Here is a 72,089-nt window from a genome sequence, read left to right on the forward strand (position 1 = left end):
CAAGGTGCGAGCTTAGAACCCTTTCCATAGTGGATTGGACTCTTATGCGGTCGCACTCTCAGGAAAACTTTGTCCCCAACCATGTAACTCCGGTCTATCCTCTTTGCATCTGCATATTTCTTCTGCCTATCTTGTGCCTCTCTAAGGCGCTGTCTAATCAAAATTACCTGCTGCTCCATATCACGAACCAACTCAGGGCCTATGGCCACTCTATCCTCAATACGATCCCAACTCAAAGGTGTCCTGCATGGTCTGCCGTACAAAGCCTGAAAGGGTGGCATCCCCAAAGAAGTGTGATGCCCATTATTATAGGCGAATTCTACTAAATGCAGGTACTCCTCCCATCGGGTCTGATGATCCATGACGTACATGCGGAGCATATCCTCTAACACCTGGTTAACCCGCTCTATCTGTCCATCTGTCTCTGGATGATAGGCTGTGCTAAAGTTGAGCTTGGTGCCCAACGCTATCTGTAATGCCTTCCAAAAGGAAGATGTAAAGAGAGAATCCCTATCAGAAATAATCTTGCGTGGGACACCATGAAGCCTAACAATGTCTTGCAAGAACACCTGTGCCACTGCTGGAGCTGTGAAGGTAGTCCGGACTGGTGAGAAGTGGGCTACTTTGGTCAATTTGTCAACTGTCACCAAGATAGCATCATGGCGACGAGATGACATAGGAAGACCAATAATGAAGTCCATGGATATAGTATCCCACTTCCACTCTGGTATAGCATGGGACTGGAGTAACCCACCTGGATGGCGGTGCTCTGCCTTGACTCTCTGACACTCAAGGCATCGGGCTACTAACTCGGCGATAAGCTGCCACATTCCTGGCCAATGATATAACTGTCTCAAGTCAGCATGCATCTTCTTAACCCCGGGATGCACTGCATAAGGAGCTCTATGAGCCTCCATGATAATGAAATCTCGCAAACCCCCAGGAGAGGGTACATAAATGCGTCCTCTATGGCGTAATAGACCATCGGACTCCAAAGAGTAGTCCACAAACTTCCCTTCCAGGGTCTCCTGATTACGGATCCTCTGACAAACCTCTAGATACCAATCATCCTCTGGCAATCGCTGCAAAATACGGTCTCTCAAATCTGTGCTCATGGATATGGTGTAAACCTCATGTCGTCTCCTACTTAGGGCATCTGTGACCACATTCTCCTTTCCTTTGATGTAATGAACATCAAAATCATACTCACAAAGGAACTCCATCCATCTCCTCTGACGTGCATTAAGGTTAGGCTGGGTGAAGATATACTGCAAACTCTGATGGTCTGAATGAAGCTCGAAGTGATGACCTAAAAGGAAGTGTCTCCACCTCACAAGTGCATGTACAACTGCTGCAAGCTCTAGGTCATGCGTAGGGTAGTTAAGCTCATGAGTCTTAAGTTTCCTAGACTCGTATGCTATAACCCTACCCTCCTGCATAAGAACTGCTCCCAATCCATCTAAGGAAGCATCTGTGCATACCATGAAGTCGGCCGTGGGGTCTGGCACAATAAGAATAGGTGCACTAGTAAGTGCCCTTTTTAGATCCTGAAAAGCCCTCTCACACTTCTCTGTCCACTCGAATTTCTTCCCTTTTCGCTGGAGGGATGTGATGGGGTGTGCAACTCTGGAAAATCCCTCCACAAAACGTCTATAGTATCCTGCTAAACCCATGAAGCTTCTGACCTCTGTCACACTGGTAGGTGCTGGCCAATCCATGATGGCTCTAATCTTTGATGGGTCAACTGAGATCCCATCACCAGATATAACATGCCCTAGGTACTTGACCTCTGATCTAAAGAAAGCACACTTCGACAAACTGCCGAACAACTAGTTGTCCCTCAAACACTGTAAAACTTGTCTCAAATGCTCCTCATGCTCCTGCTCATTTCGGGAATAGATCAATATGTCATCGAGGAACACTATCACAAATCGGTCAAGGAAGGTGTGGAATACCCCATTCATGAGACTCATGAATACAGCTGGAGCATTCGTAAGACCGAATGGGACCACAGTGAACTCATAGTGGCCATATCTGGTGCGAAACGCGGTCTTGTGGATATCACTTTCCACAATTCTCAACTGATGATATCCTGACTTCAGGTCTATTTTGGAAAACACTTTGGCACCCTGAAGCTGATCAAACAAATCATCGATCCTCGGTAAGGGATAGCGGTTCTTGATGGTTACTTTATTCAGTTGCCTGTAATCCATGCATAACCGAAGGGATCCGTCTTTCTTCTTCATGAAGATGACCGGTGCGCCCCAAGGAGAGACGCTAGGATGGATGTGACCCTTCTCTAAGAGTTCCTCTAGCTGCATCTTGAGCTCATTAAGCTCATGAGTGGTCATCCTATAAGGTGCTCTCGAAACTGGCTCGGCTCCTGGTACCAAATCTATGTGGAAGTCAATCTCCCTGCTGGGCGGCATACCAGGTAGCTCATCAGGAAACACATCTGCAAATGCCTCAAGGATGGGGTGATCATCTATGGATGGCTCCTTCTCATTTTCTTCCTCACGGTCACTGATTGTGATGACAAACAACTGGCATCCCTTCCGCATGCTCCGCTTAAGCTGCATAGCAGATATCATACGAAGAGACACGGGTCTCTGAATCCCAGTGATTACTATGGGAGCACCATGATCATCCTCACACTCGACCTTTTTCAAGCGACAATCCATCTTGGCTCTGTAGGCGTAAAGCCAATCCATGCCAAGTACGACGCCATAAGATCCGAGTGGTGTAACTCTAAGATCTACTAAGGTGGTGGTATTACCAATCTGGAGCGGACATCCCCTAACCTCTAAATCCACTGACACTCTAGCTCTTGAAGCTAACTCCACTTCCCAGCTGACACTTTGCCTTACTGCCACTAGCCCGCAACGCTCCACAACCAATGGAGATATAAAGGAGTCAGTCGCTCCTGAGTCAAATAATATAGAAATACTACTACCTCTGACCTTACCTGCAGCCTCGATGACTGTGGCCTGGTGCTCTGCCTGACGGTTATCAACCACTGCGAAGACTCTATGGGACTTGCCCATGTCCCCAACTGTAGGCTCTGATGTTGCCATCCTCTGATTCCCTGTCATCTGTCCCTGTGGACACTCTCTCGCCATGTGCCCCATGGCTCCACACGTGAAGCAAGCACCGCGTGCCTGGAACTGTGCGCCCTGAGGCCTAGTAAAAGGATGCCCACCTGTCCGGCTAGAACCACTGTACCCACCCCGGGAGGACTGCTGAGCCCATGCCGGGGGTGTGTATGTACCCTGTACTCTCTGGTCACCCCTAGGACCCTGTGACTGCCACTGTTTGGGCCTGGAGCCCTGCTGTCCCTGAGGTGGCCTATGTCTCTGACTCTGCTGTGACTGCTGTGGAGGAGGGGGTTTATGGGACCCCGAAACATTTCTATGGTTGCCTTTCCAATGGGGTTTCTGAAACCCAAAAGGCTGGGGAGTTGGGTTTCAGTTCTGGAACCGATCCCTCGTGTCCTGTGGCCTGATCTGAATCTCCTCCGCTATAAGGGCCTTCTCTACGGCAACCCGAAGGCTACCTGGAGCGGCCATCCTCACTGGTCCTGCTATCCCAGCATTAAGTCCCCTAACAAATCGGTTGACGAGTAGCTTCTCGTCCTTCAGGTAATCTACATAAGGTAGGAGCTCAATAAACTTACTCTCGTACTGGGTCACTGTGAGACCCTTCTGCTAGAGGTCATGGAACTCATCGATCCTACGCTGCCGGAAATGTTCTGACAAGTACCTCTCTCTGAACCTCTCTGTGAATATTTCCCATGTGATGGTATCTGCAGTGAGTCCGCACTTGAATTCCTCTTGCTTCCACCATGTGGAGGCTGTCGATCTCAGAAGGTGGACTGCAACGCGTGCCTTCAGATTGCTTTCATAAGATCCAAATGCGAAGCACCGATCTAGGCTCAAAAGCCATGCCTCAGCCTCTACTCCGTCAGTAGTTCCTCCAAAAGATGGTGGCTGGAGGCGTAAAACCTCTCTAATCAGGTCTCCTGGTTCCTGACGTGCTCTCTCAAAGTACACAGGTGCTGCTACTGGAGGGGGTTCGGGTAGGTGAACGGACTCCGGTTCATGCTCTGCCTGACCCTCTACGGAATTAGGAGGTGGACTCCTACTCCGTTCCCTATCCACTGATCTATGACTCCCTGAGTTCTGATTATCTGCATGACGGTCCACTGCTGGAAGCATGTCCTGCACTATCCCAATCAAGTTTCGAAGAGCTAGCAAGATGTCTTGGTTAGGGTCAACCGGTGGTTCAGGAGGTGCTTTCGGGTTCCCTTCTGGAACCGGTTCCTCCCTAGCAACATCCTCGTGTGCCATACGTGTACGCCTAGGACCCCTTCCGCGCTTGCGAGCTTGTCGCGTAGTCGGAGGCATCCTATGAGGAAACAAAAATAAAATAAATAAACAATTAATTTAAATAATTTAATTTTCATATATTTATATTTTTATTTTCCGTTTAAGAAAATATTTGATTAATTTAGATAATTAAAGCGAAACGTAATGGAGAAAGGTTCCTAGTGTTGGAAACCTTGCTCTGATACCAAAATGTCGTGCCCAAACTTTAGGGCACAAAAACGGAACAACAAATTTTTTTTTTTGACGTCATGAACTCGCTATAAATCCTAATATATAACAACTGTATTTAAGGTTTTGTCTTTTCTAGGATGTAAATAAACTTACTTACTAAGGTTAAGTTAAATACCCAACTCGAGCGAGCGACTTGTTTGGTTGAGATTAATTTGCATTGCGGATTAGTTAGCTAGCTCAATTACCTAAGACAAGTTGTCGCTAATTAATTCAAGGGATAATTGGTTATCTTAATGTATTAAATCATTCCAGGTCATATAATGATATTGTTATTGATTAACTGATGCTCAAATAAAATTTATTATACACATCCACCCGATGAGGGTTTTCGAATTTCTACAATGTCATTTGCCCACTAAAATCCGACAATAAACTAGGGCCAATTCTAATTTTCCCTAAATCCCCTGATTTTGTCAATTAATTTTCAATCCGACCAAAAAGTCGGTCTCAAGGGCTTAAGGTTCATAAACTTACAAATTCCTCCTTTTTAAATTTTCCTGATGTCCAATTACATGGGGGGGGGGTAAGTCCATTGATTAATTAAATATATTGCTGGATTAAACGTATAGTTTATCCAACTATAATAGTCCTTTATTATTAACCCCCTTGAATTAATTGAAATCTAAATTTCTAAGGAATGGGAACTTATAATCGTTCAATTATTAAATTAACCCCATATTTATATATATTAAAATCAAAAGTCTGAAATCCCATAATAATTCAATTATTAAAATCAAGGTCTAAATTTCCATAATATTTTAATTATAAACTTAACCCCAAATTATATACTAAAATCTAACTTTAAAATTCCAATTTAAATTCCTTATATATATATATATATATATATATATATATATATATATATATATATATATATATATATATATATATATACACACACACACACACACATATATATATATATATACACACACACACACACACACACACATATATATATATATATATATATAAAATCACAGTATAAATTCTTATATACCAACCCTCATTGTGAAATTAAAAATCAAATTATAATACACCAATCTAAATCTCCCAAATATATATATATATATATATATATTTATTATTATTAAAATGCTAACCCTAACCCGAAATTGGGTTAGGGTTGCATTTTTATATATATTACTCTTATTTTATTTTATTCATCATTTCATACCCTAACCCGAAATGGGTTAGGGTTTATTAAACCCCTTTATTTTATTGTTTGTCCCCTTTTTTTTTGTTTGGAGATCGCAGGTACGGCGAAGCTAGGGCACGGCGGAGGGTTTCACAGAGGGGGGGGAATGAGGGGAGGAGGCGGCGCGGGGCTCTCCCGGTCGCCACTGTGTTTATACACAGTGACGGCGGTGCCGTCCACTGTGTATAAGCACAGTGGCGACCGCGGACCATCCACTGTGCTTACACACAGTGGCGGCACCCTCCGTGCCGTCCACTATGGGTAAGCACAGTGGCGCGGCCCGAGCACCGCCCACTGTGTTTACACACAGTGGCTCGGCTTTCCCGTGCCGTCCACTGTGGGTAAACACAGTGGCGCGGCCCGAGAGCCGTCCACTGTGTTTACACACTGTGGTTCGGCCAGCATTATTATTACTAAATTTTTTTTTTTGTTTTTATTTAAGTGTTTCGTGGGTTGATAAAAAAAAAGGTTATAAGATGTGGATTTTTGAATATGTCAAATATATATTATATATATATATATATATATAATATAATATGCAAAATATCATTTATGAATATGAAAATATTTTCTTCTACAGGCATTCATAGAGCATGACTTTAGATTGCAGAATATATATATATATATATATATATGATTAAAGGGTTATTTCTGCATTATATTTTATATGTTTGAAACAGAGATGCACAAGTTCAAAATGCATCCTTTATTTTGTTGTTACAGGGGTATGCACATACAGGAAGCTTATATATATATATATATATATATATTTTATATCTATATAGGTATATATTTTCAATATATATACTTATATACATATAGAGATATATATGACTAAATGTTGAAGTAATAGGGTTAAAACCCTTATATTGATTTGGGATTTTCAACTATTTACATACTGTTTTTTTTTGTCTTCTAACAGTATTTAGAATAGGTCTAATTTTTTTCTTTTCTTTTATTTAAACTTTCTACAACAATAAAGCAATACTAGTTCTCCTTTCTTTCTAACAGACATAAAATAACAGAATTTAAAACTATGCAAGTAAATAATAACCCTACTGCATTTCTTTTTCTTTCTATAACATTTGCAGTAAATAAACTAGTAAATAGTAAATAAGGAATCCTAATGCATTTTTTTGTTTCTTTTCTTTAATATTGCAGTAAATAAACATGTTATAGACCAGATTTAAATGTAGTCTACTACAACACAATAGGCATCAAAACATAAAATTAAATTTACATTGTTTTTCCAGAATGATAATTACAATAGCCCATATATAAAAATGGGTAAATAATCCAAACAGTCATCTTTCTCTAATTTTTACACAGTAAATAAAGAGTACATTAATTTAAACAGAAACAGAATCATTTTAAGCCCTATATTTACATATGCACTTTCTCTCTCTTTTTTTTTGCTACAAAACATAAGGTTACATTTCTTTCTTCCTTTCTGCATTTAAATAAAAATAAGAGATCTGAATAGAAGTCTGCAACACAACAATCTGCAACTCCTAGTCTTTTTCCCCAAGCCACCTACAAGTAAAGTTTAGGACTGTGACCATGGGATGCTCACCTCCCAGCCTAGGCTTACCAGAAGCCACCCCTGAGCTAGGAGAATCAAGACCTAGACGGGTTACAACCAAGCAATACAACACAACAATAGGGCAATCACACAAACATTCACTTTCCCATCGCAAGCTACACTTTCACCACACTTTGTGATGATCAATCTACGGGTGGAAGTGGACCAAGTACCATTGGGTAGACTGCAGCCAAAAATATAACACAAGCCACCTCATGGCAACACAAAATACTCAACAGAATTCATCCCACACACCTTATGCCCCCCCAAAGGCTCAAAGCCATTTCTCTCCCCTTATGACCCCCAAATGCATACACAAGGCTATGCAGCAAGGGTCACAAAGGACACCCTTGAGATCACTCTCCTTAAGGAAAGCCTCTCACCCAAGGCTGTCATGCTTCTTCCACCCCAAGATCATCCTACTCTCCCAAGAGTAGAAGATCTTGGACACTCCCAAAGCAAGAAACACAAAACAGAAAAAAAAAACATAGAAAAGGACTACACATTATTTTCTTCAACAACATTATACATACACACTTTCTTTACAAGCATTTCTTTCCTTCAACAAAACAACATAACTAACATAGACAACATAAACAAGAGGAGGTAACCACCAAACTTATTCTGCCAATAGGTATGCTAAATTTAGTTGGAGATGAGCTGCCCAATCCACACAACTTTCTCCAATCCTTGGCCCCCAAATTCCTCTAATTCCTAAAACTGGTTTTTTTTTTTTTCTTCCAAGTTTTTCCAAAAATCTCCAAGAATGGAGAGTGGGTGCTTAGCTCACTAAGCTTCCATTCTTAGCCTAAGAAGGCCTCTCTCACTCCTTCCAACCTCTTGGATAGAGTGAGTGATCTCCTATTGGGTTGGTCTTCCCTAGGTCTTACACACTCCCTAACCTAGGTGCCTAGAGAAGGGAAATGGAATGGGGAAGAGGGATTACTATCTCCAAGAAGGTTCTCCTTCCAAGGATGGCACTCCTATAGATGGAATTCGTCCATCTTGGGAAAACCACTTTTTTGGGTGGTTAAACAAGTCCTAAGGGAAAGACACATGGCCAATTTTGGCCTTCACCCATAGGTACCCCATGAGGCCTAATAGGAAAGCTCTAAAATTGACTCTAGGAGTTGATTTGACCTTCAGAAAGTCCACCTGAAGTTAACCTACGGGTCAACTCTGAGTTGACCTTCCTTGTGGCTCTCTAACCTAGATTTCTTGGTTCCTTCAAGGATAATTAGGGGATATAACAATTAACAAAAATAAAACTTTCAAAAAGGTGACATGACAATTGCCAACACAACATACTACATAGGTGTCAAGTGACACTACAAAATAATTCCACATCACAATAAACACATGGCAATTGTGCCTTAAACAGTTTAATCAATCCAATAAGTACAAATTACACTCATGCAACATTTTACATTTACGAATAAAATACAGTACATACGGGGTGTTGTCTCTCCAAATAGACAACCCCTGGTTTTACTAACGCACATTGGCCTAGGCTTGATTCTCCATAATATTTCCATGGTCACATGGATATTTTCCTGCACATCTCAATTTAAACATTAGTACTTCCCAAATAGCCTCACATAATATATAATCACATAATCAGAATACAATACATTCATTCTGCAAAGACTTGACATTATAAAATACGATTTGTCACAAATCAAAGCAATTTCCTCATAATCCTCAAAATTTGATCCATCTAAAAGATATGCAAACATTTTCCTAACATTATATCAAATCCTGAAATTCAGATAATAACCTGCATCATCACAATATTACCCTAATCTAGAATCATATAATATTCTATAATCCACAAGGCATAGAAAGGAAGCATCCACATATATCAATGTTACCAAAATCACGGAATCATGAAAAGTTCTATATCCATAGTGTGTCCAAACTAGCATCCAAAATAGTTCCAAAATGAAAATAACTGAAGAGATAGGATGGGTCGGGGTAGGGCCTCACACAGTGAAAGAGCAGATCTTTGAAGACTACAACAACATTCAACATCCATCCATCAAGCATCCATCAATTTCATTCATGCATTTAGGGCTTTGAAGACATTGAAGAGTAATAGGGGATCACCGACTGAAGATTGGCTTGTACCCCTCCCTTGGGGTTGGGTATGATTTCATGTCTTTGCATAAGCCTCATTATATCATTTGTATTCATGCTTTAGATCACTTTGCATCTTGATTTGGAGCATTTACATTATCATTTACAAGCAATTAGGGTTTACTTTCTAGGTTGCTCTAGTTTGCTTACTTTCATTTTAGGATCTTGCACACACACAAGGTCTGCACACACATTACTTTTACAATACAACTTGGCTATTCATGGAGGTGGAAATCACCAAAGTGGGGGTTTGACTAAGGCAAAACCCTATATAGCCACCTACAACCCTTTTCAGATATAAGTGCAGGTTTCGGGATTCGGACGACGCCACAAGTTACAGATCTGGTAGAAGCAGACGAAAACTGAGCAACACACCAAATTTCAGAGCAAAAGACTAGGACAGGGATGTGGGGTGCCCTGGTCCTGCCAGGACAGGGGCACTGGGTGCCCTAGTCCCTAGGATAGGGGCGCTGGGTGCCCTGGTCCTTCTGTCAGACAACAAGTTTCAGACAGCTTTTCTGGTTGTAAGACAGCAGTTTCTGGAGCAGTTTCAGGGGCAGAATCAGGACAGTGGTGCCTGCGCCCTCATCCTGAACATTTTCACTCAGATTTTAACTCCAGGTACACATTTGCATTCTTATCTTGTCCTTGTGTTTACAGCTTTCCATTGTTTAATCTCAATTCTGCAATCTTTTTACTAGTTCATACTTACACTTTAGGGTTAATAGTTGAACTTGCATCATTCTATCCATCATTTGCAACAAAGGAATAGAAATCCTAATAGGTAGCCCGTGGCTCTCTCTTCCACAAAAGGAAGTAGCCAATTGTGTGATACCTCTAGGCTCTTTTTTATTCCACAAGTGTGTGATTGAAAGTGAATTTAGGCATGTTTGCTTAGTGTCACTTTTTCCCCCACACATTTTGGTGAACCCGACGTGAACTCCAATCTTCTCTAAATCTGATTTATGTTTTCAAATTTGAGTGTTTATTCTATTTACAAGTTTTAATTTCTTGCAAGATTCAAAAAAAAAATTTAGAGGAAATTTTTGCTAAAACCCTAATTTTTCAATTCAAAGTTGAACTTGTGGATAGCTTAATTGGGATCAATAATTTCAAATCTGATTTAGGAACTCATTTGAATCATAAATTTCATTTTCTAAATCTACATTCTAAGTGCTTGCATTGGTTAAAATTAAACATTTCCTTCTATTTTGCATGTGTTATCATTTGAAAGAGGAAAATTGTTGTCATGATGCATTCATTTCGTAGATGTGATAATGGGTTAGCTTCCCTTGTTTCAATTTTTCCTTCTCCTAAAGAATCTCCCCCCATCTATAACAACATTTTAGTGCCTAAAAGAGTTGTCACCAATCCCTTTGAGACTCTCCCATGCTCTAAGGATGAAAACTTTAAGAGTGATCTTGACAATTCTCCTAAAAAGTGCCCTTCCTATTTAGCTATCCTAGAGGAAGAGAATGATATCATAAACACCTTTCTTAATGTTACTTCACTTTCCCTACATGATGCCTCTCTAAGTGAAAAGGTATTGATGGACATTGACTTATTTTCTCCTAAAGTTGGTCCTTCCAATGGGGGTATGTTAGTGCAACAAGAGGTTATGAACACTTCTTTCAAAGATCTCCTTCCTAAGCATGAATCTTTGGAGAAATATGTTCATGTTCCTCCTAAAAAACACTCCCTTCATGAGGATCCTTTTGTGCAAGAAGATGACATTATCCCTACATTTCCTAGTGATGGCATTTCCTTTTCCAACAAAATTCCCACTAGAGATGATGAATTAATGATAAATGCTTACCCTTCTCCTAAAGTTTGTCTTACCCATAAGCATCCCTTAGAGAAAGAAGATGAAATAATAAGCAATTTCCTTAATTCTCTCTCCCCTAAAGATCATATTGAACATATTTTGAGGAAAGAGGATGAGTTTAACACATCTATTGATGCTCTCCCTCCTAAGGATGAGGGATTAATAAACAATGTTATCTCCTCTCCCGAAATTAACAATACTTAAAACATTCCTTTCAACAACTTCACTATTTGGGATGAACCATTAGAAGAAGGTGTAGATTATTCTCTATCCCATGAGAGAACCCTAGCCAAAGGGGATGAAATCAAGATTGAAAAATCCCTTGATAGTTTCTCACCTTCCTTGAATCTCAATTATTCTCCCTCTAAAAATAAAGCATCTCCCTCTCCTCAACTTGGTTCTACTCATAAGGATACCCTAGTTCAAAGCAAGATGGTTAACATCTCTTTCAAAGATCTCCCTCTCAAAAGTGAGACTTTAGAGAGTAATGTTGATCCTTCTCCTAGAGAGTTTATTCCCCATGTAGATCCTTTGATGATAGAGGATGATATGACCTTTCCTAGTATTACTCTTTCTACTAGAACATCAATGCCTATCCCTTGTCTCTCTCCTAAAATTGATTTGATCCGTGATAAGATTTTAGTGCAAGAGAGGACTATCGATAATTCTTCCAACACTTTTGTTCATTCCTCTAAACCATCCTTAATCAATTTGATACATGTGAATGAAACACCTAACAAACCTCTCTTCACTGTCCAAGGTGCTTGTCCTTCTCAAAATTCTCAACCTTTAAATAAGCCTATCTTAGTGGTTCAAGGTGGTTATGCTAATGATTCTTTTTGCACTCCTAAGAAACCTATTATTACTGTGCAAGGAGGTTATTCTACTAAGAGCCCTTATGAGTATGTTAAGCAACTAACTAGAGAGAGTTATAATGCAGTTGCTCATACCTATAACACAAGAAACAATAGGCAACCTAATCCTCCTCCAGTTATCCCAACTTCACTTCCTCCTTCCCAACCTATTCTTCCGCAAGCTCCACATATTTCACAAGTTATTGCTAAGGAATACGATCTTATAGAACAACTTAAAGCTACCCCTGCTAAGATATCCCTTTGGGATTTGATCCAAACTTCTTCCACTCATCATGGAATGTTACAAGATGCCTTGAAAGATTTGAATGTTCCTCCACCTAATACATCTAGTAATATAGTGTCTTTGGTTAACTCTATGATGAATCCTAAAGCTCAAATTGTGTTTACTGAAGATGAATTGCCTACTAGTGAAAGTCAACATCAATATGATCCCTTGATGATTGTGGTTATCATAAATGACACTGTTATAAGATGAACACTGGTAGATAATAGCTCTGGCCTTAATGTGTGTAGCATTAATCTATTGCATAAGATGAATGTGGGTGCATCCCTTATTGAGCCTGACTCTCATCCCATTCGAGGCTTTGATAATGTGGCTAAGTCTTCATTAGGTATTATCACCTTACCCATCACAGTGGGACCTGTTACTTTGCCTACTCCTATCCATGTTATGTCAGGAAATCTAACATATAACTTGCTATTAGGGAGACCTTGGATTCACAGTATGCAAGCTGTCCCCTCTACATTGCATAGACAAGTTAAATTTATTTATAACAATAAGACATATACCTTGATAGGTGATACTGATCTTCAGGCTTGTTTGCAAACATCTACTTCCAAAGGGAGTTCTTCTAAATCTTCCTCTTCTAATGACGACTCTTTAAACAAAATACCTATGGATGAATCATCATCCTCTGATAGTCAAAATTCTTTGGATGAGCCTAAAGTTCCTGAAGAAGATTCTTCTCAACTGGAATCTACACATGAAAAGGCTTTTGATCCTAAGAAGGTTCTCGTAGAAGACGATTGGGGATCTCTTGATTTTAATCCCACCTTTGTAGGTGAGTATAGGGTTCCTCCTAGAGAGCTTAAAGTTAAAAAGAAGGAAGAAACTAGAGATCAATCAGTCTTACCTGAACCTATGAGCAATAATTTTGTGGCCACTTCTCAAACTTCTTCTCCTCACACCTCTAATTCTAAAGGATTTGATTCTTTGTCTTATGAAAAACCACCTTCTCTTTCTGAAATGGCTAATCGTTATGGTCATGGTTTTCATATTTTGGCTAAGAGTGGCTATAGTGGAAGTGGTTGTGGCACAAATGAACAAGGAATTAAAGCTCCTTTAGAACATAACATGCATGAATATTCATTTGGACTTGGATATAATCTTTCTAAGCCCACCAAAGCATCTAAAAGACCATCTCTCAATGTGAATGCTATATTTAGTAGTGATGATGATCTCACTTCAACTAAATCATCTTCTACTTCTATCAACTCTCATTCCCCTCATAAGGAAATCTTGGTGATGAACAAATCTCTTTATGACTCCCCTCAAATTTCTAAATCCACTTATGAATCTTTATCTCCTATTTGTCATAAAGTCCTTTCCTCCAGGGATAAGGCTCTAATAAATTACACTCATCTTTCTTCTAAGATTTCTCGTAACTTTCCTTCTTCAATTTTTATCACTTTATACATGTTTTTGATCTCACTTATAGTTGAGCATTCAGCATGTCATATTCAAATACCTCATTCAATCTATCATGTCTTTAAATAACCTTAATGGCTATTATGTTGCTCATCATTATGTGACATTGGTAGCTCATTTACTGGGGGCTCATTGTCATTCATGATGGTACAATTTCAAGTGCAATCATATTTTTGAAGCAACATAATAGCCTAATTTTTCTATGTTATCTCTTGTTCCTATGGGGACAAGAGTGATTTCATACATCTCTTCTTTTTATGGTTAAAATTTCCCTTTGGGGTAATAGTGTGGAAATATTGATCATATTTTCTTTAGAATCCTCTTTTCCTAGATATGGGAGAAGATGTGTATTCTCTTTCTTATCCTACCCACTTCTTGTGAGGAGCATTTTACATACACTAATGTCTTGCTTACATGAACTCATGTGAGTATGTAGTACATTTTTTTTATTTCTAAATCTCTCCCTGGAAGATTGTGTAAGTCCTTCTCATTGACCTTATCCTTGGGAGGCAATGATCTTTCCTTATTTTTAGCTAAGGATCCACTTTTTCCTATTTTGTGGATGGTGTGAACTTTATTACTTGATGTTATTCCTTGTATGCATTTGTTGTTGTTTGTTCAAGAGGTGTAAGTCCTTGACTACAACCTCTTTTGCACTTGGTAAAATACATCCATAATGAATTCACTCTCCCAATTGGGTTAAAAAGAACATCATCCTTCATTAAGAATCACTTTCACCTCGCAAAAGAAGGAAGTATTGCATTCTTATTCTCTTCTTTGTCTTATTCTAGAAGATGTTATATTTGTCTTAGACAATTCCTCTTGGGGATAGGTGTCTTTTGTACAAAGATCTCTTCTCCTCTATGGATCTTCTTTACACATACTACAAGATATCCCTTTTCAACTATCTTTTCTTAAAGAGTGCAAAACTCTCTTGCTTGGATCTATGACATTGTTGCATTTTTGGGGTATCTTCTTTTGTGATGAAGGTAGGTATCCTTGTTCTACTTTTCTTATGACATAAACATTACACTTTTTGAGCAATGGGTCATTCTCAGAACTAGAGCACAGACTCTTAGAGTGAGATGTCTCCATTTTTCTTTTATGCAAGGTGATTATTCTCGGAACCAGAGCACAAACTCTTAGAGTGAGATGTCACGCTTTTGTACTATACATATATAGGTTGTATCATACTCGGGCATAGACTCCTATGAGGTGCTTCTAACCTCCCTTACACACACATGCATGAGGTTGAGTGGAACTAGTGGCATAAGGCTAGACTTTCTCACTCTCCTCCCTTACATGGATCACCTAGACAGACTCTAGGGGCTAGTTTTCCATGTCCTTTTTCCCATGGATCACCTAGACAAGATCTAGGGGTGAGAAGTCCATGTTTTCTCTCTCACTATTCCTCTCATGGATCACCAATGTGTGTATTCATGCTTTTTTTTCCTTTCTTCTCTTTGCATTTTGTTTCCATTTACATCCTTCATCTTGTGTTAGAGAACTCTCAAATCCTCACACTCTTTGTTGTGTTGGAATTGAGATTTAGTCCTCTTTCTTACCAAATGATTCTCCATTAGTTTTTGATCACATATCAAATCTTCTTGTGAGCATTTGTCATCAATATTCTTTAACAATTCGAAGTGGTAAACATGATACCCTGTTTCAACTCACTAAAATTAGCAAGCTGAAACAGGGGGGGGCATATAGCTACCCTCGAATTTTCATCACCTTCCTTAGTAAGCATTAGGTGATTTTGTGATCTAACGTGTGTTTTGTAGGGTGCGGTTCCTAACTGTGTACTGCAGATACCGCTGGGGGCTTCGTTCAATAGACTTATGGATATATCCTTTTTCAAATAATGTTTACTTTTCTGTACTTTATCTTGCATATGCATGTAGTGTTCATATCACAGCTAAAGTGGGGGCTAAATGTAGCGTCGTAAATTGTACGCACTTGCTAGGGTGGTACAATTTCACACCTAGTTTAGCACCCGCCTTGGCGCATTTTGCATTTGCATTGAATTTCCCCTTTAGCACTTAATTAATCAAATTAATTAGGTCTAAAGTTCTATTTTATCATCTCCCATATCATAAAGTTGGGCCCTTTCATTAAAGTGTGCCCTTTTCACTTTATTCTTCCAATACATCATTTAATCAAAAACCCTAATTAGGTCCTATTTTGAACTTGGGGGCTTGATTTTGGGGGTCAAAACATCTCAAAATCACCTATAACTTCGGGATTCTCTCTAAAATCATCATATCCGACGGCCCTGAAAATTTGGTGAAAAGTTGCCAGGACCGTGGCGCTCGGAGTGCACATGGTCCCGGACATTTTTCCTGAAATTTTAGGAGCACGATCCAATCATAAAATAAAGCTTAACCCCAATAAATTGGTGGGAGATTCAATCTCTAGGTCAGCCAAAAGTTGAAATTAAAACCTAGGGTTTCATATATAAGAGCTCTCTTTCTTCATTGGAAAGGATCCAAATTTGAGTTTTAGGAACCTCATATGCAGTGAAAGAGCATATCTTTGAAGACTTCAACAACATTCAACATCCATCCATCAAGCATCCATCAATTTCATTCATCCATTTAGGGCTTTGAAGACATTGAAGAGCAATAGGGGATCACCGACTGAAGATTGGCTTCTACCCGTCCCTTGGGGTTGGGTATGATTTCATGTTGTTTTCATGTCTTTGCATAAGCCTCATTATATCATTTGTATTCATGCTTTAGATCACTTTGCATCTTGATTTGGAGCATTTACATTATCATTTACAAGCAATTAGGGTTTACTTTCTAGGTTGCTCTAGTTTGCTTACTTGCATTTTAGGATCTTGCACACACACAAGGTCTGCACACACATTACTTTTACAATACAACTTGGCTATTCGTGGAGGTGGAAATCACCAAAGCGGGGGTTTGACTAAGGCAAAACCCTATATAGCCGCCTACAACCCTTTTCAGATATAAGTGCAGGTTTCGGGATTCGGACGACGCCGCAAGTTGCAGATCCGATAGAAGCAGACGGAAACTGAGCAACACACCAAATTTCAGAGCAAAAGACCAGGACAGGGGCATGGGGCCGCTGGGTGCCCTAGTCCCTGGGACAGGGGCACTGGGCGCCCTGGTCCTTCTATCAGACAACAAGTTTTAGATAGCTTTTCAGGTTGTAAGACAACAGTTTTCGGAGCAGTTTCAGGGGCAGAATCAGGACAGTGGCGCTCGCGCCCCCATCCTGAACATTTTCACTCAGATTTTAACTCCGGGTACACATCTACATTCTTATCTTGTCCTTGTGTTTACAGCTTTCCATTGTTTAATCTCAATTCTGCAATCTTCTTACTAGTTCATACTTACACTTTAGGGTTAATAGTTGAACTTGCATCATTCTATCTATCATTTGCAACAAAGGAATAGAAATCCTAATAGGTAGCCCATGGCTCTCTCTTCCACAAAAAGAAGTAGCCAATTGTGTGATACCTCTAGGCTCTTTTGTATTCCACAAATGTGTGATTGAAAGTGAAATTAGGGCATGTTTGCTTAGTGTCACTTTTTCCCCCACACAGCATTGTTAAGATCAGTTCAAATAAGGCAGTTAGAGATATACCTAAGATTATGAAGCCTCATAATCCAGTATGTAAGAAATGTCAACTGGGTAAGAAAATTAGAAGTTCTTTTAAGAGCATACATGATAAATCTAATGATGTACTTGATTTGATTCACACTGACTTATGTGGTCCAGTGAGGACTAGAAGCTTTTAAGGTGATAGGTATTTCATGCTGATTATTGATTACTATTCTATAATGATGTGGGTAACTTTTCTAAGGGAAAAGTTTGAAGCTTTTGAGAAATTCAAGATCTTTAAAGTGAAGGTTGAAACTAACTGGATTGAAAATTAAATGTCTAAGATCAGATCATGGTGGTAAGTTCACTTCTCATGAATTTAACAGTTACTGTGAGACAAATGGAATCAAGAGAGCACCTAGGAATCCTCAGCAAAATGGAGTAGTTGAAAGAAAGAACATAACCATTTTGGATGTAGCTAGATCCATGATGATGGAAGCCAAATTAACTCATATCTACTGGAGAGAAGTAGTGATTACATCAGTCTACACATTGAACATAGTTCACATCAAAGGTGAAACTGGTAAGACTCCTTATGAACTATGGTTTGGACATAAACCTACTATTAAGTATTTCAGAATTTTTGGAAGCAAATGCTATATCAAAAGAGATGATTCAATTGGAAATTTTGATCCTAGATGTGATGAAGGAATATTTCTTGGTTATTCAATTCAAAGCAAAGCATATAGATGCTATAACAAAAGATTGCAAAAAATTGTGGAGAGTGCTAATGTGAAAGTAGATGAACAGTACATAAATCATTCTATATCATATGACAAGGAACCGATAGTGGAAATGTTCATAACAGAACTGACAATGCCTCAACCGGTACAGGAAGCTGAAACAGTTACATCGACACAATCAAAACACTCAATTGTGACTAATGATCAAAACGGTTAACCTGAAGTTCAAAAGACACCAAGGTATGTAAGATTAAATCATTCTGAAGATCAAATTATTGGAGATAGAAACAAGGGAGTTATGACAAGAAGAAAAATGGCAAATGAAGAGGTATGTCTTATTTCTCAAATTGAACCAACAACTATTATTGAAGCTTGTAAGGACAAACATTAGTTAAAGGCTATGGAAGATTAATTAGATCAGATAGAAAAGAATGAAACTTGGTCTTTAGTTCCCTGGCCTAAAAATAAGAATGTTAGTGGAACTAAATGGGTTTTTAAGAATAAACTGAATGACGATGGTCAAGTTGTAAGAAACAAGGCTAGATTGGTTTGTAAAGGATATTCTCAAATGTTAGGAATTGATTATGGTGAGACATTTTCACCTGTAGCGAGAATTGAAGTTGTTAGACTATTGCTTTCCCATGCAGCTTATAAGAACTATAAGGTTTATCAAATGGATGTCAAATGTGAATTTTTTAATGGTGAGCTTGAGGAAGAAGTTTACATTGAGCAACCTGATGGATTCTCATTGACAGATGATAAAGATATGGTTTGCAGATTGAAGAAAGCTTTATATGGTTTGAAACAGGCTCCTAGAGCTTGGTATGCAAGGTTGGATAAATATCTTTTGAATCTTGGTTTTACTAAAGGTAGTGCTGATAGTAATCTATACTATAAGATCACTAATAATGATATTCTAATTATTGAAGTTTTTGTTGATGATATCATTTTTGGAGGAGAAGATAACAGTGTATGGAATTTGCTAACAACATGAAAAGTGAATTTGAAATGTCCATGATTGGTGAGATGAATTATTTTTTAGGTTTCTAGATTACTCAAACTAACAAAGGGATTTTTATCTGTCAAACTAAGTATCTCAAGGAATTATTGAAGAAGTTTGGTATGGAGAATTCCAAACTGGTAAGTACCCCTATGACTACAAGTGAGAAATTATCTATCAAGGATACTTCTACACTGATAAATTCGACAAGGTATAAGTCTATGATTGGTGGTCTGTTATATCTAACTTAGAATAGACCTGATATTATGAATGCAGTATGTATTGTTTCAAGATATCAAAGTAATCCTAAAGAAAATCATGAATGTGTAGTAAAGAGAATATTCTGGTATTTGCAAGGAACAATTGAATATGGTTTATGGTATTCCAGAGATGATGATTTCACTTTATGTGCATATAGTGACTTAGATTAGATAGGTGATACTGATGACAAGAAGAGAACTTCTGGTGAAGCTTTCTTTCTTGGAAAGAAATTGGTTTCATGGATTAGCAAAAAATAGTCATGCATTTCTTTATCTACTGCAAAAGATGAGTATGTTGTAGAAACAACTAATTGAACTCAAGTCTTGTGGATGAAGCAAATGTTGAAGGATATCAGGGTAAATTGTAGTGAACTGAGTTATCTACTATGATAACTCTGTAGCTATTCACATGTTTGAAAATCTGGTATTTCACTCTAAGACTAAGTATATTTCAATAAAGTATAACTTTTTGAAGGACAAGGTAGAAGCAAACGAAGTAAAATTGGTTTATGTGAACACTAAAGAATAGATTGCAGACATATTCACTAAACCATTGTCTAAGGAATCATTTGAATATTTGAGAGATAGGTTAGGGGTTTCCTCCCCTCTGGCAGAGACTTGATTGATGAAGTTTGTCATCATTTAGGTATGCATTATCAGAGACATTATTCATTCCAGCATTGATGAGTGGTGCTACTACTTAGGGGGAGTAGTCAGCCTTGAGTTTCAGGGGTTTATATCATTGCTTTGATATTTTTGTTAGATTTCTGGCATTGATGTGAAAATAAATAAAAATAAGTTGTGTACACTAGGGGGAGAGATTTTCTCTGAACCTTACAGGGATATCATTCATAGGGGGAGAGATATTGATTGTTGCTCGTCTTCCATAGGGGGAGACTTGTTTTGGCACTTCTTGTTACTTAGATGTTTTTCACATCTAGTGTTGCCATCAATGCCAAAGGGGGAGATTGTTGGTATTATGAATGAATTGATTATGTGTTGCATTGATTCTTTTTCATTGATGTCAACACTAGTTGTTATACCGGCAAACAAGTTTTTGGTTACCAGTAAAAGATCTAGTGTTACTGGCAGAAGAGATTATTTGTCGACACTTCCAGCATGTTTGGATTAGTAAAGTGTATTTGATTTCATGTGTTATATGCTCCTTGAGCATGTTTTGGACAGTTGGTATTGGCCTCGTAATCGGATGTTATCATACACTCTAGTAAACCCTTACTGACATTGGTTTAAGGCTTTATCGATAGAGCTTTCATTGAGGAATCATGACATGATGCATAATTGGTGTTGGTGCAGCTTCTTCATGGATTTCAGGATCTTGAAGATGGTCTTTGATCATGCTTCAACTGCTTGAAGACCTTGCTTTGGCATGGTGGTCCCAGAATAGGAATGGTACCTATCTAGGTTATGGACCGGTATCATACTAACATGTACTCTACACGTTACCTGGATGTTTCAAGATATTTTATGGATTTGTTATTATTGTTTTGGTCTTAAGCCGACATGCCATCATTGTAATAAGGAATTATGTAATGGTCTTATTGTTATATCTTTAGGTGGCTGACCTAATTGGTTTAGGCCTTAGGGTTTGTATAAATAAGAGGTAGAAACTCTTTGTAAAGTATCATGGTTATGGGAAAGGTCATAGTCAAGGAGTGTAATGTGCGAATATTGTAATATCATTAAGGAAGAGGCATTAATCGATCATTGGTGATCATATTGGATTCAGAAGAGATTTAGTCCTCTGGTATTGAGCTTAATCAGGACTATAATCAGGCATGTTAGATGTTATTTCTGGTAGTTCACTCTATTGGATTGTTTTCCATTTATCTCGAGAAGGTTGTAGCCTCTTTGTAGTTAGTGAGACTCTTTTGTAATGAGTAGTATGCTCTAGAAAGTGTGTCTTCCTGCAAGTGCAGGCTGCTCATTGTAACACATACTTTCTGCAGAAGTATCATCTATCTATAGGTAGGCTTCCCACCATGGTTTTTCCCTTTTCGGGTTTTCCACGTACAAATCATGGTGTTATGTGGTATGGTTTCTTTACATTGATTATTTGGTTAATTGTTGAGTTATATTGTTTACTGGTATCTATTCCTTCTGTCATCTGTCTGTTCTTTACCGGTACTTGAGTTGTTTAAGGTTATATTGTGGACTAAAAGTTATAATATGTTAACAACTGATACAATTCCCACACCCCTCTCAGTTGTTCACCAGTTATCTTAACAAGAAGGTGGTGAGATGTTATTGAAAGAAGGCATGGACTAAGAATAAGGTGGTGGGACATTATGATAAATAGGCATATGTGATGATTGGGTAGGAAAAGGGACACTTAAAGGAGGAACAAAGTTGTTGAAGGAATTTCCCCCTTGTGTCACATTGATTGGTTGAGGAATAGTAGGAATATTTATGGAAGACATAGGTAAAGATGGAGGATTAAATGAAGATGAGGGGTTTCCCCCATGACTAATGTGTGTAGGAATGACACTTTGAGTTGAAGTAGCCATGATATTGGAATTAAAAGTAGGAATACTAGTCATAAGAGTAGTGAAAAGAATAGAAGGATTGACTTGTGTTGGAGGTTGTGAATAACCTAGGGTTTCAACACAACTTTTGATAGGCATGACATTAGAATCAACAATATGTGAAATGCCACATAATATATCAATTCTATTTTTATCACTTTGAATCATGCACTTAAGACCTTCAATTAATGGAAGAGATTCACTATTAGGGTATTCTTGGGACATCCACTATTGAAAGTTATCAAATTGATTGTCCAATGTGGAATGTTGATCTATAGAAACCCTAGTTAAAGCTTCTTCTTCATCATGGGATTCATCAATGGGGTGAATAGGCACATGGTTAGGATGAGAAGAATTAGCATGATCCTCATTAAAGAAGTCACCCAAATTAGGCTCCATCTCCTCAGTAATTAAACCTTGGGAAGCCTTAATTCTAATGCTTCATCCAATGAGGATAGTGTAGGTAGGACTAATAGTGGAAAACTCATGCACTAGAGGGAAAATCTGAATTTTGAATTTTGTAACAAAGCTTACAAAATTGAATAATGCAAAATGTAAGAAAATAATGATTACACAATTTGAACTTTGTTGGAGGAAGAGGATGACACAATTTCCAAAAATGAAAGGAAATTGAGAGTTTCAATTCCAAAAATGAAAGGAAATTGAGAGTTTCAATACGGATTTCCCTTCAAACACTTTTCACCTAGTTACATTGGAAGAGGAGAGGAGAATTCACTAGATTCAACCTCCAAAGATGAAGATATAATTCTGAGTGAAATGGGAATGATAAGTTAATCCCCTCTTCCTATTTAAAATGGAAAGGAATGGATTGAATTATGTAGTAAATTAGTGACAAAGAACTGATTATATCTTAAGATTAGAATATGGGATCAAGTTGTGCACATGGATCTGATAGTAATATGTTGAGATGAAGTTGTCCTGCGAATTTGAGGAAAATTTGCCCAGACCATGGCAGGAATGTACATGCTCCTTCAAAAAAACTGTGAAATGAAAAGGTTTTTTCTGCCTCTACAAATGGAGCCCAAATCTGAAAGTACAACTGCACACCTGCAACCTACACACAAAAAATAGAGCAAAATGGGTTGGGATTGGGGGTTTTCCTTTAGGTCAAACCCCAGTTTTGGAACTAACCAAGTAATGAAAGAAAGTACTTGCAAGTAGATGTAAATGAAAGACTGAAATGTAAATCACCTCAAGGGAGGTTGTAATAGCACTGTTGATAGAAATGCTTGTGTGGAATTGAATGTTGAAATCAATCTCCTCTTCAATGGTTGAATCCTTGACTTGAATGCGGCACCTAGCCTCTAAGGGAGACTTGAGATGTTCAATGCTTGGAAGGAATTCTTGAATTCTCTTGAACACTTGATCACTTATGCAACTTGACCAACTCATGCAGCTTTTTCCAACTTCTTCCAACTTCTTCAACTTATGCAAATGAGAGGACAAATTCTCCTTAAAAACATGTCAATGAATTTTATTTTTGTCACATGCCGATATTGGGGGAGTTTTCCCACTCACTGCACAACCTTCTATGCAACCCTAGGAAGGGTCCTGCCCCAAAATAGCGTAGGGACAGGGGTACCATGCCCCTCTCTTGAGAGGACAAGGGCACCATGCCCCTATCCAAGGGGGGACAGGGGCACCATGCCCTGTCCTACCCCTTTCTCCAGGGAAGACTGCAGACATAGTGGTGTAGAGGCCAAGGAAGAAGCTGATTTTGAGGGTTGAGCAGTCTCTAGTCTCCGATCAGGCTAGAGGATTTGATCTCGTGTGCATAAGGACCCTATTGCAGTCAAAAATTGCTTGGGTCACAATTTTACGACACTACACATATCAAAATATAAAATAATACAAATGATAAATACAAGCTACTCCCTAGTAGATTCACCAATATGTTGGTCATTCCAATTAATTTCCCAAGTAATCCTATGATTTAGCTATTTTATATTAGTATATTCTTGTATTAGTGGCTAATTAACAAGACTAATGTCTTCTACTCTTTAAGCTGTATAGGTCCTAGGTGGGTTCCCCTTAATATATCTAATGGTATCAACAACTCATGTTTAGAAATTGTGAAATGTAGATGCTTTCTCATTGAAAATGTACAAAGGAAATGCATGCTTGTATCATAATTAGCTCCATTATTGGATATTAATCATTCATAAAAGATTGAGAATATATTTCTAACCTAGACTACTCCTAAACAATATGAAAATTAAAAAATAATGATCGGTTTGAGATTGTTTCTAAACTAGGAGTTAAATAACTCAAAAGACTAGTCCCTATTCTAGGGTAACAATCCAAATGTAGATAACAAGTGTACTCATACAAAAAATTAGTTCAAGCTAGTGGATGTATACTTTAATGTCTTACATTAATGAATCTTATTTTGTTATTGTAAATGTAGACACCGATTTTTGTCCACCTAATTAAATGAATTTTATATTTGTTTAATTATTATTTATCCAACTATTAATTAAATTCAAATTTAATTAATTATTTCCCCTTTTTCAACTATTAATTAAATTAATATTTAATTTATTCATCCCAACCCTCTTCTCCTATTAATTAAATAAATTATTCAATTTATTTGATTTAATTGACTTAACCAAATTTAGACCATTAATTATATAAATAGATCATATTTGTTTAATTAAATCTTCTCTCACAATATTTATTTAAATTCCCCAAAATCTCATCTCTCACATTTAAATAAATAAATTTATTTAAATCACCTTTATCCTCCATTCACTAGTATTTTCCTGCAAATACAAGTTGCACCACTATTTTTAAATAAATTAATTATTGATTTAAAATCCTATTTATCCTCACCCACTTGAAACCTTTAACGACTTCCCTTAAAGTCCCCAATCCTATAATGGCTTCCCTTAAAGTCTTCAATAACCATTAAAGGCTTTATGTCTTCAAATGGTTAACCTCTAAAGTCTTCCAAAATATTAAAGGCTCTTACATAACCATTAATGGTTAGCTCACCTTTGACCTTTGGTTAGAGACTTTCCTCTAACTTAACCATCCTTTTAATTCATGGATCTCTTCAAATAATTTATTTCTTTGACTAAGGTAACCATTTAGCCCTTGCACATTCATTTATCCCTTGGATAAAAGGAATATCCATTAACCTAACCCTAACCCAACCCCCTAGGGTAACCATCATGTCCCCTCAAGCATTTAATGCTCCTTATCTCTCCTCTCAAGCCTCCTCATGGTGACACTTGTCAACATGAGATCAGGTTGAAAGTGTCACATGGATTGAAGATCTTTCAATCCTAACCCTTGTTAAGATTACTCAATCTTAACCATACAACTTCCCATTTCTTCTATAAATAGATCTCATTTCCTTCATTATCATCATCCCAAATTTTTTGAATCTAGGTTATGCTATTTTCTTGTGTGCAGGATATCAAGGAGTCTCATTTGCCTCTCTTTTCAAGCTTAAGCATTAGGAGAACTATAGTATTAGAATTATCATTTTAGCATGGCATATCATGTTAGCATAGCATGTAGCATAGTATAATAGCATTATCATAGTATGTTAGTTTCTTTATCATAACTTAGTATTATCATAGAATTATCATGTTAGGATAGCATATCATACTAGGATAATCTTCATTTTAATCTCATCATCTTGCACCATATCATGCTAAGATCTTACTTGCAATTGCATTTATATCTTTTATCATATATCCCTCATTATTTTGGTAGTCAACCTAGAGATCAAGTGCTCTTCCAAGCTGAGAGCCCCTTGATTTGAAGGATCCTCGAAGATAGAGAACAATGAGACTTGCTTAGAGCTTTTGTTTCATTTACTTATGTTTTATGTCTCATTGATATCTAACATAATGTTTCATTAGTGTGCTTGAGTTGTTTGTATCTTGTTTTGTAAATTCCACACTTTTCAAAATACAGTAAAATCCTACTTATAGATCAACACCATTCATTCAAATTCATAGTAATTTTATTAAAGAATTTAATTGTTTCCTTGAAAGAAAGCTATAAGCAGATTATACAATCACATTAACACTGTAATGATGAATCCAAAATATTTTTGATGTATTGTATTCAAATTAAATGGAACATTTAATCATGGAAATTCTTTGAAATATTTTAATTAAGTCATTTTATATAAGAACATAAACATTTACAATCTGCAACTATCTTTAAACTCTAGACACAACACTACTCTGTACTACCTACCCAAAACACGAATTCAAAACCCTTCAAAATGGCCCTGAAATCCCTTTTATAGAACAAGGGAGAAACACACATCAATTCATTTACAAATATAAATTTTTTATTTGACAAACAATAAATATGCTAAAAGGTATCTTTGTGAAGCACAACAAACATTTCCCACCAATAAAGAGGAATATTTTCTTTGCAAACTCTATAAAAAGAGGCTAATGGATTGATGTAGATACCCCAAGTTCTCTCAAACTGCCTTTGGTTGATCTATAACTAATGGAGTTGCATGAATGGAGCACGCGATCCTAAAATGTTGGGTTGGGTGAAGATTAGTTTTGATGGGGCTTATGTTGGAATCCAAGAAGACTGAGAGGGGGGTGAATCAGTTTTCTACTGGTATGATCTATTTTAACCTTATTAGAACATTCATACTCTAACTGATATACTGGTACATATAGAATTGAAAGAAGTAAAGCAACCAATAAGCCAATCACATAAATGAATACCATAACACACATAATTATGCGTAGAAAAACTCAAAGAGGAAAAATCACGGTGGGATTTGTGACCCACAACATCAATTCACTGGCCATATGAAGAGATATTACAAAATAAAAGGGGCTTGCACTTGTAGGAAGGCTTACAACCTAGAGAACACTGCTCAATCAAAAAAGGAGCCTCACTAACTACATATAAATCTAGACAACAATCTGGAGAAATGTGTGAACTGTTAAGATAGCATCTTTCTATGCCTGAATACAGTTTCAGTTAAGCTCTGTATGTTCCGATCTGAAACCCTTTCAAACCTTTTACCGAAATACCCCTTTACATAAATATCCTCACATACACTATCTCTCTGATATATTTTGCATTATATCACATTATCATATTCTCCTATCCATCAAATATATATTCTCTCAAAATGATCTAACCAACTAACCTATATACCCCTTACAATTTATCATGCCTTATGTCAGCTTACAAAGATATTTATAATATCAATATACTTGTTGGCTAGATAACATAAATAAATGAATATAAAAAATAATTGTTGATGTCAGATCCAAAATATGTTGGCCTCCAATACCAATAACCTTATTCTAAACCATGTTGGCCTACATTGCCAGTAACCTGAGAATTCCTTCCATCTTGTCGGTGTCAATGCCGATGTTGGTGAAGTGTCTTTTGGTGATGTTCCTGTTGGTACACAAATGACCCAAAATATGAAGTCGAAATAGATTGCCATGTTGCCATAAATGAAAACATAGTGAAACCAACCAATTGAGTGTCAATTGCCAACAATCTCCCCCTTTGACATTGATAGCAACACTCATGTGAAAAATGATCATGGTTTCATTTGTCAGTTTCATCCTGCCTACTCCCCCTGAGCTGAATATTCATCAATAAAAAATACTACATACCCCCCCTAAAGTATACAACTCCCTCTTTTATTTTTCACATCTATATCACTCCCTCTTTGACATCAATGCCATCAAAATTTCTAAAAAGGATGCCAAAGATCCAAAACCAGGACAAAGAATGAAAGATACTATACACTGAATATCCCAAAAATATCTTACCGGAGCTTAATATATTTAAAAATATCTGGGTATACCTTCTCCAAAATCTCAAGATAAGTATCCCAACGAGATTTGAAAGTGTTGGAAATAGATACAAGTTCATTTAGCATATGGAAAAATGACTCTTTCTCAGTTAGCGCTGCCAGTGTGGGTTGCCAACCATATCTATACACTCCTTCTTATGTACACTAAGTGAATCCAATCGGGGACTCACCAAACCTCTCAGACTTCTGACTCTCCTTATGATTTTGTCTTTTCCTTTCTCAAGAGAAGAAATTTGAGCTTCCAAAACAAAATTTGACCATCAATGGATGTAGTCAATGAATTCAATCCATCAAAAGAATTAGCTATACTTGCAATTTTCTCTTGGAATTCCTTAATCTTCTTATCCAAATTAAATGTAAGTGCATCTATTTTATAACATACTCTATAAATATTTGTACATTGCATCAAAGAATTATCTATCAATTTCAAATTTTCATCAATTTTCTTTCTCTTCGACTCAATCATCTGATCAAATGTATCTCTTTTAGCCTATCTAAACCTCTCCAACTGGAAACCCCAAAGTGGAAGCTGCCTACCAACCGGTAGTCATACAGTGCTTCCATGTGCCGGTTCCCATAACTACATGTCGGTTCACCTTGAACAAATATGCCGCTTCACTTTGGCATATACCGGTTCACACATATGTCGATTCCTCTTTCTTCACTTATCACATGTGCTGGTTCACACTATGTCCCATATTGACATCAATGATAATATACAATATCATTATGTCTTTATGCTGGTTCACATAAGGCTCATGCTGGTTCACATAATGCCAACAATCTCCCCCTTTGGCATTGATGGCAATATACAAAATATATCTTCTCTACTTTACTCCTTCTCCCCCTTTGACAATAATGCCAAAGTGGAGGTACAATTATCATTGTTTCATCATGCTGCTCCCCTTGAGGAGTAGCATCCTTCAACACACCAATCAACCAAAAATTTGTCTTTCCAATACCTGACTGATGTGGAACAATCACTTTTAGTTCACCTCCTAAAGGGGAAATACCCCTAATTCACCTCTTAAATGCACAAATGTTGTCTTTGGGAGAGGCTTGGTGAATATGTTTGCTAACTGCTCCTTATTGGACAAATGCTCTAGTGCAATCTCTTTATTCTGAACCTTTTCCCTCAAGAAATGATACTTAAGCTCAAAATGCTTGGTTCTAGAATGTAAAACCGGATTCTTTGATATATTGATAGCACTTGTGTTATCATAGAATATACTTACTGGTTCAGATACAGGGATCTTGAAGCCTTCCAGTACATGCTTCATCCAGATTGTCTGAGTGTAGTTCATGAAAGCTGCAACATACTCCCCTTCCACTATAGATTGAGAGATGCAACTCTACTTTTTACGCATCCATGAGACCAGTCTACCACCGAGAAAGAATGCACCACTGGTTGTGCTCTTCCGGTCATCCACATTACCAACCCAATCAACATCTGTGAATACTTTCAGATTGAAATTATTGTTGTATGGGTACCACAATCCATAGTCAATTGTTCCCTTTAGATACGTAAGAATCAGCTTGACTGCACTCGAGTGAGATTCTCTTGGACTCTTCTGGAACCTTGCAGTGATGCCAACTGCATGTGCAATATCCGGTCTGCTATGCACTACATAATACAACTTACCAATCATTGACCAGTATTCCTTCTCATCAACTAGTGTGGAATCATCCTCCTTTGTCAATTTGCAACTGGTCACCATCGGTGTACCAACCAGTTTGCTATCTTCCATGCCAAAATTCTTCAACACCTCTTTGACATATTTGGACTGAGTGATGAAGATTCCATCTTTCATCTGCTAGATCTACAGTCCAATGAAGAACTTAATCTCCCCTATGAGTGACATCTCAAACTCTTTCTTCATCTCATCAGCAAACCCATGACTCATCTTGTCATCTCCTCCAAAGATAATGTCATCAACAAAAACTTCACAGATCAGGATCTAATCTTCTTCAGACTTCAAGTAGATATTGCTATCTTCACTTGTTCTCTCAAATCCAATCTTCACAAGATGGGAATGTAGGTGCTCATACCATGCCCTAGGTGCTTGCTTTAGACCATATAATGCTTTATGTAGCCTACATACCATGTCACTGTCTTCAGATAGGGTAAACCCATCTAGTTGCTCAATATACACCTCCTCTTCAAGTACGCCATTTAGGAATGCAAATTTTACATCCATTTGATATACCTTGAATCTCTTAAAAGCTGCATATGCAAGAAGCATACGAACTCCTTCCAATCTGGCTACAGGAGCAAAGGTTTCCCCATAGTCTTCACCTTCTTCTTGAGCATATCCTTTGCATACCAGTTTGGCTTTATTCCTAATCACTGTGCCATCCTCATTCAACTTATTTTTGAACACCCATTTGGTGTCGATGACATTTTTATGCTCTGGTCTGGGTACCAAGGACCATGTACCATTTTTCTCTATCTAGTCAAGTTCTTCTTCCATTGCCTTGATCCAGTCTTCATCTTTATGAGCCTCTTTGAATGACTTAGGCTCAAATTCAGAGATCATACATGAGTTTTCTCTAATCTTTCTTCTAGTAATGATTCCTACATCGTTATCACCTATGATCTTCTTGGGATCATGATTCAACTTGACATACCAAGGAATGGTCTTAACCGGTTCTTCTTGCTTTTCTTCTTCATCCTCATCTTCATCAGTATCAACATTCACCGATTCAGGAACACTGTTACTGGTACTAGGTTGACTGACAACCAGTTCATTTACAACTTGCTCACTGGTGGTTTTCTTAGTCTTCTCAGAGGATTTAGAAACTCTTACATTGATGCTTTCCATAATTCTCTGAGTCCTATTATTGTAGCACTTGAAAGCTTTACTCTTGGTGGAATATCCTAGAAATATTCCTTCATCACATTTAGCTTCAAATTTGCCTTGATGTTCACTCCTCTTGATGTAACATTTGCTACCAAATACCTTAAAGTAGTTTACCACAAGTGTCTTACCAGTCCAATACTCATAAGGAGTTTTGTCCTTACCCTTTTTGATGAGTACCTGGTTCATAGTGTAAATTGCAATGCTCACCGCTTCTCTCCAAAAGGTGTGAGCAACCTTTCCTTGGATCAACATAGTTCTAGCTGCTTCAACCATAGTTCAGTTATTCCTCTTTGCTAGGCCATTCTGCTATGGATTTTGGGGGGCAGATAGCTGTCTCTTGATGCCAAATTCTTCACAATACTTGTTGAATTCACTGGAAGTGAATTCCCCTCCTTGATCAGTTCTGAGACATTTGATCTTTTTACCACTTTCCTTCTCCACTAATGCTCTAAAAGCTTTGAATTTCCCAAAAGCTTTAGACTTGTCTTTTAAGAATGTGACCCACATCATTCTTGAGCAGTCATTAGTGAGAATCATGAAGTACCTATCACCCTACACACTTCTAGTTTTCATAGGACCACATAAATTAGTATGCACAAGATCAAGCAAGTTGTCAACAGTAAAAGATTTACCTTTAAAGGTTGAGGAAGACATTTTCCCCAATTGACATTGTCTACACAAGGTATTATCTGGTTTTCTCAGCACCAACAACCCTCTAACTGCCTTGATCTTACTAGCCTTCACAATGTTATCAAAGTTCACATGGCAAAACCTCCTATGCCATATCCAGCTATCATCAATCTTAGCCATAAGACATGTACTTATATTTGCATTCAGATAAAATAGGTTACCTTTAGTTTGCATGCCGGTGGCTACGAATTTACCATCTTTACCTTTGATTCTGCAAACTCCATTCTTGAATTGCAGAGTGAGACCACTGTCATTTAGCTGGGCAACACTTAGAAGGTTGTGTCTGAGACCATCAACCCAGTACACATTATCAGCACTACTCTTTCCATTCAAAGAGATGGACCCTCTGCCTTTGACCGTGCATGGTGCATCATTGCCAAAGTGAACCACACCACCATCATACTCCTCTAAGGATAGAAACTTGCTCCGGTCACCAGTCATATGGTGAGAACAGCCATTGTCAATGATCCACTCATTGGAATCATCAAACCGGGAGACAAGAGCCTTCTTGTCTGTCACATCTTACTTTACAGCAACAAACACAATGTCTTCATTCTCTTCATCTTCTAATTCCTCATCTGTGACACCTTCATCAGCTGCCACAAAACAATTTCTCCGCTTTCCTCCTTTGAATTTATTGAACCTTTCTGGTTTATCCTTGTTGTCACTATTAGGATAGTTCTTAGCAATATGTCCTATCCGGTTATAGGAGAAACATTTCAAAGGAAGCTTACCTTTGTATTTACCAGTCCCTTTTGGAAATCTCCTGACTAGAAGAGCTTCAAATTCTATCAGAAACTCTTCATCCTTCATTTCTTTGTTCTAACTAGGTTCCCCACTAGTGCTAGCCTCTTTTCCTTTTCTGGATGGTATAGCAGAAGCTTTAAAAGTTGATTCTGACTTTTGAACACTACCATCAAAACAATTCAGCTCATAGGCTTTCAGCTTGGCTATGATGGAGTCCAAGGATGCCTTAGACTTGTCTATTGATCTCAACTCCTGAATAGCAGCAACCCTTATTGCATAGACCGACAACAGGGATCTTGGGACTTTACTTACCACAGTGGAATCTTCTATTTTTCCACCTGCACTCTTTATTTCTCCAACAACTGTTTTGATTCTTATTCCATACTGCTAAATGGTCTCTCCTTCAACCATCCGCATGTCTTCAAACTTTCCTCTCAAGCTCTCTTCCTTAGCCTGTTTTACATGCTTATCACCACCATAGATATTTTCAAGAGCATCCCATACTTCTTTGGGATTTGCCTTGTCCTGAACATCAATAAACTCAATGTCAAATAGACTACTGATGAGGGCTTCCATGACTTGCCCATTTTCTTGTATCTCTCTCTTTTGGTCATTGGTGAGAGTACCGGTAGGAACAACATATACATTTTCAACATAACTCCAGTGTTGAACACCCATGCTTTTGATGAATATCTTCATACCCAACTGGGAAAAAACCATGATGGGGATGAATACCCACAAGCTGCTTTTTTAAATCTTTAGAAGTCCACTCTGTTAGGAGCCTTGTCTAGTTAAGGACATTACAATGGGTTCTGGTAGGAACCGATCCTGTTAAGGATCACTCGGTTAAGGGATACCCGGTTAAGGGTTAAACCCGGTAGGGTCACCTTGTTAAAGGATTTTAAGAACTCAATAGCTAAAAGGATCTCCTAAGCTTCTCTAGCTTCTCAGAACTCATTAGCCTCGAGTTACCCAGTTAAGACCACCCGATTTAAGGGATTTTGAATCAAGCCAGTTAAGGCTACCCTGTTAGGGGATTTTACAACTGTTGAAGTGGTTAGAGATCAATAGGTATTACAATGATCTGTTAACATCACTCAATTCTAATGCAGATCCATTTAGGCTCCTCTTTTCCTTCTGCACATTCACTTTGCAGGTATCTCTTCTCTCCTTTGGTCTGGCAAGAATCACGTATCACTTTCCTTGGATACACACTCACAACTTTTGCCAACAACCTCAGATAGAAACCCAACATCGACCTTATAGGAAGCATACAGGTCAGTAGTAAAAACCCTAAACCCTAAACCTATTAGGTTGAGCAGTTCAAATGGTTCAATCCTGACCATTGAATCATACTGCATTAAATGCACCAGTCTTGAATCGATCTCAAGACATTCTCCATCATCCATTATCCACCGTTTTCATGGCAATTGATAACCCATCATGCACTATCACTGTTTGATAGACTTCGCACATTCCCGAGGTAGATAGGAATAGTCATCTTCATGCAAGATCCTTCATGCACATAGAGCTTACGTGGCAACACGATCCGTCCTCCATCATACTGCTAACTCATCACACAAAGATCACTGATTGAGTCACACAGACTTGAGGTACTCCAACCAGAAACCTTGAAGTGGAAGCTGCCTACCAACCGATAGTCATACAGTGCTTCCATGTGTAGGTTCCCATAACTACATGTCGGCTCACCTTGAAAAAATATGCCACTTCACTTTGGCATATATCGGTTCACACATATGCTGGTTCCTCTTTCTTCACTTATCACATGTGCCAGTTCACACTATGTCCCATATTGACATCAATGACAACATACAATATCATTATGTCTTTATGCAGGTTCACATAAGGCTCATGCCAGTTCACATAATGCCAACATTCCTTAATCTTCTTATCCAGATTAAATGTAAGTGCATCTATTTTATAACATACTCTGTAAATATTTGTACACTGCATCAAAGAATTATTTATCAATTTCAATTTTTCATCAATTTTCTTTCTCTTAGACTCAATCATCTGATCAAATGTAGCTCTTTTAGCCCATGTGAACCTCTCTAGTGCTTGTCGGTTTGAAATCTACTGCAAGGATTAAAAATCCTTTGAAATATGCTCTGTAATTGTCTTAAGATTGTCAGAAGGGCTCGCTTCTCTGTCAAACTTGCAATCTAGGACTAGTCTGTGCAAATCAGTAATAGACTGATCAACAATCCCTTTATCCATAGATCCTTCCTTCATTAATTTTTGTGCACTCATCTGTTGGTATTTTGGTATGGTTTTTTCATTGATGTCAACACCTGCTAAATACACCTACTTTGGAGATCTAGCAACATTCACTGGCAATCAGTAAACTGTTCAAACAATCACCGGTATACGGTTAACCGACAGGATATAATGTTCACCGGTACCTGCAATGACATGGAAGACACTTGGTAATGTCGAAGACATCATGTGGACACTTTTCCTTGAAGTAATATCATTGGTATATTCTTATTTGCATATTTTCTTTTACCGGCAAATAGGTCTAGGTTATCTAGGGTTACACTGGCAGGTTTATCTTTTCCAGATCAACATGTCACACTATGGAGATGATTTATTATTGTTATAAAAGCATTAAGCCGACATGTTCAATCAGTTATTGCATTGGATATTGTATTATCTGTAAAATGTTTTATTGTAATATCTTGTAGAGCCGACCTACTAAAATTGGTCTTAGGGTATGGTATAAATGTAAGATCTTATTTGTAAGATCAAATGTGGAATGCGAAAAAGATTTAAGGAAGGATATATGTGAGATCAAGCAGAGATATACACGAAGACATCATTTGAAGGTGAAGTTAGGTTTTTGTAGAAGCATATCAGCATTACACCAGTACTGAATCCAACATATGAAGATGCTATTTTGTGTAGTACATTCTCATTAGATTTAACCATCCAACTGTAGTCAGTGTGACTCCCATTTGTGTTTGAGCAGTGAGCTCCAGGTTGTTGGCCTTTCTACATGTGCAGACCCCTCTTTGTACACTTACTATCTGTAGTAGTATCATCTGATTGTGGGTAAGGTTTCCCACTGTGGTTTTTCCCCTTACAGGGTTTCCATGTACAAATATTTGTGTCATGTGTTGTGGTTGACTTTGTGCTTATGTTTCATGCATTAATTCTTACCGGTACAACATTTCCTGTTAACACTGTTTACCAGCACATTTAACTGTCTTACCGGTATTAAGCATTAAGCTGGTTAATAAGATTTTGGTTTGAATTTATTAGACAACTGATTCACTCCCCCCTCTCAGTTGTCCCCGGAACCTACAATTGGTATCAAAGCCTAGTCCTGTTTTTTTGCAGAAGTTTAACAACTTGAGGAGATCCAATGTCTACTAATTATTTTAGAAAGGATAGTCCTTAACTTGATGGAACCAACTACAGAATATGGAAAATAAAAATGGAGACACATCTAAATTGCATTGGTAAAGACATCTAGGAAGTTACTAAGAATGGTTATACTACTGCTGTAGCTGGTCAGCCTGCTCCTATTACTTTAGCTAAAGATGAAGAAAATGATTGCACAGCAAGAGAAGCACTTTTGAGCGCTTTATTAGATCAACAAATCATGGGATTATCAGATAGATCTACTGCAAAAGCTATTTGGGATCATTTGGAAACATTGAATGAAGGGGACTCCATAGTCAAAATTGCAAAACTTGAAAGCTTCCAAGTTAGGTATGAACATCTGAAAATGGAAGAAGATGAAATAATTTTTGCTTTTATGGAAAGAGTAAATGAAATTGTTTTAGGTATCAAATGTTGTGGAGGAACCTTGAGTGAAGATGAGATTGCTTCAAAAATCTTAAGAGGTTTGCCACTGGCATATAAATTGAAGGTTATTGCTATTAATGAGTTGAGAACAATGCCTAATACATTAGTAACTAGGGATACATTGATTGGAAAACTTTCAGCTTTTGAAATTGAGGAATTTGGTCCTGTTGCTACTATAAAAACTGATTTGGCCTTCAAAGCATCAACATCATCTGCTCCATCTTTTGACAAATCAGACTAGATAGCCTTTTATGCAAGAGAACTTGAAGAAACCAGGAAGGAGAATGAAGAGTTTGAAGAACTTGAAGCACTATTTGCAAGAAAAATGTCAAAAGGTCCAATTGGAAGTAAGTATGAATGTAAAGCACCCTTTAAATGTTTCAACTACAATAAGATTGGTCATATGGCTTCAAGATGCCTTGATAGACATGCTAGACTAAGAGAAGAAGCTAGAAGGACATACAAACCTAATCCTGAATATCAGAGATACAGATTTAAGGAAAACAAAGATAAATCTTGTTACATTGCTGATGAAGGTGTGACTGATGATTTTGATGAGGATCCAACAGACAATGGATGGGTCTTTGTTGCTATAATAGAAGATCAACCGGTAGCTATTGATCAACCGGTAGAACAAGCCCTAGCAGCTAAAGTTGAATCAAAGGATGAATGGATTATTGACTCAGGATGCTCACATCACATGATTGGAGACAAAGGCAAATTCTTGAACTTTCAAGAATACAATGGAGGTTTAGTAAGATTCGAAGATGACAAAGCCTATTCAATCAAAGGTAAGGGTTAAATATCTCTTGATGGTAAACATAACACTGACAATGTTTACTATGTTGAAGGATTAAAACATAATCTTTTAAGTGTTGGTCAATTAGTTGAGAAAGGTTTTCAGTTACAATTTAAAAATGGAAAATGCAAAATCATGAATAGAACTGGTTTGGAAATTGCAACCGGTAATCAGACTAGAGGTAATATCTTTCATTTGAATAACAGTGAAAAGGCATGCTTAATTGCACATATAGATGAAAGTTGGCTATGTCATAAAAGACTATGTCATGTAAATTTTGATTGCATGGTAAAAATCAGTACTTCTAAGGCAGTTAGAGATCTACCTAAAATTATGAAACCTCAGAATACAATTTGCAAGGAATGTCAATTTGGAAAACAAGTTAGAACTAGTTTCAAAAGTATTCCAAAAAAATCCAATAATGCTCTTGATTTAATTCACACTAATTTATGTGGTCTGGCTAGAACTAAAAGCTTATAAGGTGATAGATATTTCATGCTAATTATTGATGATTATTCTAGAATGTGTTGGGTTACTTTTCTCAGGGAAAAATCAGAAGCACTTGGGAAGTTCAAACTATTCAAAGCAATGGTTGAAAATGAAACCGGTAAGAAAATTAAATGTTTAAGATCAGATCAAGGAGGAAAATTCACATCTAGAGATTTTAATACATTCTGTGAAGTAAATGAAATCAAAAGACAGTTATCAGCACCTCGTACACCACAATAGAATGGAGTTGTTGAAAGGAAAAATAGAACTATTTTGGATGCAACAAGAAGTATATTATCAAAAGCAAATCTAGCACATGTGTACTAGAGAGAGGCAGTAAGCACTACTGTCTATACATTCAACAAAGTTCACATCAAAGGTGAAACCAGTAAGACCCCTCATGAACTATGGTTTGGTAATACTCCTACTCTTAAGTATTTCAGAATTTTTGGAAGTAAATGTTATATTAGAAGAGATGAGTATATTGGCAAGTTTGATCCTAGAAGTGATGAAGGAATATTTCTTGGTTATTCATCTAAGAGTAAAGCTTATAGATGCTTTAATAAAAGATTACAGAAAATTGTTGAGAGTACAAATGTAAAGATTGATGAACAATTCAGAGGAACTTCAAGGTATATAGACTCTGAACCGATAATAGAAATTATGACAAATGAACCAACAGTAAATCCACCGGTACATCCAGTTACTCCGGTATCATCAAAGGATACCATAGTAATTGAAGAACAACAATAGACTAAGACACCCAGGTATGTAAGACTGAATCATTCTGAAGATCAGATAATTGGAAGAAAATTTAAAGGAGTCATGACAAGAGGAAGATTGGCAAATGAAGAAGTATGTCTTATTTCTCAAATTGAACCATTATCTATCAATGAGGCATGTGAAGATAAATTTTGGATTAAAGCTATGGAAGAAGAATTAGGACAAATTGAGAAAAATAATACTTGGACATTAGTTCCCCGGCCTGAAAATAAAAATGTAATTGGAACCAAATGGGTATTTAGAAACAAACTCAATGAAGATGGTAAGGTTAGGAATAAAGCAAGACTAGTGTGTAAGGGATATTCTCAGAAAGAAGGAGTTGATTACAATGAAACCTTTGCACCGGTAGCCAGAATTGAGGCAGTTAGATTAATCTTGGCCTTTGCAGCTCACAAGGATTACAAAGTTTATCAAATGGATATTAAATGTGCATTTTTGAATGGAGATCTTGAAGAGGAAGTCTATATTGAACAACCTGATGGATTTTCTTTAACAGATAACAATGATATGGTTTGCAGATTAAGAAAAGCTCTGTATGGACTAAAACAAGCTCCAAGAGTCTGGTATGCAAGATTGGATAAGTATCTTTTAAAAATTGGTTTTACTAAAGGAAATGCAAATAGCAATTTATATTACAAAGTAACTAATGATGACATTTTGATTATGGAAGTATTTGTTGATGATATAATCTTTGGAGGAGAAGATGGATTATGCAAAGAATTTTCTCTTAAAATGCAGCATGAATTTGAAATGTCTATGATTGGAGAAATAAAATTCTTTTTAGGATTGCAGATTTTACAGACTGATAAAGGCATATTTTTGAGTCAATCTAAGTACTTGAAAGAACTACTCAAGAAATTTGGAATGGAGAACTCTAAACTGGTAAGCACACCTATGACTACAAATGACAAATTATCTCAATGGGATGAATCTACACCTGTTAATCCAACTAGATACAAATCTATGATAGGAGGTTTACTGTATTTGACACAAACCAGACCTGATATTATGAATGCAGTATGTATAGTTTCTAGATTTTAGAGTAATCCCAAGGAAAATCATGAATCAACAGTAAAAAGGATTTTCCAGTACTTACAAGGCACAACAAATCTTGGATTATGGTATCCTAAAGATGAAAATTTTGATCTATATGCATACACAGATGCAAATTGGGCAAGAGATGTGGACGATAGAAAGAGCACCACTGGAGGAGCATTCTTTCTTGGAAAGAGATTAGTTTCTTGGTTAAGTAAGAAACAGAGTTGTACATCTTTATCAACAGTAGAATCAGAATATGTTGCAGCAACAACAACTATACACAGGTACTTTGGCTTAAGCAAATGTTGAAAGACATAAAGGTAAAATGCAAGGAACCTATTACTATATATTGTGATAACACTGCAGCAATTGATATATCTAAGAACCCAGTATTACATTCTAAAACAAAACATGTTTCTATCAAACTGAATTTTCTAAGGGAAAAAGTTGAAGAAAAGGAAATAAAACTGGTTTATGTGAATACTAAAGAACAACTTGCAGATATTTTTACAAAACCTTTGCCTAAGGAAACTTTTGAGTATCTCAGAGATTAGCTCGGAGTCTTACCTCCATCGGTAGAGACTTAGATAGTTGATGATTGTCATCAACCGACAGAATTAAATGGACAAATCTTTTATTCCGGTATTTGATGAGGAAGCTACTTCTCAAGGGGAGTAGTTGGTATATTGAATTGGTTGGTATTTTGTATGAACTTGACCTTTTTGTGACTTTGGCATTTGATGTCAAAGGGGGAGAGATATATGGAAAAACATTAAGGAAAAATATATGGAAAAATGCATTATCTTTTTGAGGAGAAATTGGTATTGTAAATAAATCTTTGTATAAACACATATTACTCCCAGGGGGAGAATTGGTTTTTGTACTTGGCATTTCTATTTTGGCACTTTGATGGTTTTTCCATCTTGTGTTGCCATCAATGCCAAAGGGGGAGATTGTTGGTATTTTGGTATGGTTTTGTCATTGATGTCAACACCTGCTAAATACACCTACTTTGGAGATCTAGCAACATTCACCGACAATCAGTAAACTATTCAAACAATCACCGATATACGGTTAACCGACAGGATATAATGTTCATCGGTACCTGCAATGACATGGAAGACACTTGGTAATGTCGAAGACATCATGTGGACACTTTTCCTTGAAGTAATATCATTGGTATATTCTTATTTGCATATTTGCTTTTATCGGCAAATAGGTCCAGGTTATCTAGGGTTACACCGACAGGTTTATCTTTTCCAGATCAGCATGGCACGCTATGGAGATGATTTATTATTGTTATAAAAGCATTAAGCCGACATGTTCAATCGGTTATTGCATTGGATATTGTATTATTTGTAAAATGTTTTATTGTAATATCTTGTAGAGCCGACCTACTAAAATTGGTCTTAAGGTATGGTATAAATGTAAGATCTTATTTGTAAGATCAAATGTGGAATGCGAAAAATATTTAAGGAAGGATATATGTGAGATCAAGCAGAGATATACATGAAGACATCATTTGAAGGTGAAGTTAGGTTTTTGTAGAAGCATATCAGCATTACATCGGTACTGAATCCAACATATGAAGATGCTATTTTGTGATGTACATTCTCATTGGATTTAACCATCCAACTATAGTCAGTGTGACTCCCATTTGTGTTTGAGCAATGAGCTCTAGGCTGTTGGCCTTTCTGCATGTGCAAACCCCTCTTTGTACACTTACTATCTGTAGTAGTATCATCTGATTGTGGGTAAGGTTTCCCACCATGGTTTTTCCCCTTACAGGGTTTCCACGTACAAATATTTGTGTCATGTGTTGTGGTTGACTTTGTGCTTATGTTTCATGCATTAATTCTTACCGGTACAACATTTCCTGTTAACATTGTTTATCGACACATTTAACTGTCTTACCGGTATTAAGCATTAAGTTGGTTAATAAGATTTTGGTTTGAATTTATTAGACAACTGATTCACCCCCCCCCTCTCAGTTGTCCCCGGGACCTACATCATCATCATGAGTTCAGTAGAACTCATCTTGGTTATGTTTTTCTTTACAACCTGTGAGGTGTCAATTGACAATAATGATGGACTCACTACTGGTTCCCTGTTGCATTCCCCTTTCTTCTCTTCTGATGATTTATCCTTTACAGTTTCCTTATTTACACCAATGGCTTCACCACTTGGTGCAGTCTTAGTAACTGTCGGTTCCTCCCTAGGAACTGTAACCTCATCCTATACATATGTATCCGGAGGATTGTTGTCCTCAACATTAGTATCCTATATGTTATCAATATTTACACTCTCTGAATTTTCCAGTATCTCAACATTTGCTTGTACATTTGTGTCTACTAGGGGCTTAATTTCCACTATCTTAATATTTTTCAAAATTGAGGGTGAAGTACCCATAATACCATTTCCTTTCCCTTCAACCGAGATATCTGCAATGTCTCTCTTTGATTCCAAGGAAGTAAAGAAACCTTGGTTCTCTTCAAAGAACTTAACCCATGCTTTGTGGGTCTCTTTTACTATCTCATTTACCCTTCCTAGCATAAGACTAGTTATTCTATGTTTGTTGTTAAAGACTTTTCTATCTGCAACCTCAAGTGTCATATCCATCTTCTCTAGAGCAATAGAAACACAAATAGATAACAACTCTTGAATTTTTATGTGCTTGTCCTCTTACATTGTTGATAGTCTCCTAGCATCTATAATATCATACAATTTTGCCAGTATTTGGTTTTCAATCTCTATTAAGGATTTCTTATAAATATCATAATATAACAAAACTTCTTCCTCTATTTCGCTTTTTTCATCATTCTCTAACTTTTCATAATAAAACTGTACATTCTTTAACATACCATCCTGAGTAATCTCATCAACCAATTATGCACAAGTTTTTGGTGGAATGATAATTACTTTACCAGATTCGGTTGCCAGATCAATGTCAGTTTCCTTCTTCCTTCTTACAAAACCGGATGGAGTTGAAGAAGTTACTTTGGGTGCTTTTTCTTGTGCCAATAACTTGAATGAAACTTTCTTAACCAGTTGCTTTTTAGCCTCTACCTTGGTTTCTTCTGTTTTCTTCCTTATAACCCTTTTGAATGCCAAGGGTGTGTCATTCTCAGATGTAGACTCTGTCGCAATAGCCTCAATGAACACTTATGGTTCTTTCCTCTTCCTGCCTTTCTCCAGGATAGCATCAATCAATGCTTTATTGTCCTATGAGACCTTCTCAACAAACTTACTTGCCTTGACTTCCTGCTTCTCTCTTTTCCTCTGGTTGAACTGTACTTCAACCTCTTGTGTCTTATTCTTAGCAGTACCACAGGGCTTCTCAACTTCATCAATAGGTGTATCAGTCAACATCTTTGCATAGGCATCTAAAATCTGTCCATCAACTTCATAGCCCATTTCTCCAATCCAGATCTTTCAAGGCTTGACCACTTCAATGAGTGTTTCATCCTTCTTCACCATGAAGCATATGTCAGTTGAGTATTTCTCAACAATGTGCTTAGGAACCCTTTCTCTAGATTTTATAGATTTCTCGAATGCCTTAAAATATTCCCATACTTTGTCATCTCTTTGACTGCCCAATGAAGCAATTGACTATTTCAGTTGCCTCCCTACCGAGATATCAAATTCCCATTGTCTCTTCCCAAAACTGGGAGTCTCATTGATGAAAAATAACATTAAACAGACAATTAAGTTACCATACCAAAAATTCCCTTTCTTTTCTCCTTGAATATTTCCTAGGTTTATCAATAATTCATCTAACATCCAACCACATAGATCCAATTTCTCATTTTCTCTCATCATCTTATAAGTTTTGAAAATGCAGGAGCTAGAAATGGAATTCAACCGATTTGACTGAGTTACCTTATAACCGATAACCATGCTACTGAATTTGATGTATGTGTCGTAAATAGTGTTGATTCTCATGGATCACCTGTCTGATGTTGCGTTGGTGATTTTATTCACATAATCATTAGAAACCCTCTTATATGGATGTTGCCCAACCTGTGGCAAACCGGTGAGTTCCCTGATGGATTCCTTGGTGATCTTGTACGGTATATCCAACCAGATAAACTCTCCATGTACTCTTCTCAAAACATACCTAACTATTTCATCTTTGAATTTTGGAATGTCTAGAATGTCGGTAAACCCTAAGTCTTTAATGTGCTAGTATTCAGGTTTGATCTTTCTAGAATTTCTCATCAGCTCGCTCATGTACATGCCCTTTATATTAGATGTCCCCAAATTCTCAATGTGACAATGTATGTATGCCCTAACATCTTTGACATACACAACATGGGAAAATGCTCCAATGGAGTTATCCAGAGTAGCACAGGTGGATATCGCTTGAAAGTTGGCCTGGAACAGTCCTTGACCTCAACAACAGTCGGGTTTGCAACAAAGATAGGAATAGATGATGATCCCACTTCCATGATTAAAGATAAGTACCTATTAATCGATGTCGGTGAAACATTAACAAACTCTTTCAGTCGCCGGTGAAATTTCTCAAGAAGATATCAAATCGCACTGAATCACCTTTGATTGCTCTGAATCACACTGAATGCATGGAGATTAAAAATGAAGTGGATTCAACCTTTTAACCTCCAAGAAAAACCCTAATTCGTCATTGATATAAATGACTTTCGGTGAAAGATACCAGATCTCTGTTGAACATCTCCATGCTGGATAAGCATCTCCAATGTCTGGAACATCTTCCAGAACCTCTTACCGAGGCATATGCCTCATCTTCATAATTGTTTCCTACCCCTAAGGCATCTACCTCAGTTATCAGTTGAGCTTTCTGCCGGTGTAGGAGCAACCTCTTATGCTGAATAAGTAACCAGTGCATTCCCATTTGCAGATTGATATTCTAACTTCCTAATCCATCTCTGGGTATGATCTTGCGATATTTCCTTAACCTTCTCTTTTCCTTTCTCATTTGATCCTCTATTACTAGCCAGTGGATTTACGCTTCTACAGAATTTAGCAATATGTCCAACCTCATTACATGCATAACATGTAACATTGTTCTTTTGAATTTCTTTGCTAAAATCGGTATAATTGCTTGACTTGCACTGATTAGCCATATGTCCAAATTTTCCACATGCATAGAATTTAACATTCATTTTCCAATCTTTTGTCTTATGACCATACTTATTACATTTAGAACATTGACCAGGAGGAGATTCAGGGTTCTGAGTTGCTCTGTTTCTACATTTCCTAACCATGTGACCAAATTTATTACAAACCAAGCATCTACCATTGAATTAATAAGCATTGAAGTACCTTACCAGTGCCTTATGGTTTTGATCTTCATTAGTAGTATCAGAACTCTATCCTTGCTAAAATCCAAGTCCACTGGAGTCTCCATTCTGCCTTTGTCTCTTTAATAACTCATCTAACTGTGCTGAACTAATCTTGATTTTTTCTTTATACTAACTTGCAATAGTCAGATTATCTCTCAGAATTATCATTTGTCTCTCAAGATCCTTTTCATTACTCTAGGATTGTACTAAATCAGTTCTCAACATATCATTCTCATGAACCAACTTACCACATTCTTCAAAAAAACATTTCTGAGATACAACAATATTTTCTTCCTTTTTCTTCTAGTCCTCAATCTCTTTAGACATTCTTATGGTTATAGCTTGCATTTCATTTTTCATGACCATATTCTCCTAACTCAGCTTCTGACATTGTTCCTTAAGTGCATCTTTCTCTTCATCATTTTGATTTTGTAAAAGTTCCTTCCTCCTAGCTTGAATAGGTGACAACCTCACCTATAGAACAAGAATGAATTCCTTAGTAGAATTCAATTCATCTCATATCTTTAAGTTCTTCATCCTTTCAACATCATAATATTCAAGTGCCATCTCAAGTTGCTTTTCCAAGCCCATATCCATCGATTTTGGATTCGGGATCTCCCTCAAGCTATTAAACTTCCTTCGAGGCACAAAGCTCTGATACCAATTGTTGGAATCCAAGAACACTAAGAGGGGGGGGGGGGGGGTGAATCATTTTTCTACTGGTATGATCTATTTTAACCTTCTTAAAATATGCATACAGCAAGTGGTATACTAGTACATATAGAATTGAAAGAATTAAAGCAACTAATAAGACAATCACATAAAATAATACCATAACACACATAATTATACATGGAAAACCTCAAAGAGGAAAAACCACAATGGGATTTGTGACCCACAATATCAATTCACTGGCCATATGAAGAAATATTACAAAATAAAAGGGGCCTGCACTTGCAGGAAGGCTTACAACCTAGAGCACATTGCTCAATCACAAAAGGAGCCTCACTGACTACATATAAATCTAGACAACAATCTAGAGAAATGAGTGAAATATTAATATAGCATCTTTCTATTCTTGAATACAGTTTTGGTTAAGCTCTGTTTGTTCCGGTTTGAAACCCTAAACCCTTTTACTAGAATACCCCTTTACATAAATATCCTTACATACATGATCTCTCTGATATATTTCACATTATATCACATTATCATATTCTCCTATCCATCATATATCTCTTCTCTCAAAATGATCTAACCAACTGACCTATATACCCCTTACAATTTATCATGCCTTATGTTGGCTTACAAAGATATTTACAATATCAATATACATGTCGGGTAGATAATATAAATACATGAATATCAAAAATAATTGCCGATGTCAGATCCAAAAGATGTCGGCCTACAATACCGATAACCTTATTCTAAACCATGTCGGCCTGCATTGTCGGAAACCTAAGAATTCCTTGCATCCTACTGGTGTCGATGCCGATGCCAGTGAAGTACCTATTGGTACACAACTGACCCAAAATATGTGTAGACACCCAAAATTGTCTAGTTTAATTAAATAAATATTTTATTTATTTAATTATCTAAGCCTAATTCTTCTATTAATTAAATAAATTTTTATTTATTTATTTAATTCATTTATCCTCTTCTAGCCTTATTTCTCATTTAAATAAATGCATTTATTTATTTAAATTATCCTTTTCCTAAATTAAATAAATATTTTTATTTATTTAATTATCCTACTTCTTCTATTAATTAAATAAATCTTTATTTATTTAATTAATTCATTAGCTTTTTCTACACATGTCATTCATCTCTTAATTCATACACTACCTACCTCTTTCATTATTTTACTATTTCTTCTACCTACCCTCTAATCCTAGCCGACCTCTCTTTTTACACCTCTCAATCTTAACCCTCCATTTCATATTGTGTCTTCTATTTAAGGAGATGCTTCCTTCATTGTCAAACCCTAATGACTCATGCTAATGATCTTTCATGCAACTTGGCTACACTACGATCCTACTTGCAACCACATTCCGTTCTTTGTTGAGCTCTTGTGCATATAAAAATCTGAGAGCAAATATATCAAGCAAGATCAATGGAGATCAAAACCCTATTGGACATGTGATTGGTATAATCTTTGTGATTTTGTTTTATTTTGCATTGTCTTAGGTAATCTTCATATGTTATGGTGGATCTTTGTTGATTGTTGGGCTAGGGTTTTGTGGTTGGATTCATTTAGCCTTTCAATATTGTTCTTATTGTTATCCATTTTCACCATACACATTTTGGCACGCCCGGTGGGACTCTTGTCCCTTTGCATTTAACCTTCTTGTTGCAGATTTTGCGTTTTTGATGTTGCAGATCAGACATTTTTCGATGACATTTTAGGTTTTTCCACGTCTACGAGTGTTCGGATCGCGTTTCTGCGTTTCAGAAGCATCTGTGTAATCTTGAATCGCACTTGTGTTTTTGCCAAATTTTATTTTGTAGGTTTCTGAAAGGTGCGTCTGTGTTTTCGAACCGCGTCTGCGCTGTTTCTGCCCACGTCTGTGTCCGAGAGAGGCGTCTGTGTATTTTTGTCGCATCTGTACATCACAGAACCACATCTATGTCATACAGACGCGTCTGTGTCTGGTATAACAGCGTCTGTGTTTCACTGTTTCAGAATTTTAAATTTCCTTTGGTTCAATTTTCGGATTTCGTACTTAGGGTTTCAAATCTGGTTTATTTTTGGACTAACCCTTGCAGATCTAGCTAACCAAGTTTGTGCAGCTTGTTTTGGAAGCAAAAACATTTTTGTTGAAGGCCCCTTTTTCACAAAGTCTTTTGAGATTTCTAAAATTTACCTAACTTGTGTGCTTGCAGGAAGGGGTGATCATTTGAAACAACCCAAACTACTAACAAATTTTGTTGCAGGTCCTTAGCTAGGGTTTTGAAATTTTGTTGTGTGCCTTGTTTTCATAGATTAGCAAACACTTCCATTGGTGCACTAAAATTGAATCATTGTTTTTTGTGTCTTGAGCAATAGGCTCTTTTTGTTTAATCTTTAGAGGCTCTGTCTTCCCGTGTGGTCATTAGGACTACTAGTGAGAAGAGAACGACCCAAGTGGTAGCAAAAGAAAAGCCATCTTCTTCCAAGCCACTATAAACAAATGTATTCATGGTGAAAACTATGAATAACGTGTGTTGATTAGTTCATACCGACACTATGTCTCCCCATAAACCCGTTTGATCAAATTTATTTGATCATTTGTAGGGCGTAACCCCTATCGGCTAGGAGCATTTTGTATTTACAGAGCTGAAAGTGCCGCATGTATGGCCACACGAGCTGATGCCCTTACTAGCACCTTTTTGTTTTAGAAGCCCAAATCCTTCTAGTTGTTGAGGTAGGAGGTCAGACCTCTGGAAGCGGCCCACACACATACGGTTCTTAGTAGAGATACAAAGTTCGCCATGGGGAGTTTTCATGGGGACTGATGCTTGGCTGACCCAAGAAGTGAGTGCTGAGGGTGGAGCCAGTGAGGTCAAGCATCTAAGTATCCGCTCTGAATAGCGTAGCCTCGGGGGTAAAACCCTATGTGGGATCAACAACTATTGTCTTGGCCAACCATAAGAATTGTGCTTGTCTTATGTTAAACACTCAAACATTCAAGACCAAACAACAAAACATTGTGTCTTCAAGTGTATGCAAAACATTTTACATCAAACAACACACTTTTGGAGTCTAAACACTTGCAAACATTGAGTCCTCATCAACATTGTGTCCTCTTGTCACAAAAAACAATCAAACAGTCGGATTTGGTCACAACAAAACAACTTCACAGATTGGAAAAATTGTACAAAGTTTACAGAAACGCATCTGTGTCTGTTTTAACCACGTCTGGGTAATCTAAGCGCGTCTGTGAAGGGCAGAATAGCGTCTGTGTTTTTATTAGCGTCTGTGTCTAACAGAGAAGCGTCTGTGTCTGGGAATCGCGTCTGTGAAGTATACAGAAGCATCTGTGTCTAGAATTGAAAACTTTTACAGTCCAGCAAACAAAGGAAATCAGTTTCAGAATACTTGAGCTTCCTAGGTTGTCTCTTCAGGTTTCATCTAGCATTCAACCTGTCCTTGGGTCTCATACAGTCCATCATTGCTTTACATCTCATTTTACATTCATACTTGTCTAAACTTGGGTCACAAGGTCACTTGCTTGTCCTCATCATACTTTTTCAACACACTACATACAACTACACTTTGCTAAGTGGTCCCTCATTAAGGTTTCTTACCTTTGGGTCTCATTTGGTCTTACTTAGAGTCAAAGTCAGCTTACCTCATCAAGAGAAACAATCATCTCTTTGGAAGTCACACCTGCTCTACTACTTACATACTTGGTCTTACACTTTGGACATTGCAAGTACACCTCAAGATTCATTTGCACTACATACAACTCTTGGTCTTCCATACTCTTTTCATTTTTCATCTAGTCTCTCACATCTTGGTCAAACACCTAGTTCATGGTTGAAACCCGCCTTCAAAAATCTAGGAGAATAGCTAAAGAAGCTCAAGAATCCGCAAACATGAGTTCTTATGAGTATAACAATGATTTATTCTTCAATCCTGAGCACACTACATTACCTGACATGGAGGTTTATAGAAACAATCCAAATGTCGAAAACACAGACACTACAAACAACAATGCTACACACAATGACAATGTGGACAACTTTTCAATACAATCAGCAGACATAGAAGAATCCATAATGAATCCTCATTTCAATAGATTGGTTGAAGAGATAATGAGGAGAGATTGCCAATACTTCTTACACATGATGGCACAAAGTGGAGCTAAAATACCTCATGACTTTGACATGTCTCAACTTATGGAAAGCCGACCCTCGCAACAAACTCAATCCAACATGGATCAAAGGAGACCAAATAGTGGAGGAGATAGAGAACTGAATATGATGCCTGAGTCACCATCAGTTTTGCTTCAAAAACCAGAAATCCCACATACACAAGCTCAAACATATGATACTTACCTTCGAAGACCATTATGGAAGCCTTATGCAGACAGATATGCTCAATCACATGCTCAAGCTATGGATCAATCAAAACAAGTGGATACTCAGAGGCATGGTCAAAATTTGGACATAAGGAAACCTCATGTCAAATTTGGGGGCAACACAATGGAGAATGAAATGCCTATAGAATATGGTATATATGCACAAAATAGATATGGGGGTCCTCAACATGAAGTTATGCCAAGTGCTCCCTATATGCCACATCAATATAGACCTCCATATGGACATGTCTATGATCAATATCATCCATACATGCAACAAGCTCCTCCTCAAATGGGTGTTTCAATCACGGGATATGCTACAAGAAATCGATCTCCTCCCAAGAACAATTTGGAGCAACAAATTAGAGATTTACAAAAGAAAATGGAGGACATGAGTACGACAAAACCAACATACACTATGAGAGACATATGTCCTTATCCCTTTGATAAGAGAATTCCAATGCCTCCATTTCCTTTACACTTTGTGACGCCAAAATTTGACAAGTATAGAGGAAAAGGAGACCCCAAGGCACACATAAGACAATTCTTCATAGCTTGCATTGAGGTAGCGACAGAAGAAACATACTTGATGAGGTTGTTCCCACAGAGCTTAGGCGATCAAGCTATGGAATGGTTTTCTCAATTACCTCCTAGTATTAAGTCATGGGGTGACTTAGCAGAAGCATTTATTCAGCATTTCTCCTACAATATAGAAACAGATGTCTCAGTTACTACCTTGTGCAATACTAAACAAAAGGAAGGAGAATATTTCGCAACATTTTTACAAAGATGGAGAAATCTAGCTAGCAGATGCTCTTGCGAAATCCCACAGAAACAAATGGTAGAAATGTTCACTCAAAACGTTAATAAGGACATTGGATATGATCTCAGGAAAGCTTGTTTGTCTACCTTCAAGGATGTTATTGAAAAGGGCTTAGCAACAAAAAAGGTCTTAATTGAACAAGGAGTCATTAAGATATTCAAAGAAAACAAAGAGGACTTTAAAGGAAAAGACAAGCCAAGATTTTGGAATAAGAACAAGAACACAGTTAATGATGGTGTTGTTGATGCCAATACGGTGAGACCCAAATTCATCTTTTCTGGATCGAGTTCTACAAACAATCAAGTGAATACTCAAACAACTTCTAGACCACGAAGGAAGTACACTCCATTGGGAGAACCACTTGAATCAGTCTTCAAAAAGCTTGTGGCAAACAAAGTGATCACAGTTCCAGATTTTCCTTCATATGAACCAAAGGTCAAACCAAATTGGTGGAATGATGATGAGTATTGTGAATTTCATAAGAGCAAGGGTCATAAGACAGGAAATTGCCATCGACTGAAGAACATTGTGCAAGATCTCATTGATAGAGGTGACATTGAGATTGAGGGACATTCATCTAATCAAGAACATGAGATGTTTAAGGAACCGTTCCCAAAGCATGACAAAGGAAAAGGCAAAGTCACAGATGATCAAGCCAACTATACTAGAGCACCTTATAATTATGATTCTACTATCAATCACATCTCAATGGACAATCATATCTCTACTATTACCATCAAGAACAAAAATCCTGAGAATCCTCCTCAGCGACCTAAGATTGTCCTAAGAGGTGTTGGATCTTCTTCCGAACCTACCTCTGAATGTCATGTTACAACCCGTCGAGGTAAGATTACATTTCCAGGTGCCTCCACTAAAAATACAGCTTCCTCATCAACCAAGCCTGAGTATGACCTTGTAGAATAGTTAGGGAAGACACCCGCGCTCATCTCCATTCTTGAGCTCTTACGCATATCCCTTGCTCATAAAGCTATCCTTGACAAAATCTTGAGAGACACTGCCGTCCCTACTGATCTGAACGTGGACCAGTTTCAAGCCATGGTGGGATACCTTTCCATTCCACATTCCCTCACATTCACAGAAGCCGATGATGCCTCCATAAGTCAGCCTCATAATGCACCTTTACATGTTGAAGCCTTCATACACAAACATCGAATAAAGCGAGTCCTGATAGATGGAGGAGCAGGTCTAAACATTTGTACATTGAGCACAATTAAACAATTGGGATATTCTGATAAAGCTGTGAATTCAACAAATCAAATCACCATCAAGGCATATGATGATGAAGAGCGTTCATCCAAGGGCACAGTCACATTACCTTTAAGAATTGGTCCAGTCACAAAGGATGTGGTCTGTCAAGTCCTAGATCTGGATCTTACATACAACATATTGTTAGGACATCCTTGGATTCATGAAATGAGGGCAGTCCCATCAACATATCATCAATGCATTAAGTTTCCTCATAATGGAGTCAAGGTAACAGTTAACGGTGATCCTAATCCATTCATATATTGCAATAACCTGAGATCACATACTGAGACCATCATTCCCAGTAATCGTGAGGCTACTCCTTCTTTGGCATACATTGACCCTGAATCACTGAAACCTTCAACATCAAAACAAGGTGAACTTAGAGGCAAATTTAAGGACAAAGGCATGGGAGAATACACTTTAAATCAGACCATGTATTTACAACAAGTCATGAGTTCTCCAAAAGAATATGGAAGGCCACATCCTAACAAGCAAATCTCCATCATGATACTCAAATGGGATCCTACTACCTTTCAAAGATGGGGCGAACTAGAAGAGGAAAATTTATATAAAATGCTCTATAAAGACATTGAAGAGGACACACAAGATCAGATCAATATACCCTGTGAGAACTATGGCAAAGGCTTCAAGATTCTACAAAGATTCGGGTATGATGGAAAAAGCCCTCTTGGGTTATGCAAAGAAGGCGTCATGGAGCCCTTACAACCTGAATTGACTGTAAGAAGGGAACGCTCAAAGGGACTTGATTTTCTAACTTCCAAGACCCATACTAAAAGGATAGAAGCGGCATCACAAATCAAAGTTGCCGAAGTTCAACAAGAGGATTACTATTCCACAGATTCCAATGAATGGGAGTGGGGTTCAGACAAATCCTCCAGTGACTATGAGCTCACCAAGACATTCAGAGAGCCAGATGAACCCACAGAAGAGGAGGAATTTTACAAAAAGTTCAGAGTTGGTCAAGAAACAACCCATAGGGATTGCACGCAGTCTTCGTCTCAAGGTTCTAGGTCGAAATCACATAGGATGAGGACACCTGTCCCGGAAAGCACTACTAGTGATGACAATTTGGATTCACTTGCGATCGAAACTGATGAGGAGAGTGCCATCGATGACCTCGACGATTGCCTCGATATACCAAAATATAACCACATCTTCACTCTTCGCCCTGCAAATTCCGAAAACATTAAAGACCTTCCTCTTGTTCACCCCCAACTCATTGACTAGGATTATGAAGGACCAGCACAATTTGATACATTTCAAAATGACGAAGCTATTATTGACTATCTTGGCATATGAGATGATCTTCCCCCTAGGGACCATAAAGCAGGATACACCATAGAACTCAACAACATAACATACTTTGGTGAGGGTGTCGGACCTTCCAGTCGCAAAAATGTGAAAATAAGAACAAAACAAGAGTCTTATGGCGAAAACCACACTGTGGCGCTATCTAATTCTAAAAAAGTAAAAAGAAAGGACATATCTGAGGGCGAAAACCTCTCTGAGGCACCCAAAGATGGAAGGCTCGACATTCTCCCAGCATCATATGAGAAAAAGTCATCCATGTTGGTAAAGGAGACTATCAAGACAAATATTGGTACAGAAGAAGTTCCACACAACATATTCTTGGCTCAATCCTTGACAGAGTCCGAAAAGGGAAAATTCATAAGCTTCTTCAAAGAACGACAAATCAACTTTGCATGGTCATACGTTGATATGCCTGGACTAGATCCAGATTTGGTAATGCATCATTTGACAGTCAAACCGGGGGCAAAGCCAGTGAAACAGAAATTAAGAAAAATGCATCCGCAAGTGGCATTACTAGTCAAAGCAGAGCTAGAGAAATTATTGGATGTCGGATTCATACGCCCAATTGATTATCCTGAATGGATCTCTAATTTAGTACCTGTCAGTAAACCAGATCGCAGCATCAGAATATGTAAAGATTTCAGAGACATCAACAAAGCTTGTCCAAAAGATGACTTCCCATTACCAAATATCGACTTGATCGTTGATCTCATAGAAGGTCATGAAATGTTATCTTTAATGGATGGGTTTTCTGGTTATAATCAAATCAGGATTGCACCGGAAGATCAACACAAAACATCATTCACTTGTCCATGGGGAACTTTCTGTTGGAATGTCATGCCCTTTGGGCTGAAAAATGCAGGTGCTACATATCAAAGAGCAATGACCACTATCTTTCATGATCTCATGCACATAACCGTGGAAGATTATGTTGATGATCTCTTGGGAAAATCAATAAACAGAGATACACACTTGGACATACTTTCAGTCATCTTTGATCGGTTGGAAAAATACAAAGTAAGATTAAACCCTAAGAAATGTGTCTTTGGAGTAACCTCCGGGAAGCTCCTAGGATTCATTGTGTCTAAAAGAGGAATCGAAGCCGATCCAGCAAAAGTCAAGGCTATCTTGGACATGCTGCCACCCAGAAATATCAGTCAACTTCGATCCTTACAAGGGAGACTCCAGTCTATATGAAGATTCATAGCACAACTTGCAGATAAGTGTAATCCTTTCCAACACCTGCTACATAAAAATATCAAGTTCAAATGGGATGAGAATTGTCAACAAGCTTTTCAGACGCTCAAAGACTATCTTTTGAATCCGCCAGTTTTGATGCCACCAATTCCAAATCAGCCTTTGTTACTATACATATCAGCTACTCCAACAACACTGGGGGCACTCCTAGCACAACAAATTGCTGACGGCAAGGAAAAAGCAGTATACTATATCAGTCACACATTGGTGGGATATGAGCTAAACTACACACCAATCGAGCGTGCATGTCTCGCTGTGGTCTTTGCTTCACAGAAATTACGCCATTATATGCTCACTCATAAGACTAAGTTGATTGCAAGAATTGATCCATTAAAATATCTTCTCAACAAAGCTACACTTACTGGGCGACTGGTCAAGTGGGTAATGATCCTGAGTGAATTCGACATCGAATATGTAGACAGAAAAGCAATAAAAGGACAAGCAATCGTGGATCAATTAGCAGATGCCCCCATGATAGATGATGCTCCTCTAAATTCAAAATTTCTAGATGAGTCCATTTTAACAATATCACATGCAAAGCCATGGCAATTATACTTTGACGGCTCATACACACAGCACGGGGTAGGAGCTGGTATTCTCTTTATAACTCCTCAAGGCGATTCTATACCAAAATCATACCGCTTATCATTTCCTTGCACCAACAATATAGCAGAATATGAGGCATTAACAACTGGATTACGAAGTGCAGTTCAGTGGAAGATCCAGGAACTTCGTGTTTATGGGGATTCTCAACTTGTTATCCATCAAGAAACTGATGATTACCAAACAAAAGATGAAAAATTAATGCCTTACAAGCAACTGGTGGATGATTTGAAATAGCACTTCACAAAGATAGATTTTGAGTAGATACCAAGAGAGCAGAATCGTGCTGCAGATGCCATGGCTACAATTGCTTCACTAATTGATCTACCGCAAAATGAGACCTGCTACGAGTTCCTGGTAAACAACCTGTTGATTCCTTCATATGAGATCACTCCTACTGAAATGATATGCGTTGTTGGTCCCGAATCCCAGTTATATGGTTCCATATTCACATATCTTTGCGACAATATCTTACCTCCTGATCTATCAAATAACCAATGCCGTACTTTCATTCGCCAATCCTCTCGATACGTCATTCTAGCTGATATCCTATACTGACAAGGTCTAGATGGCACTCTTCTTAGATGTTTAGAAAGCGACAAAGCTCAGATTGCGTTACGTGAAGTGCATGAAGGGATATGTGGTCCGCATACTAGTGGTCCTACCTTGGCCAAGAAACTCATCAGGACTGGATATTACTGGCCCACTATGGAAAAAGACTCATATCAGTTTGTCAAGAAATGTAAGCAATGTCAAATTCATGGAGGCCTCATACATGCACCAGCACAAGAACTACAACCACTTGCATCTCCTTGGCCCTTTTGTCAGTGGGGACTCGATCTCATAGGCAAGATTCACCCTCCTTCTTCCAATGGTCATAAATTCATTATCACAGCCACAGAGTATTTCACAAAATGGATTGAAGCCGTGCCTCTCACACAAGTTACTAGGAAACAAATTGCTACCTTCATCCTGAACTATATCATTTGCCGATACGGTATTCCCAATTCCATTATCACTGATAATGGGTGTCCCTTAAAAAATCAGGATGTTCATGAACTCTGTGACCGCTTCCATATCTCCCATCATTTCTCCACACCATATTACCCCCAAGGTAATGGCCAAGCTGAGGCGTCTAATAAAACAATTCTTAAAATCCTCAAAAAGACAGTCGACGACGCTGGCCGTAACTGGCATATCCAACTCAATCCTGCACTTTGGGCCTATCGTACAAGTGTCCGCACACCTACAGGAGCTACACCCTACTCACTTGTCTACGGCGCTGAAGCCATCTTGCCTATTGAGGTCGAGTTACCTTCTTTACGGGTCTCTTTGAGAAACATAATCCACGATGAAGATTACAGGGTCTCTCGCTTACAAGAACTAGAACTGCTGGATGAACGAAGATACACTGCTTTTAATCATCTCAAGGCTTACCAACAGCGAATGAGTCGTAGCTACAATCACAAAGTTAAGCCTCGCACATTTGAGGTAGGTGACTTAGTCCTCAGAGAAAACCCCAAGAATCAGCAAGACAGAGATAAGAAGGGCAAGTTCGAACCAAACTGGCTTGGTCCTTACATCATCACAGCGGTATATGGATCTGGGGCATATCAGCTCTCAACTATAGAAGGTGAACACTTGGAGGATCCTATCAACAGCATGCACCTTCGCAGGTTCTACACATAATTCTCTGGAATATCCTAATTCAAAAATACAAAAAAATTATAAAACAAAAAAATCGTTACTTGGTGAAAACCTAGCAAACAGGCGCCTTGTGACACAAAAAAATTGAAAAATCGAAAAAAATAAAGAGAAATAATTTCGTCCAACGGTGAAAACCACTTCGGTGGCACCCTGGGCAAGTACCATGGTGAAAACTGGGTCACCAGCGCCATGCGTAGAGACTTTGCTCCTCTCTCCTTCAGGATTCACTTTCATCCTCTCACTTTGCACACACTCACAACCTATTCACTCACAATAAACTTACCTATGCCCATCATGGCTTGTTATTGATCTACCCAAGATTGGTTAGCCATTCATAATAAACCCCCCTTTTTCACTCCCTTTCCATCCATAATAAGTCAGATCTTATCTATGGCTAAGGCAATTCCTACGTCTAGTAATGGGTGTGGAACTAAGAACATCACATGTTTCAAGGAGTACAGTTTCTTCCAGCTTCCTTCAAGTCTATTCGCGCACAATCCACAATAAAGCAACATTTGCATTGAAGATCTGCAATAAAGTTTCGTCTTCTCCGCAATAAAGTATCAGTTTCATGGATTCAGTTAGTTTCAGATGAGACACAGCAGCAACAATGAGCTTCAACAAAATCAAATCTTTCAACAGACTCAGACAACATTATGGTTCAGTGTTAATCTATCCCTTTTGTGAAAGTGAACATTGTGACCACAATCAAACATGACTTATACAAGTGACAAGAGACACTAAACTTGAAGACTACAGTGGATGTTGGTGTCGAGTCTTGGTTTTCCTTTAATTTCATCTTTTTGGTGACATGTCTTTTAGCTTTTCCAGGATGTCTCTGACTAGAGATTCTATCTCCAAGATGTCTTTGACTAGAAAGGCGAGGAGGGGGTATCGTCACCTATTTGCATTTGCTGTCTGTGGATTGTCTCTTAGTAATGCTATGACTTGTCCAAGGATATGAGGACACTGTGAGTCTAGTATGAACTGGTGCATTCCTTGTTTGTGACTGTCTTATCTCCATGCAAACAGGTACAATGACTTTCTGGGTCGAACAAATGCCTCGATTGTCATAACCTACTTGCCATAATAAAGCTCAATGATGATAACGCACAAGAAGCTCTTTCACGTTCATATCTTCTGTCTTCCATCCCCCTTTCTTGATTGACTTCCATTGTCCTTCTTGAATCCGTATAGCCCACTATCACATGACTGAGTATAATGACACACCAAAAACATTTGCATTTCATATAGTTTACACCTGCATTACCACATATAAGTATTTCACATATATACATATAGATATCACAATTGCATCACATCCTGCACACAACACTTGTTAGCACAATTTACATTTGCATTATCATATTCATTTGCATTACATACATTCACATTTGCATCATGCATCACCAATAAAACATAAAAGAACAAAAACATTGCATTGCATCCATATCATAAGCATCCATATCATAAAACATACATTATAAGAAGCATCTCATTACATAAGTACACATGCATATAGCTGCCGCAAAAATGAATCATCTCTCATATATAATCAAAATGTGTCATGATACAATGATGTCAAAAATCATATGGTTACAAAATCACCCGCAAGTGTCTACAATACAAAAATGGTACAAATACTGATACAAGGGGAGCCCTCTATGGCTATGATGAACTCCCTCCCTTGGAGCCACCTGGCCTCGATGGAGTCTGAGCTATAGAAGGACCTACTCCAGGATCACCCTGCCTATCTGGTGGTGGTGGAGGACCCATGACCCCACCACTAAATGCCTGCCTCCTCCGACTCCCTCTTGTAGCCGTCGCTGTCCGCGATGGTCTATGGAAGCTCCTCGCCCGCTGATCTGTTGGCACTGCACCATAGTAGAGGTCCCTCCAGTAACCAATCTCCTCTCTGGCTCGCAAGACATATGCATAGCCTGCTCCTGCGTCCTCCACCGCCTGCCTCCCTGCCCTCAGCGCTGTCTTAGCCTCAGTATAGCGCTGGATAGCCTGATCTCTCTCCCGCTCAGTATCCCTGAGCCTGGTCCTGAGTCGGTCCCTCTCCCTCTCCAGATCCTGGATCTCATCTGCTTGGCCCTGGCAGATCTCCCTGAGCTCAATCAGCTCATCCTCCTCCGGATCCCCACCCTCTGCCTCTGCCTATGGCTCTCCCTCTACGGGTACCTGCCCCTGTGCATGTCTCTGTACCTGTGCTGGTGCTTGAATGGGTACCTGTCTCTGTGCATGCCTAGGTACCTGCACCTGTCTCTGACCCTGCACCTGTGCCTATACTGGCACCTGTCCATGTACCTGTCCCTATCTCGGTCCCTATGCTCTAGGACCTTGTGCTGCTGGTACCTGCAGGGGCAATCCACCGCGACCCCTCACCACCTGGGCCTGTCCCTCCTATCCCCCCTCCCTCCGAGGTGCCACCCTCCTCTCCCCAACTACTCCCCTCCGCCTCTGTCGGCCTTGGCCTCCATCACCCCCACCATCATCATCATCATCTCCTCCTACCTCTCCCTCCAGCAACTCTCCTGGATCTATCAGTCGAGGGAACGGATGCTCTGCCTAGTGTGCTGAGTACTCTACATCCATACCTGCATCCTCAATCTCTAGCCACATATCCTAGGGTAGGGGCACCATCTCTGCCAGCTAGGTAACTGCCTGATCATATGACAACAGCGGTCCAAACTGTGCCTGATCCCTGACTGTACGGGCATACATACCCGAGCCTCGTGGCATCCTCTGAATCCTGCCATACTATCTGCATACCCTATCCACCAACTGTCTCTTCAGTATGTAGGGCATCCGCCCAATCAAATATCTGCTCCTGAAGGTATAAGGCAGCTCCACTGCGTCATCCTCCCACTCCTCACACCCTAGATACGGCCTCCAGATGACTACATCAATGTCATCTATCACACGCCTCCAGTGCTCTAACCTGCCAATCCGAGGCTGTGAAGTAATCATATCATAAAGATGTACAAAACTCCGCCCATGACCTCTGCCCCTGAAGTGTATCGGCCATGTGATAGGTAGATGCTCATATGCCCACACCTGTAGCAGTGTCACTCCACAGCCCAATCCCACTGATCCATGGTAGACGAACTGGTGCAGCTCATAATACAAGTGTGCCAAGACACATGGACCCCATGCATATCTGGTGTGCTCAGTCACCAATATCTCCAGTGCTCCTCCCCAGCCCACTGCCAACCCCCGTGTTGCCCTGTCCGGACACAAGAACCCACTGATGGCTCCTCTGATCACAGCTGGAAAAGCTAACCCTGTCGCAGTCATGGTATCCCATGCCACATGCCCTGCTCTCATCTCTAGCCCAGGATCCTAGAACACCCGTCTCAGCACCTCTCTGTCTCCATCTCGATTGTATGGGATCAGCTCTCCATCGATCGGTATGTGCAATATCCTATAGACATCCTCGAGGGTCACTGTCATCTCCCCCATCGGCAAATGAAAAGTGCAAGTCTCAGAGTGCCATCTCTCCGCCAGCGCAGTCAGCAGTCTCATGTTCGCCCGAAACTCAGGCACATATAATACATGTCTAAGGCCCATCTCCTCGATGGCATCTCTGTCCTCAAATGATAACTCTGGTCGCAACCTCTGTGTGGATGGGAATCTCTTCCGTGACTCTAGCATAGGTAGATACTCCTGTAGTTAAACAATCGAATCATGTCAGTCATTGTGGCATTCACTGTTCATCACAAAATGTTACTTATCTAAATGCATATGGTTATCTACCCTAGTGACACTCACTGTTCATCACATAGTGTTGCTATCTATCCTAGTAGTGCTCCCTGTTCATCACAAAGTACTACGTGTGTGACATTCCCTGTTCATCACAAAGTGTTACTCACATTTTGCACTCCCTGTTCATCACAAAGTGTAGTTCATACTTTGGGTACTCCCTGTTCATCACAAAGTACTCTATCCTGGTACTCCCTGTTCATCACAAAGTGCCTTGATCTATCCTAGTCTTCCTAGAGGACCTGCTTGAGTGTATCCTCTCAGCAGCTTATCCACTCGACAGTGTATGTTCATCACAGAACTGTCGATTTGACCTAGAAGACCAAAACCTTGCATTTTCACACATAAACGCGTTTTAAACTCACAAACGCGCCTCTTGACTGTACAAGTGCGCTTACACAACGCAGACGCACCTGTTTGAAATAAACGTGCCTACATTATGCACAAACGCGACTTTGGAACATAAACGCGCCTAAACAACGTAGACGCGGCCGCATTCGACACAAACGCGGTTCCAGACGCATACGCGCCTGGCACCGACACAGACGTGCTTGGCGGACAGAGACGCGCCTGGCACCGACGCAGACGCGCTTACATGTTTTTGCACTTTTTTGTGCCCTATTCCTAAGTGCATTTATTGCTAAACTACCATGCATTAATGACAAAATTGAAAAGTGTCAAAGTACGAGGAGGTTTGGTGGTACTTACCGGCTCTCCTGCCTCTGCTGGCCTTTGAAATCGACGAACGCGGTTGAATCTGTGTACGAAAGCCATCGCTACTGACTGCTGCTGCTCTTTTCTCGCTCTGCACTGTGATCTCGTGAGGGTGTAGATGACAATGAGGATGTATTTTGCCCATGGTCTATCTTATAGCCTACCCTAACCCTTGCCTTCATTTCCCGAGTCAGTATTCTTCATCCTGTGACTTTGTCACTTTATTCGGTCAGTCCATTCTAGCCTTTCTTTCTTATCGAGAGATTGTCTGCAATCTTTTCAAACATTTTCATCCAATCTCTCAAGGGGGGCATATTATTCCCATTCTAGGGCAACTTTGTATTAGTTCATCTTATCTTCTTTGAAACAACGCAACAAGCCGCATTGTCTCAAAGAGGGGCAAAATGTAGACACCCAAAATTGTCCAGTTTAATTAAATAAATATTTTATTTATTTAATTATCGAAGCCTAATTCTTCTATTAATTAAATAAATTTTTATTTATTTAATTAATTCATTTATCCTCTTCTAGCCTTATTTCTCATTTAAATAAATGCATTTATTTATTTAAATTATCCTTTTCCTAAATTAAATAAATATTTTTATTTATTTAATTATCCTACTTCTTCTATTAATTAAATAAATCTTTATTTATTTAATTAATTCATTAGCTTTTTCTACACATGTCATTCATCTCTTAATTCATACACTACCTACCTCTTTCATTATTTTACTATTTCTTCTACCTACCCTCTAATCCTAGTCGACCTCTCTTTTTACACCTCTCAATCTTAACCCTCCATTTCATATTGTGTCTTCTATTTAAGGAGATGCTTCCTTCATTGTCAAACCCTAATGACTCATGCTAATGATCTTTCATGCAACTTGGCTACACTACGATCCTACTTGCAACCACATTCCGTTCTTTGTTGAGCTCTTGTGCATATAAAAATCTGAGAGCAAATATATCAAGCAAGATCAATGGAGATCAAAACCCTATTGGACATGTGATTGGTATAATCTTTGTGATTTTGTTTTATTTTGCATTGTCTTAGGTAATCTTCATATGTTATGGTGGATCTTTGTTGATTGTTGGGCTAGGGTTTTGTGGTTGGATTCATTTAGCCTTTCAATATTGTTCTTATTGTTATCCATTTTCACCATACACAATATGAAGTTGGAATATCTTGCCTTGTTGCTATCAATGAAAACATAGTGAATCTAACCAATTGAGTGTCAATTGCCAACAACATCGAGGGGGAATCGAGGCATCTCAGGAGTGGGGTGTGTGGCCTATGATGATGAAGGGAAGATTCTCTTCAAAGGTGCTAAAATATTACAGGATGGAACTAATAATGAAGCCGAGGTACAAGAGGCTTTGTTAGCTACTAATTTAGCAGTGAATATGAAGGCTTCGAAAGTCCATTTGGAGGGGGATTCCCAAGTGGTGGTTAATGCTCTTATTAAAGGGGACACCTTGTGCTGAAAATTGAATAAGTTCATCACCATTATTGGTGCAAAATTAAAATCTTTCCAAGACTTTTGTGTTTCCCATGTAAAAAGAAGTGGAAATTTTCTTACTAACGGTCTATCCAACATGGCTTGTGATTTGTCCAAGGGTGAGGTGAGGTGGTGGGGTGGCAATGACAGTAATGTGCTATGGAGTCAAGATGACCTGCCAAGGACAATACTTTGGCATACTTGATATGTGTGACATGTGGCCTGCATCTTATTCAAGGTGTTGAGACTAGATCGTGCTTTATGAGAAATTAATGTTGAATATTTATGCAATGACAATGGTTGTGGTGTGTGCCTTCTTAATTGCTAAAAATGGAATTTACACTCATTCAATGTGGCAGTTGAGCATGTTTGGTGGGGAAGATTACAGGGTTTTCGTAGAACTCAACAGTTTGGTGAGGACTCCAACATGGAAGCTAATTTCACCCTAAAATCTTTGAAGTCGATGCCTGCATTTTGGGGTCTTGTTCCTGTGAAGAGGCTTGAGAACATGTTTTTGGCAAGAGATCTCCTATATTTGAAGGTGTTTCAACTGGTTCTTGGTGAGGAGGTGGCGGTGATTGGCCATAGATATCATTTGAGGGTAGAGATCTACTCTTCAATCATGGCTTGGGGACTTGACTTGGGCTATTCATGCGAGGAGATTAGAAAGGTGATGAGGATGATAGTCCCGAGTGACTATCTTCTAAACATGGAGTTTTTTCTGGAGTGGGTCATCTTGGATTGGGGTTTCAATGTCTTTGAAGGCATTCCAAAGGAAAATGCAGAGCTTCGGGCTTGACACATGAAGATTCCTTTCCTGTGATGTCGTGAGGAGGTCAAAGCCAGGTTTCGAGATGATGTGAGGAGAGGATGGGAAGGTCTGGTAATCTATGTTTAGATAATGGAGTTGGAAGAAATTATCAGACAAGCAAGAGAGGAAGCTAGGATGGTGGACAAGGTGCAGAGGAGGCAGCCGATTACCAGGCGTCTTTCCATAGAGTTAGCAAGACAAAATGAGTTGGGCAATGCGATTGGCAGATTGAACAGGTTGGGGGACTCTTTGAGCACACCGAATGTTGCTGAGTGAAGACTAATAGATGAAATACGATGAACAAAGGTACTTCTTGGTATTAAATATTTCATTTTAGATTAAGTTGCTTTTAGTTTTTCCGTTGCACAGTTTATGCCATTTTTGGCACAATGTAATTAGACTTCTTTTTTATAGTAGTTGTGGGTGAGGGTTTTGGTGTTTTTGTTTGAAGAAGAACATGGAATTGGTAGGGTGTTGGTGAATAGAGGGTGGTTTTTTGGGTGGATGATGGTTTTTCATGTACTGTTTTAGTTATCTTTAATAAAATCGTAAATATTACCGATAAAAAAAAAATACATATTTTAATATTTAAAATTCTACATAACAATAATTTCAATTATGCATTAAAATTAAAATAAAGTAGTTATATTCATTGATGGTGGTAGCATAGAGATATCCAAACTTGTTCAAAATTTTGTTTCTCTTATTAAAATAATATAGACACGATAAATGATTTTTTTTTATCATATTGTTCATTACAACTAATGTAGTGATCTATTCATCATATTCCAAGTTCAATATTAATATACAATATTAGAGAAACATACAAATAAGTGAACAAATGTTGGAAATTGTTTAGTTTCCTATCCATAAGATTTCATATTCTCTTTTAATGGTAGATGTATATGTGTAGTTGAATGTTGATAATTCAAAGTTTGCATCAATGAAATGAAACTCTAGCATCATATAATTGCATGAAGTGTGGTATTGATATTATTCACGATTACATAATTATTATATGAATATATGGTTTTGATTTTAATTTGTGATGAAATATGTGTGCATGAATAATAAGGACTAAAAAGAAAGCTGATTAATCAAGAAAACACAATACATCATACACCTCAAGATTAGAATGGTAAAACTAAAACGGAGAACAAAATAATAAACAATGCAAACCATAATTCCCTTTAATTTGATTATTTTGCAATTGGATGTGTGCTCATGATGTAGGTTTGGACGTTCCATATTGCTCCATGATGTTGATGCAAAATGATGAATGATGAGTGATAAAAAATGAAGTGTGAGTTGAATGATAATTTCGAAAGAATAACAATACAGTTGAGTGAAAGTGGATCTGAGAGGATTTGGTCTAAAAATGGAGGAATTAAATAGGCAAGATGAGGAAGGGAAGGGGGGGTGAAGAGGAGACACTTTTCCTCCAAAAAAAGGACAAGTGGTTCAACTAGATGGAAAAGGAATGACATGTGTCCATGAGGACACATGTCTATTTTGGGAAAAGCCACCCAAAAATAGGAAGAGTGACATGTGTCCTTATGTCCATTTTGGAAAAAGCCACCCATAATAGGATATTTCACCCAAAATTAGGAATTTTGGTTAGGATGTGCACACATGTGTGTGAGGTTCGAAGGGGTAGGATAAGGTTAGTTGGAGGGATTACTAGGCTAGGGAATAAGGTTGGAAGGATAGGTTTGGTTAGGATAGATTGGGAAGGAGGTTAGGGAGAAAAGTTAGGAGCCATGTGCTCAAATAGGAATTTGAACCAAATTAATTAATTAAATTAATTAATCCATGGGCTTGGAAAGGGGATATTTAATTAATTAAAGTAATTAATCAAAAGGGATGGAAAACCAGAATAATTAATTAATTAGGAGGAAACAGGTTGGGGAATTAATTAATTGGATTAATTTATTAGAAGAATAGGATTGGGAGATTAATTAATTAGGAATTAATTAATTAGAAGAAAGGGATGGGGAAATTAATTAATTGGAATAGGATTTAAATTTGATTAAAGTGATTAGCTAAATTTAGGTGTCTACATTTTGCCCCTCTTCACGATGGCACTAGAATAGCGTTGGTGTGAAAAAAATAAGACACTTGTGAGAGAAGAAAAAAGGGGAGCGAGAAAATGCCCCATGTAGACGAAGGAATGGGTAAGGATGCCTACTCGAGAGGGTGCACGGGGAGAAAAGGAACCAGGTGGCGTCTCGAAAGAAACATTTCCCAAGGGGACGGGATAGAATGAAAGAAGTAGAATATGAAAAAGGAGAGAAATGCAAATGCAAAATGATGATATGGATCAGATGATCATGGAGCGCAAGCACCTGCAAAATAGGACACCATGTAGTGAGAACTTATTTTGATTTAGCAGTGTCTGTGAGTCACCAAGGTATAAGGAACCAAGGTGGAATTTCATAGCCAATACATGGACTGACACATATAAACAGGCACATGGGCTAATCTAGCACCACACGGAGTTTCAGAGACCCTACAGGCAATGGTATTAGAAGAACCCCAAGAAAAAGATATGCCCCAATGTAAAATGAGATTATAGAGACCTCATGAGGGTACAACATGGGACAAATCCAAAAGACGCGCTCCCACCACCGAAAGGGTTAGCAAGAGGGTGTTCCCGTCGTGGCAGGAATGCGCTCCTGCCACCGAAAGCGGAGGTGGCAGGAGGGCATTCCCGTCATGGTAGAAATGCACTCCCGCTTGAAGGGGAGAGGAACCAAACATGGATGGGGGGAAGGAGGACACGAGATCGCGAGAGGAAGACAAATTGATTGGACTACGAGTACCATGGGATTTGATGAAAAGAAAAGTGGGATGCAATGACCATGCAAATGGGTTAATTGGATGGATGGCATTGGATTACATGGGGATAGCCTAGAGCTAGATACCAATAACAAGGGGTGCAAGAGGCAATGGAATGATATGATGGGTGAAATGAAATGATGGGGGATTGGATGAAAAGGATACGAAGATGAAAGAATTATGGATGCGAACAAGAGATGAAAGGATGAGGGATGAAGGTAGATGATTATTGGGAGGAACTGATTATGGATGAAGGAATGGAGGAATGGGGAGATCTAAGGATAGGTGGATGAATCAAGTTACAAATGAAATGATAGAGGAACCAAGAGATAAGGATTGGTGGATGGCTGGATATGATAAGATGACCGATAAAGGGATAGGAAGATGATGGAAGTGGATGGAAGATACCAAGATGGGTAAATAAGGACTATGAAGGAAAGGTATGACAAGGAAGTGGAAGCCAAGAGGTGTCCAAAGCATACATACATAGTGGCCTTTTGCTTAGTCAAGATCCAAGGGAGGATGATAGAAGTAAAATGGATTGGATATGATGGGTATGGTAGGAAGATGGAATGGAGGAGGAAATGGATAGATGGCTAGAAGAACTTGGCCCCAAGTTCAGAGAGAAAAAGGATTAGGGGAATTACTCACGACGCCTGTTTGCCAGGTTTTCCTCACGGTACTTGCCCAAGGTGCCTATTTGCCAAGTTTTCACCACTAGACAAATTTTTTCTCTTTACTCTTTCTTTTCTTTTTGTAATTTTCTGATTTTTGGTAGGAAATTCTTGGATGGAGATGGCTGATGATAAATGGATTTAGAAGATAAGATGGATGGGGGAGTCAAGCACCAATTTTCATATCAAGGTAATAGGAGCCCATTTCACTAGATGTTGGTACAACTTTATTAGGACTGAACGAATTATGTAAAGGCTTGGATTAGATGGTTTTGATGGGCAATGTAAGGGATATGGCAATGGCAAGTGTTTAGATGGAAGGAGGGAAAGTGAGGGTGATGGGGGGATGTTGTTAGGACCAAAATTGGCACATGTTATGAAGGATGTGGGATGAGTGGAGGAAAGATAATGTAGCATGTGAATATGATAGAGGCATTATGATAGGTAGCTTTGGGACATAGAGACCCCAAATAGATTTAGGAGATGGAGGGGGAGAAGGTTTAGCTAGTGCACTAGCAACTTTGGATTCCATTAGGATGCCATTAGATATTTTTCTTTTGGATGCACTACTTCTTTTTTCTTTGGGATCCACATTGTTTTTGCTTTTTGTTTCTAGTGGGCCTTTGCGGCCTATGGGATTCATTGTATTTTTGTATCACCTTTTGCACTATTGGAAGATGTCTTTTTGAGTGGACACGGTCATCTTTATATTCTTGTGGATGTTTATCTTTATGCATTTTTTATTTAGCATCCAAATTTCTGCTAGTAGCCTTCAATGGAGTGTGCAGAGGTGTAGGAGATGGAGGAAATATGGGTGAAGTGATGGAGGTAGGATGTTGGATTGAATGTAAGGACATGTGCCTTTGTTGATCTTGACTACGAATGAAAGGAATAGGATATTTATGATGGTTGATGGAGATAGTGGATTTGTGTATGGAGGGATGAGTAGGAAAAGATGGAGGATGGGATTTGGGGATATAATGGCCCAAAATGGATTTTTCATGTGGGAAATATATGAAGGTGGATTTTGGGATATAGGGGCCCAAAATATATTTAGAGGATGAAGTGGGAAGATGGATGGTTGTTTTAGCTTTATATGATGGAGGAGGGGGGGTGACGATAAATGATTTGAAGGATCGATGGGGAGATGTGATAGGGTGTTTGGAAGCATACTTGGATTTTGCATTAGTTGTACCAACATTTTTGGATGACGTTCCTTGGGATATATAATCAAGACCATGAGATCCTAGATGTGCTTTGACATGGATGGGCTCCAAAGTATCTTGCTCCAGAGTTTATTTTTTTGAGCACTTTATTTAAAGTAGGATACTTATTCTCTAGGTAACAAGATGTGAGTCCTTTATCAGATGGAGGAGAATGGATGGTATATATGAGATGTTCTTCTGTTGTGAGTGAACTACCATGGATGAATGTAAGAGAACCAAGGGGATAAGGTGATGGTGGTGGGATGGTTTGGATAGGAGGAAATGGAGGATAAAGAGGTGAAGTATACGTGACATGAGGATATTGACTTGGAATAGGGGATGATAAGGGATCTTGAGATGGAGGAGACGGAATGGTGGGATCTTGAATTGGAAGAGGGGATGATAAGGGATCTTGAGATGGAGGAGATGGAATGGTAGGATTTGATTTGGATTAATAATCCTTTGAACATGATCTGGAACAAGATCTTGGCATGAGGGGATTGGTGTGGATAGTGTGACAAGAGGTGAGCGGGTGGAATCTTCAGAGGGAATGGATGGAACGATGGAAGATTCAATGACTTGGGTGGATCTCCTAGATGGAAGGACAAGAGATTACTCGACTAGGGGATATGGATCAGATGGAAGGATGAGAGGTTGTTCAGCTAGGATAGATGGAATGGATGGAAGTTTCATCAACTAGGATAGATGGAAGGATGAGAGATTCTACATCAAGGATAAATGGAGTGGATGGAAGGATGGGAGGTTCATTAATTGGGATAGGTGGAAGGATAAGAGATTCTACATCTTAGATATATGGATTGGATGAAAGGATGGGGAGTTCCTCAACTGGGAGAGATGGAGTGGATGGAAGGATGGGGGATTCATCAATTGGGAGGGATGGAGTGGATGGAAGGATGGGAGATTCATCAACTGGGATGGATGAAGTGGATGGAAGGAAGAGAGGTTCTTTAGCTAGGGTAGGTTGCCTAGATGGAAGGATAAGAGGTTCCTTGGATTGAGTTTGAATGACTTTAGGAATAGGTGATGGGGATTGCGATGGAAGAATCTTAATGGATGAAAGGATTTCAATGGTGTTAGTAAGTGGGAGAGGAATGATAGATGTGGGAGTTGGAAGGGAAGTTGGTGGATTGAGATAAGATGCAGTGGATGGTAGACTGAGATAGAAGGAAGTAGATGGTGGAGGATTGAGGTGAGATGAAGGACTGCGACTGGTGGCACGTGCTTGTTCATGAATGTTCATCACAACAATGTGTGAAGGTGGTGCCTATAGATAACTGAATTGTGGTTTTGAAACAACAAGTTGTGATGTTACTTGAGTGATACTGTGGAGCACTGACCACTTATGGCACTGATTGGATGGGTGGGGACACAGATGATAATGCAATTATGTAATTCATGACCCCAGTCACACTTTGTGTGATAAATGATGGTGGATTAAGATTAGATGAAGTATTAAGATAGGATGGAAGATTATAATTGGATGGAGAAATGAGATAAGATTGCAACGTGACTTGGAGATCTGTCTCATTGGGTTGATCAGCCATACCCTAGTCATCATCAAAATAGGTTGAAGTGGAAGAAAATGAGGGATGACCGTACTCATCATAGTAGGATTGAGACATGACTTGGACATCTATGTCATCAGGTTGATCAATCATACCCTCATCATCATCGACATAGGGTGATGTAGAAGAAAATGAAGGACAACCAGAATCATCATAATAAAATTGTAACATGATGATTAGTTGATGAGTCAAAGACATGAAAGATGAGAATGGATGATAGACCAAAGCTCAAAATAGGATGAATGACCAACTCAAACTAGGATGGGGGCTGATGTTTGATGAAGCTAGAAAGAGGATGAATTTTGATGTTTGATTTTGGATGGTTGATGTTCAGATTGATAACCTAGGAAGAAGGCAATGATGACACAAATTGGGAGATGAGAGGTGATGATGGAAAATTTTGATGATGCAAGAACCAAGATGATGATAACTAAGGTGAGGAAGACCAACCGAGATGATAAAGTGACCATGCAAGTTGAGACTCTAGTGGATGATAATGACAACGTAAGCTAGAACCAAACTGGAACGCAAAAGAAAAGAGCCAAAAATATCGATCGAGAGTGAAACAATGAACCAAGGACAACACTCTGCTAGTGAAACAATATCTAAGACTCAGAATATGTAAGGATAGATACCGACTACTAAAAACTCAAGAGATTTCTAACATGATGTAGACAAACCTTTGGTAGCATGCCAACTTCCAAGACTAAGATCATGAAGATAACTAAAGATGAAGAATCAAGTAATTTATAAGGTAATGCAGGAAGCATAATGACGTCTAAGACTGAGATCATGAGATCACCAGCATAACGACAACACACTGATGTCTAAGAATGAGATCACCAAAGGTAGACTCTAACTGCTGGGGAAACGAAGGATTGAAAATCAATGAAACAGAAATATGACAGCATAACGAGACTAAACTGATAAATAATGACAAGATAAGGTAAAATCACTACAATAGGCCACAAATTCACCAAAACAAGGTGTGAATCCCCTAGAACAAAGTGCAAAGATGCTAGGACAAGAATGACAAGCTTTAAAATTGATTGAAAAATGCTTGAATTGACATAAAAGCACCAAAAACACAAACCTGTTGCTTCAAGGTGTAAACCCTCTGGAATAGGGTGACAAACACTATAAAGAGTGGACCTAGTAGTGTATGGTGCAAAACCGTTATTTTAGGGTGACAACCCATTGGAACAGGGTAACAGACACTAAAGAGTGAATCTGCTACTTCAGGGAGCAAACCCGTAGGTTTGAAATGCAAACCTGTTGGTTGACAGAGTGACAGTGATTGTGCTAAGTGTATCACTTCTAGCTTAAAATTAACATCATTACTGTTAGAATACAACTGAAAACTCGCTACCCTAGACCATGAACCCGGTAGAATTGACTTCAAACCTGCTAGACTGCATTTCGACAAAATACTTGACACCAAACAAAACAAGCATGAAGATCTAACCATAAAATAGATAAAAATTAATCAAGGACACCCTTATGGATAGTCAAATGATAGTATGTGTTAAATCTCCTAACCATAAAATACCACATCCAACTGAATAGATAGAAGCCTGACAGCACTGGCTCCAACCTCAACACACACTTCTTCGGCATGCCAAGCTTCAAATTCCTAGGTAATCACTTCCCACTAAATTTTCTATCTTGAATTGGGGGGTACACGAGGAGTTTCTTTGATATGCGTGTATCACAACATCTAAGTTAATACATAGAAGGAATTTTGGATACTAAATAATAGTTGGCTCGTAGTGGGGGAACGTTCGGGGTGAATTAGGTAGTCATACATGAGGTGGCTAGCTCATTTAAGAGATATCCCAGCCCGTAGAACATGAATTTTATGCATCTACCACACAAGCACCAGGGGATTTTGACTTGCATCAATACCACAAAGGTATTTGCATAATGATACTGAGGGAAACCATCGGTATAACACAACGTTACTAGCTGATTTTTAGCTTTTGCTAAAATCTCAAATATTAATATAGCGGATCGAAAGAAAGTACCGCTTGGGTCGCTCTCCCATTACCCTACCTTATAGGCTACTTGGGGGTACATGCCCTCCTATGTAGAAAGTAAAAATCAAGCGTCACTAACACTTTTGTCTTGCACCTATGACCACAAGAGCCAAAGGGAGAGGATAGTGTGTGTGAGCACTAGGACCACTCTACAGATGCATAAATGTGCATGACACGAAAGACATGGGGTTTATTCCTTTAATTGAATTGAAGTGTGCCTAATTACTTTGAAGACATACTGTTTCCATTTCCTTAGTTGAATTGAAGTGTGCCTAGATTAAACAAAAGACACAAATGCGAAAAATGAAAGCAATAGAGGAAATATTGTCTTCACAAAACCCTTCTTTAGTGGACCTACAATCAATTATTAATATTTAAAAAGCGCGGGGTCTTCTTATCACTCGATTTGTTGCACAAACATTAGCAAAATACCATCCAAAA

The sequence above is a fragment of the Cryptomeria japonica genome, chromosome 7 (genome assembly GCF_030272615.1).
Source record: "Cryptomeria japonica chromosome 7, Sugi_1.0, whole genome shotgun sequence".
Classification (NCBI taxonomy): domain Eukaryota; kingdom Viridiplantae; phylum Streptophyta; class Pinopsida; order Cupressales; family Cupressaceae; genus Cryptomeria; species Cryptomeria japonica.